Below are 60,948 nucleotides of genomic sequence, written 5' to 3' on the forward strand. Positions count from 1 at the left end.
TGGTTTCTGCTGTGTTTCTTGCTTAAAGCACCTTCTGCAAATCAAAAATCAACCTGTGGGGCTTTCATATCAGTTCCAACACTGAAGCATTTTCATGGGGAATGTGGAAATGAGGTCTCTGCAATTCCAACAAAATACAATTGACGTTTTTTCCAGCTTCATTAAATGTGCTATTTTTACCTTACAAGGTGTGATATCTATCCATGCCTCGGTGGCGAAGGGGTTGGGACATGTTTAAAGCAGCAGCTCTTAACGTGAAGTTCTGTTTAATTTCTGTGTTATCTTTTCAAGCGCCTTATCAGCCTCTCTGCGCTATCTGCCTTCCCCATCCCTCCTTTCGTGGGCTGTCAGCAAGCTCGAGGATGCTAAAGGCAAAGATCCTTTGCCATCAAAACCTCAGTGCAAGCTCGATCCAGCCCGCAGCAAGCCCAGCTGAGCCAGGGGCACATCCCATGGGTTTCTCCTGGGAGCTGCAGTCAGGGTTGAGGACCTCCAGAGGTTCCTACATGCTGGATCTCCTGCAATGCCACTGAGAGCAGGGTAAGTAAGTCCTCACGCATCCTGCCCTTCCCATCCAAGCACTGCAAGGAAGGATGAGCTGCTGGAGTTTTTTCCCACCTCCCACCATTACCTTTGGTTCAGCTCCATGAGCTCCACAGGTTGTCCTCTTCCCATCCTTACAATGACCCCAGCTGATCCATCCCCATTTCTGGGAATCTCACAGCTCGGATGTGCCTCTCTAAGGGTCTCTGAACCCCATGAGTTGTCCCAAGGCAAGGTGGTCCCAAAACTGTGGTATGAACCTACCACGAAGAAACGCCCTAGGGAGATGCTAACTCTTTCCGCTTCCTCCAGCTGAAAGTGCCATCAGTGACTGAAGCCTGCAAGGTCTCTGCTTGCTCTTAGAAGCAGACTGGGTGCCCCTTCCAGCCTGGAGGGGGTGACTGGGACCTGTGCTGGGAGGGGATGGTGCAGCCAGTGTTGGGGGTAATGGTGCTGGGGGAGAGGAGGTAGCTCGGGGCTCTGGTGTGAGGTTAGCACTGAATCCGCAAAAATCACCGTACCTTGAAAAGTGCTCAATACTCCTATTGATCAGTCCTTTCGCCTTGATCAGTTTGCTGGTGTGCGCTGCCGCAGTGCTGCTTTCGGGAAGGGAGGGAGAGGCAGAAGAGGGGGCAGGGAGGGGAGAGCACGCCTGCGCCAGAGATGTTCCAACTTCCCAAGGCCAACTTTGCCTCCTTCTGCTGGCTTCGGGGCCATCTTGCCTACTGTGGGAGGCAGGCTGAGCTCCAGCCTCACACATTGACTCGGAGGGTGGTTTTGAGGCAGGAGAGTGGAAGAGCAGCCTCAAAAGCCTCCTTTCTCCTGTCATAGAGTCATAGAATGATTTGGGTTGGAAGGGACGTACCACCACTCCACCAGTCCCACCCCCTGCCATGGTCAGGGACACCTCCCACTGGATCAGGGGCTCCAAGCCCCATCCAACCTGGCCTGGAACCCCTCCAGGGATGGGGCAGCCACCACTGCTCTGGGCAACCTGGGCCAGAGCCTCCCCACCCTCACAGGAGAACGTTTCTCCCCAGGATCTCATCTCAACCTCCTCTCTTTCAGCTTAAAAACATTTCCCCTCATCCTGTCCCTGCACTCCCTGATCCAGAGCCTCTCCCCAGCTTTCTTGCCAAAGCCTCTTCAGATGCTTAAAACAGGACATTCATCGGAAGACAAGAACAGAAACCAAGATCCAGAAGAGGAAGAAACAGGTGTGGTCTCCATCTTCTCTTGGAGCCCACTGAGGGCACCCAAGTGAGTGTGTGGAGCTGTGAGGTACACATTCCTTTTCTCTGGAGGACCTATGTGTCTCCATAGGACAGTGAATGCACGGAAGCAGATATGGGGTTGGCGTGTCCTTATCCTGCCCAAGGACCTGTGCACGGCAGGATCAAGAGGCAGTCAGATACGCAGAAGCATCCGGAAGGGTGTGGTAGGATGGAGAAGAGCAGGAAATGTGGGTTGGTGTCTGAGAGACTCTTTGGGCTCAGGCATAGGGGTGGCCAAAGGGCCAGGATGGCTTTAGATGTCCAAATACCCTTTGAGACCTCATCTGGAGTCCTGTGTCCAGTTCTGGAATCCTCAACATAAGAAGGATCTGGAACTGTTGGAATGGGTCCAGAGGAGGCTACAAGGCTAATCCAAGGGCTGGAGAACCTCCCGTACGAGGACAGGCTGAGAGAGTTGGGGTTGTTCGGCCTGGAGAAGAGAAGGCTCCATTGAGAACTTATAGTGACCTTCCAGTACCTGAAGGGGCTCCAGGAAAGCTGTTCATAAAGGCTCGTGGGGATAGGATGAGGGGGAATGGGTATAAACTGGAGAGGGGCAGATTTAGACTGGACATAAGGAAGAATTTCTTCACCATGAGAGTAGTGAGGCCCTGGAACAGGTTGCCCAGAGCAGTGGTGGCTGCCCCATCCCTGGAGGGGTTCAAGGCCAGGTTGGATGGGGCTTGGAGCCCCTGATCCAGTGGGAGGTGTCCCTGCCCATGGCAAGGGATTAGAACTGCATGATCTTTAAGGTCCCTTCCAACCCAAATTATTCTATGATATCCTGGAATGAGGCACCTGCACTCTATGCCATTCCCATCACCCAACCACCCTCAGCAGCCATAAGGACATTTGCCGTGAGTTTGTTTAGAGGAGCAGCCCTGTTTCTGTTGAGAGGACTGGTAAAACACACTGGCCTGAAGTGTGGAGGGAGGCAGAGAGGTACAAACCCACCCCTAAAGGTCACAGAGTTAATTTCCAGCTCGTGTCCCCCTCTCACACCTCGCTGATTAATAATTGAAGAAAATGAATTTCTTTTTCAACATGGCATAAATCAAAACTAAACACAGCATCCATATTCTGCCCCAGGGAGCGAGCAGGCACGTGGGCTGGGAGACGCTGAGACGGCTCCGCAGCGACGTCCACTCGGCCCCTCCGAGCCACTTCGGAACAGAGGGAGGAAGGGATGGCCATGAGGGCTCTTTGGAAGAGGCTGACATTGGCTTCAAGTTTCTCCCATAGAAATTGACACTAAAAGGCTTCTTGGTGTGAAAGCTGAAAGGGACCCGTGGAGCTGCGCTGTGATCCCATTGATGAAGGATCACAGCCTTCATCGGTCCTGCTTCCATGTCTTCCATCCCTTTGTTCTCACACATCCCACAATCCCTTCCTGCTCCCAGATCTTCCAACCCTTCCTGCTCCCAAGTCCTCCATCCCTTCCTGCTCCCATGTCTTCCATCCCTTTGTTCTCCCACATCCCACAATCTCTTTTTGCTCCCAGGTCTTCCATCCCTTCCTGCTCCCAAGACCTCCACCCCTTCCTGCTACCAAGCCTTCCTTTTCTCCTGCTTCCAGACCCCCATCCCTTCCTGCCCCCATCTCCCCCATCCCTTCCTGCTCCCAGCTGTAATTCCCTGAGCTGCTGACAGCCTTTGGGGAGACATTTTGGGGTTGCTGGAATAGTCCTGGAGGACGTGACCAGCCGGAGCTGGAATATCAAAGTCTTCTATCCATAATGTTCAGTCAAACCTGGAAAGGAAGGAACAGGAAGGACACTGCATTATCTCTACCCGAACCACACGCCTGAGCAGACCTTGAGCACCACCCATCCCTTCTGGCCACTGGTTCCTCCTCCCATCTCTTGGGATTTCTATCCAAGAGGGTTTTTTGTGGAGCACGACCGTACCAAACCACATGTCCTCTCCATCCATCCTTCCATGGGTGACCCCGTCCCTACTGCTTCTCTCCGTGTTTCTCTCTCTGCTTGCTGCCCATCCCCTGGGCTGCCCCGAGGAGCTGCCCCCAACATTTTGGGTTGCTCTTTGGAAGACGCTGACATTGGCTTCAAGTTTCTCCCATAGAAATTGACACTAAAAGGCTTCTTGGTGTGAAAGCTGAAAGGGACCCGTGGAGCTGCGCTGTGATCCCATTGATGAAGGGGACACTGGAAACACCTCAGGTCCTTCATCACTCCTGCTTCCATGTCTTCCATCCCTTTGTTCTCCCACATCCCACAATCTTTTCCTGCACCCAGGAACATTTTGGGTTGCCAGAACATGGATTTGTGACCGAAGGCAGCCCGGGGACGTCGGCAACGTGCGCAGAGGCAGAGCTTTAAATATAAAAGGACGATCGCATCTTCTTTCACCCTGAGAGCAGAGCCATGGCTTAGAGAGGCTTAAAAATGCAATTGGGAGAGAGGGTAGTGGAGGATAAATCAGGATCGCTTATGGCCCGGCTGGACAGGACTGTGCGGATGCGGGGGCTGCCTGCTGAAGTGATGGATGCTCAAGGAACGCCCAAGCAAGACGCAGGCATCCTTAGATCCAGCTCCTCCATATTCATCTTCCAGTCGTCGTGGGTGCGTACGTGGTGTCTGTAAACTCACATCTGGGGCTGGGCGGATGCTGTACGATGCTCACACATGCACACACAATTATGCAGATCCCCGTTAAGGTGGAGCTTAGTTTTGCCCTTCCGGCAGCGGCCGAAACCCTTTGTTTGGAAGACAGAGTTGTGCAGGTATTGCAAGGATGGGATGGAGAGAGACCTCAAGGTGGAAGAGCTGATGGGGAACAGAGTGCTGTCACCAACACACACACAACACCCTCTCATCAGGTTTGAGAGCTGCGGGTGCATCTGCATCCCCCAAAATACCCTGGGGAGCCTTTCCACTGCTCCCTACAGCTGGAAAGGATCCAGAGGATGCGGCTGTGCCCCGGCAGACCCTGGGGGCCAGGTTGCTCTGATTTCTGGCAGCTGCCTGCTGACTGCCTACCCTTTTGGTTAAATAAAGCTTTGGGCTGTGATGAAGCCCATTAAAGTCAGAGGCGAAGGTGTGGGATTGAAATGTAGGACAGCAGCCGCTGCAGAATGTGGTTGCATCGGATCGATGGGAAATCAATACCCGGCTCTGCTTCGCGGGTTCCTGCCAGGCCCTGCTGCCGCTCCGCTCCCAGGGCGCTCCCCAACATCCTGAACCCCAAGAAATGAACCCTTGTGAGACTCCCCCTAAGCCAAACGCCCCACGTGTGGCTCCTCCGAAGGGAGAAAGGAGGAAAAATGTTGGCAGCCTAATGAGAAGCTCCACCGGTGCAAGGCTAAGGGCAAAGATCTTTGCAGCAGCAGGAGACTGTGATTTCTTGGGGGGCTCAGGTGGGGCTGAGCCACCCCGGAATCCTCGGTGGGACTGGGGGGACTGGACTCACAACCAACCTGAGCCCCAGTTGCTGCATCTCCCCAGCTGATTTGGGAGGGTGCTGAGGAAGCAGCCCCAACTTGCAAAGGGGGTTCTCCATCCCTCCTGCTCCCAGGTCCTCCACGCCTTCCTTCTCCCAGATCCTCCATCTCTTCCTTCTCCTAGGTCCTCCATCCCTTCCTTCTCCCAGATCCTCCATCCCTTCCTTCTCCCAGATCCTCCATCCCTGCCTTCTCCCAGATCCTCCATCCCTTCCTTCTCCCAGATCCTCCATCCCTTCCTTCTCCCAGATCCTCCATCTCTTCCTTCTCCTGGGTCCTCCATCCCTTCCTTCTCCCAGATCCTCCATCCCTTCCTTCTCCCAGATCCTCCATCTCTTCCTTCTCCCAGGTCCTCCATCCCTGCCTTCTCCCAGATCCTCCATCCCTTCCTTCTCCCAGGTCCTCCATCCCTTCCTGCAAGAGACATCCAGCAGCAAAGAGCCTCCAGCAGCTCAGGGAGTGGGTTTTCTCCCAGTGCTGAAGCCATGGGCAGGGATCAGCAGGCAGCGCATCCATGAGATACAGGAGAAAAGCACCAGCAGTGCAGCCGTCTGCTTCCCACCTCCTCTGCACCTGGGGATGTAGGTGATCCCTTGGGGCTCATCTTCTCTCAAGCTCCATCCGGTCCCCATGGCACGAGCCCTGATGAAAACTCTGCATCCCTCCAACGTGCCGTGCCCATGGCCGGCGTCAATCCAACTGCGGCAGGAGAAGGGAGCACCCTCTGAGCCATCGCTATTGGCCTCAGCCGAAGTGGCCCAGTGGGGAGACGGAGGCACAAAGGGATCTATCAGAAATGATAGTTTAATAGGAGGGAGGTGAGCACAGCACTATTTAACCACCGCTGCGCATTGATGGATTGATCCAAGCCTAGTTACACCGTGTTTGTGACATTCTGAGGGCTCCCAGCCAGTGTCTGCCGGCTTCAGTGATTTCGGCTGGACACAGACCTGCACAGCTGAGAGCTCTTCCTGGGAACAAGGATTTGGAGATGGAGCCACTGACCCTCCCAGATCCACCTGTATCACTCAGCAGTGCCAACCACCAGATGGGCTTCATCCTGATACCCTCAAATCATGGCAAGAGTGTCCACCCAGAGCACGGCTGTCACCCTCCCTGCACACCAACACCTTGTGATTGCCTGCTTCCAGCAGAGCCAGATCCCCCGGGGCCCCACCGTGCTGTCCCCCTCCCCAAATGTCACCTTGGGTCTCCTGGGGGACCCCTCTGTCCCTCTTGCAGGAGAGGGGACAGCCCTGGGGAGGGCTGAGAAAGGGAAGGGATCTCCAAGAGCACCATTAAACAGTCGTGTTTATCATCCCAGCCCACGTGAACACAGCAAAACCGTGCCATGATCAATCAGGGCAGAACATTAATTATGATTACACCCTGGGATCTTGATTGTGATTGATTAATTGATTCCTGCCCCCCCCCCCTCCCCTTGCAGCAGCAGCCCCTCCATAGGAATTGCACAGTGGTGAGACAGCTGGGCTGGCCGCGGGTGAGCTTTGGGGATGGGAGCTCAGGGGATGCTTGAGAGGAGAGAGGAGATGTTGTTTTAGAGAAGAGGACAGACGAAAAGCCAATGTCCCCTCTCCCGCTGTGCCTGAGCGCTGACACCACAGCACTGCCTGCGGAGCATCACCTTCTCGGTGCAGAGAGGGGATGCAGCCACTGGGGATCCAAGGGCACCACGCAGCAGCTGGGGACGCTGATGAGATCCCAAGAGTAGATCCCAGGGTGGGATCCTGCTGAGCTGCTGCCTGATGAAACCTCTTTGTCGCAGGGTCTGCCCACCCCCCTCAGCCCCACAGGCCCCCTGTGCCTCCCTGCTGCTGATTTCCATTGACCTGCCAGCGAAATCGATGCTGGCTGTACCAAGCCCTGCTCCAACGGGGAGGAAGAATGGAGTTGGAGAACCTAATAGGTATTTTTCCATCATTAGACTCTTGAAGGAGGTGCCTCTGGGCTGCACACGCTTGGTACATCCAGCAGTGCTTCCCAGTCCTGCTTGATTAGCGAGGGCAGGAGAACAAAGCAGCTGTTGGTGCCCCAACAGGGTCAGCGCTGGGGATGCCGGGATGCTGGACCCCACTCCCAGGCATCCCAGGGATGTGCTCGCAGGGCTGTGGGTCAGCATCCTCTACCTCACCTAAGCTTTAGAGCCATCCTTCCAGCTTGGCATCTCATCAAACCACCTGAAACAGCGGTTCATCAGCTCCAAGCTGCTCCAGGCTGGCTTAGCAGGGCTCCAATCTCCTCCCAAAGTAGTATCAGCCCTGGATAAAGCATGGAGATGGATGAAAAGAGCAAAGCCGTGAGCAAATACTTGCTTCGCTCCCACGTGTGCTCCTCAAGCTGCTTTACAGGTTGTCAAAGAATCACAGAATGCCCTGAGTTGGAAGGAACCCACAAGGATCATAGAGTCCAACTCCTGTCCCTGCACAGGACACCCCAACATTCACACTGTGGGGCTGAGGGCATCGGCCAAAATGCTTCTGGAATATTGTCTCCATGGTCTTGGTGCCAGATCATCCATCCCTTCCAACAAAGCCCTGCGCAGTGATGCCCAGGGAGGCGCCAGCCTTGAGGCTGAGCTGAGCCCAACAGATCCCTTCTGGGGACAGCCAGGCTGCTCAAGCGGTAGGAAAAGAAATGATTTCAAATAAACTGGTATTAATAGGATATTGATAAACAGACCAGGGCAGCGCTGAGGGGGAAACAAGCAGGGAAAAAAAAAAAAGCTTCCTAGCGAATCTCCAGGGAGAATTTTTCCAAAGGTTAAAAGAAAAAAAAAAAAAGAAAATCCAAACCTCCACAGAAAAAAAAAAAAATGCTGGACAATTAATTTCTTTTGACGGTAATTTTTCTGGCTGCCATTTAAGCCGGACACTCGGGAAGTGCTGGGGTTATCGACGTATAGACCGAGGAGATGGCAGGACCCCCATCCCCCTGCCCCTCCGCAGCGGGCAGTAAGTGGAGGGCCCGTGATTTATTTAGTATCCATGAATACTGAGTGAAATCAGAATAATGGGGCACTTAGCCACGTTACTGAGAAATCACTATTGTGATGCAATTTACTTCAATTAATTAAGCCTTTTTTGTTACCATTATTCCTTGTTTTACATTTTGTTTTAAATTCCAAACGATTGGGCGCATTGTGGTGGGAAGCTGATAGCTCTGCGGCAAGAGCCCATAAATACCTCCCCGCGCCTTTTGCCCGGCGTTCCAGTCCCGTGGAGCCCCTGCCTCAAGTGCCACCATGCCTGGTGGCCCTATTGTCCTTCCCAAAACTCAGTAAATTTAGAATCATAGACTCACCAGGTTGGAAAAGACCTCTTGGATCATCGAGTCCAACCAAATTCAATCCCACGCTGCAGCTCCCTGGGCTGTGCCCAGTTTGATGCTCCGGTGGATTTAAGATGATGGTGATGCAGCCCTGGGTGGGCTTTGATCAGTCCTTGAGACTTGTCTAAATGTGGCTTCTGCAGGAAAAGCCTGAGCTTTGGGATGGCCCAAGTGAAAAGGAGATGTTTTCTCTCCCAGTAAGAACAGAGAGATGTTGGCTCAGCTCTGGCATTGCGGAGAGAAGGATGTATCCCTCCTCTGTGGCTGCAGAAGTAGCTTTTTCGAGGATGGGAAGGCAAGTTTCACCATGTGTGGTTGTTTTTTCCATGCTTCTCCTCCCCTGGAGACTTTGGCCAAATCCAGAGCTCAAGGAGAAGCCCACAGCAAAGCAGCCACCAACACGGACCATAGAGTCGGGCTGGCCCAGGATGGTGAACATCTCCCCATGCTGGTGCTGAAGGGCAATAACCCACAGCAGAGGAGCAGGGGAAGAGCTGGGGCCACACTGCTCTCCACCACCAGCCGTGCACACAACCCATCTTTGCTTATGCCAGGAGAAGAGGAACACATCCCGTGGGACATTGGAGGCTTCACCCTCCTGTTGGTGGGTGATGAAGCAAAGGTTTTGGTGTGCAAATGAACTGCTGTGTTATTCTACACCTCTCCCGGCATGTCTGGGACTGGTCACAAGCCTGAGGAGATGGCTCCCGTGGGCTGGACATGAGCACTGAGCAGCTAGAGACTTCCCTGCTTGGCCATGCTGAGCCCTGGGGGTCCCTGTGGGCTCCTCCCCGGGGCAAACACCTCAAGGAGAAAGGTTTAACACTAAACTTCACCAGGATCTCCACAGAACGGCCCATCCTGCTGCCTTCAGCGTGGATCCGTGGTCAGAATGAGTCCCTTCTACAATTATTGATCCCCAACAAAGGGAGTTGAGGCTCACCTACCGGGCGCCTGGCTTAGATGAATCCCTCCACCAAGGGGATTGAGGGTGTTTTTGGTATTTTGGGGTTGTTCTGTGCAGGCTCAGGAGTTGCACTTGATGATCCTTGTGGGTCCCTTCCAACTCAGGACATTCTATGATTCTATGACTCTCTTTTGGCCCTCCAACATCTCCAAGCTCAGCAGCTCTGACACCTGCTCAGCATCCTCCTCTCCGCATCCTCCCTGCCTCTCCCTCCGCATCCCCAACCGCCAGCATCGCACAGAGCCAAGGGATGCAAGAAGCCATCGGCAAATAAAAGAAGTCATTTTCTTCAGTCGGGCGTTCTCCTTCCAGCCCTCTGGGTGATACCATTTAACCTCCGGTGATTTTTATCCCTCGTGTCACTATAGACACTGCCGCAGCGTAACTCCTGGACCCAACGCAAGGGGGTTCTGGATTGGGGTGGTGCTATCTCTTTAAAGGAGGGGAGAGAAAATATTGGTGCCTCAGACCCCTCTGGGAATAAATTCATACTGCCATATCGATTCGATTTTTTTTCTTCTTTTGCCTGATTCCTCCAGCCTCCTGGGTAACGAAGATTAAGCTTCAAGCCTTTCTGATATTACTTTGAAATGCAGAAACCTTCAGAAGAAGAGGCTGCGTCTTCTCTCTGCTTGGAAAAAGGCGAACATCTTTAGGGATGGGCCAGGGCTTGTCCCTTTTCTTCCCTCCTCCGCAGTGAGCTCGACACATGTGTGCACAGTCACAAACACACACACACACACGCACACACGCACCCAGGAGTGTGTGCATCGGCACGGAGGTGACTGTCTCCCTTTTGCTCCCTCTCGCTGTGCATTACATTAAGGATTGAAGGACTCACTTGATTTAACCGGCGTTAAACTGCGGCAGGGAGCGCGGGAGCCAGCCACGTCCGTTATCAGATCATTTAATTATCAACCCTGTTATGACAAAGGCTGCTGAAATGTGGGCTGAGGGATCTCAGAGTGCAAGCGAAGAGCTCACAGCTCCCCGGTCCTGTAATCGCTGGAGGCAGACCTGGCCTGTGATCTCGGTTACACAGGCATAAATCTGGAGCAGCTCCAGTTATTTAATTGGTGTCACTTGGGAATTGCCAGCGATGCAATGGAAAGCATCATCCGGCCCTTTGGATGGGAGCCTCGTCCTTCCTGCTGGCAATTTAAACGCACCAACCGCAGCAAGTTCCTCGGTTGGGTCTCAACGGTGGCTGGAGGCTTCACCGTGCACAGAGGTGGAGGCAGAAGTTTAGGACATTTAGGGAATTGAGGAGAGTACAAATAAAGCTGGGATACAGGGAGCAAGAGGTGGAGAGTCCCGAGCACACAGGGCTCCTCGATGCAGGGAGGTGAAGGCTGGGGAAGGAGGTGAGGAAGAAAGGATGGAGGTACTGCAGGAGGAGGCATGAGGTGGAGGGGGAGTGAAGCAGCCACACGCAGAGAGGTGGAGGGGGGACAGGGACAATGCAGAGGGTTTGGATATGGCCATGGGGTGTTCAGTTTCCAGGCACTGCAATGGGCTGGTACCTGCAGTCCCCAAGTAGAGGGCAGCTGGAAAACACCGAGCAACAGAGGCGTTTGCACAAGATTGGCCCAGCCAAGTGTCCAAGACCCATCAAGGCAAGTCTTCGTCGGCTGATCTTGTTTGGGCTCTTCCTTGGTCTCACACACAGATTTCCTACAAAAGCAGGCCCTTCAAGCCTGGTTATGTCCCCCCAAATGCTGACCTGTGCCTCTTTCTTTGGCATCAGTGTCCAGAATCAATCCAGACCCTTCCTCGCCTGGTTCTGCTTTCAGCCCTGGCATCTCCCTGCAGCAATCAAGGCCACTCTCATAATCATAGAATCATAGAATGTTGAAAGGGACCTTAAAGATCACTCCATTCCAACCCTCCTGCCATGGGACCAAGTTTTCTCCTTTCATCTCCCCAAGCATCCTGCAGCTCTGGGCATGTCCTTCAGGCTCTGCAGCATTCAGAACCATCTTTGCTGCATGCCCTGGCATTGACAAGGGAGGAATTTCACTGCTCCCATCCCCTCCTGAAGGCTGGCCTGGGTTTTGTTTCCCTGCAGGGAGTTTTAATCGCCCCTTCCAAAGCCCTGGAGATCTGGAGGAGATCCCACCCGAGCCCAAATTCCTGAACGTGCCCACCTCCGTGTCTGCTTCAGATGGGCAGCTCTGGAGACCTGCACTCCTTCATGAGCCCGTCCCTGGCAAAACTCACTTTGAAGGACCTTGTTGTTGAGCTTCAGGCACACCCAACTGGAAGCCATGAGCACCACCTGTGTCCATGGGTCACCGCTCTGCAAAGCCAACCTGGATTTTTGAGGCAGGGACTTTTCCTCTCCAAACCCTTTCAGGCTGCGAACTTAGTGATATTCTGACTCTGTTTTTCTATCAATGAACTTTATTGTCCTTTTCTTGCAAACCAAAGAAGAAGAAGAAGAAGAAGAAGAAGAAGAAGAAGAAGAAGAAGAAGAAGAAGAAGAAGAAGAAGAAGAAGAAGAAGAGGAAGACAAAGGGAGTTGATGTTTGACTGCTGGGCTATCACTTAAGTCCTTGTTCCTGTTTACTCAGGACTTATTAGAGCTCATTCAATGCCTATAGCATGGCTGGATCAATACCTGCTGGGAGCAAGAGAGATTCCGCTTGGCCACTGTAGCCCATGTTGCAGAATTGATCTGCTTGGCTGCTGCAATCTGAAAATCCATCTTTTTGCGCTCTCTGCCTCTCTCTCTGCAGCGGGTTGCTAAGCAACAGGGGCTCCTTTGGGCAGCCATTGGTCAGCGCCGTGGCCGGGTGCCGTGGTCCTCCCTGGTCACTTGGCCACTTTGGGCTGCAATTTCTCCTCCAAGGATGGCTCTGGGCTGCGAGGAGGTGGGGAAAGGGCAGGGAGGAGGGAAAGGGGTTGCGGGGTGGTGAGAGGAGGGACGGGAGAAAAGGGAAATCGATATCACCTCACATTTAACCTTTCTTTAAAAAAAAAAATCTTTGAGAAAACTATATTGACCCATTCCTTATCACTTTGTGCCACTGCAGCTTTGCTCGAACCAGGGCTTCGCTGCCTGCTCATGTACTCCATAAACACTTCTCCCCCTTGTCTCTTTTTAGGGTAAATCACACTGCCACCTTCCCTTCTCCCTCTCTCTCTCTCTCACCTTGGCCGGACACAAAGTTATGCCAGTTTAGCTAAAGGTGTGTTTTAAAACTGATTTCATTAAACTGGGGCAAAACCTTTGTGCGGATGTACTGAAATCAATGTAAACCCCATTTGCATCGATTTCGCTTCGCTTTGGTAAAGGAATCGAATTATACAAACCAATAGCAACCTGCTTTAAAATGATTTAAGAGTGTCTACACAAGACCTATTTTGGCTTCTAATTTTGTGTGTAGACAAAGCCCATCCCTCCTCTCCAAAGAGTCATTCATTAGGTAAATCTCCCTGCCACAAAAGCCTCCAAGCTCTCATTCCCGTGGCCTCCCCGATGGTATCATCTTTACAGCCTCCAACAGCTCATCCTACAAGTGCTGCCTAGGATTTGCTTCTTCTCCATCAAACAAAGATCAGTGGTGAGGCGGTTCTTCTCCAATGGTATCATCTTTGCAGCCTCCAACAGCTCATCCTACAAGTGCTGTCTAGGATTTGCTTCTTCTCCATCAAACAAAGATCAGTGGTAGGGTGTTCCTCTTCAATGGTATCATCTTTACAGCCTCCAACAGCTCATCCTACAAGTGGTGCCCAGGCTTTGCTTCTTCTCCATCAAACAATGATCAGTGGTAGGGTGGTTCCTCTCCAATGATACCATCTTTGCAGCCTCCAACAGCTCATCCTACAAGTGCTGTGTAGGATTTGCTTCTTCTCCATCAAACAATGATCAGTGGTAGGGTGGTTCCTCTCCAATGATACCATCTTTGCAGCCTCCAACAGCTCATCCTACAAGTGGTGCCCAGGCTTTACTTCTCTTCCATCAGATGAAGATCAGGGGTGGGGTGGTTGTTCCCCAGGTGCTGTATTTACTCTACAGCTATTGATCCCCCTCTCAATCCATCCCACTGCAGATCCGTGGATCTCGCATGTTTGTGTGTGTCTTCTAATGACACGTTTTACTACGGTCCCTAGAGATGATGCCGTATCTCAATCCCAAAGTCTTTCTACAAGAGCTTTACAACCATTATTCTGCAATTATCGTCAAACAGCCAAAGGACAGAGGGGTTAACACTGAACCGCAAGCGCTCACAAGTGGACGCTTCCCCTTGTGAGACATCTCTGTGAAGTGGCCTCATTTCCAGAAGTGCAAATCATGGCTCAAAAGGCAGGAAAAGCAACATTTCACCAGGGTCATCAAAGCCAACCACTTTCATTAGCTACCACAAGAGGTAATTCACATGCAAAGATGTTTCCCATGACAGAAATCATGAAAATTATGCTTGCCCAGTGAAGGTGGACCTCAGGACAGCCTGTTTGACTCCAGTTAACCTCAGAGTCCCCCCCATTGGTATGTCCATATTATCATTGGGTCAGACTTTAGCAGAATCACCTCAATTTTTCGGCTCAACACACGACTCCGGGGCTGTTCATCATAACCACTCAGGGTCAACCTGCAGTGGAGAAGGTCACCAACCCATTCCTAATGGAAATGTAAGTCAAGGAACACCTGCACCACATCTGGGTAAACTACAGCTCAACAATGGAGACGAGAAACCAGAGTAGATGAGTCTTTGATCTGCCCCCCTAGACTCTGCGTGCAGGTCGATGGACCCTCATCTGATCTTGTATCCTTCAACCAAAGGAAGAAGCATCACAGGACATATATATAATTACCCTATATTAAAGATATATTACTATCTTTAAAGATATACTGTTATCTTTAAATGTAAATGAACAATTCCAGTCATTTTATCTCAGCTGGAAGAGCTGAACATAACTCAGCCCCAGGATGGTGCAATTACGAGCTCCCACTCAGTCTTTACGCACGGGCATTCCAGGAGAGCTGGATTTCAGCCGGGGGCCCCATCCTGCCACAAGGTGACAGAAGCAAATGAGTCCTTCAGCATGAAAAGTCTCCCTGACTCTGCTGCCACAACTTTCTTCTCCCATGAAGAGACAACTTTCTTCTTCCAAGAGGAAATGGACTCAAGTTGCACCTTGAAATGGACTTGAAATGGACTCAACCTCACCTCAAGGGGAGGTTCAGATTGGATATTGGGAAAAATGTCTTCCCTGACAGAGCGGTGAAGCCCTGGGAGAGGCTTCCCAGGGCCGTGGGGGAGTCTTCAGCCCTGGAGGGGTTCATAAACCATGTAGACGCAGCACTTTGGGCCATGGTTTAGTAGGGATGGTGGTGTTGGACTGGATGAGCTTAGAGGTCTTTTCCAACCTTAACAATTCTATGACTCTCCCCTTCCTTTTCAATTGCTTTTCGGAACTTTCTTGTTTTACATTGATTTTTCACCCAGAGAAAGGCAAGGCACAAACCTCAGATGAGAGGGACAACGGCTTGAGAGCCCTGTCAGTGTAGGGCTCTGTTTCTGGCAGCATCCAAAGCTCTTCCCTACGGAGCAGAGATCAAGGATACTCCAAAAGCTTTGAAAAATCAGAAAAATGTCACTTCGTCAGAACGGATCCTTTTCCCAAAGGACCCAGCTCTTCATTAAATCTCGCTTTTCAAACGTTTCATTGGCCACACGAAAAAAAGTGGTAGTCACCAGGTTGCCCCCTTTCAGCATCTTCCAAAAGAATTTTCCTCTTCCAGCCCCATGTGGGTTTATTTGTGATTTCAAATCCTGATTCGCTTACACTAAAAGGAAATTTGAAAAACAGCCCAAGCTTAAATTTGTCTCCAACTTTGAAGCTTGTCAAAACCCCTTGCTTTGATCGACAAGGTTTGTAAAGGGTCTGAATCTTTATTTTCAATTTTTTGCTTTTTTTCCGAATCGAAGACATTAAAATCCACATAAATTCTCACTGAAGGAGGAACTCCTCTCCTATCAGGTCCCAAAACTCTTCTCCAAATTCCCAAGGGGAATTAAGTGGGTACTTAGAGGCTCTGATGAATAGCACTGCATCCTCGAATCAGGGCAGTCCTTTTGCTCTTCCCACTGGGATTTGTCGGATACTCTGGTTTATACCCACCTTAACAGCTGCTGAATGATCGCTTTACTAAGCAATGCGGCAACCCCTCACAAATCCTCGCCCTAGGATCTGCGAGGACTCCCCACGCCAAAAGGACAGCTCAGGAAGACCATTAACTGATTTTTGCTTTCACTTAAAGCTTGCAACATTGACGTGCCTGCTCAATATCGGACAAGCTCTCCGCTGGCCCCAAGAGCTGAGCAGCATCTCGGGAAAATATTCCTAGTCTTCACCACCATAGAAACCTTTGGGTTTGATCCTGAGCCACAGCATCCCGCAGGGAAGATGCTCCCCTGCTCTCCCAGTCACGCCCTAACTCTCCGCGTCTCTCTACCTTCAAGAGCTGCCGGATTCCAGAGGGCTGAGGAGTGGGTTTGATCCCCGTCTTGAGCCCATCGTGGTGTCCCCGTGGTGTCCTGTCCCTGCCTCAGCCTCCTCCAGCCTTAGGATGCCAACAGGAAGAACGTTTCACATCCAACTGCAGTCAAGCACGCGCTGAAGTGCTGGTGAAGAGGGATTCTCGCCAGTCACCACCAGCTGCTCAGGGAACCCTAAGGAAGACCCCATAAGAACAGGCTCAGCTGCTGCTTTCAGGTTTCCTGGAGGATGGTGAGGGTCTCCCTGGGCTTGGCCACCTGGGTTTGAGCTTGGGGCATGGATTTGGCAGGAAAAGAGGGACGTGGCATCTCGGGAAGGGCTTACCTCAGTCCCCTCCAGCAAGACTGCTCAGGGGTTGCATCACCTAACCGGCTGCTTGGCTTTAAGGTGGGGATTAAACACAAACAGCAGCTTCAGCATCCCATGGACCCAGGTGCTGGCTGTCTTATTGGAGCACACAGGCCAGGTCCTCAAATCCTTTCGGCAATTCGTAGAATCACAGAACGGTTTGGGTCAGAAGGGACCTTAAAGCCCATCCAGTTCCACCCCCTGCCATGGGCAGGGACACTTCCCACTGGATCAGATTGCTCGAAGCCTCATCCAGCGTGGCTTTGAATTACCCCATCTCTCCCCGTGACCACCTCCGTTCTGCCCCGGTGCTGGGCAGGAACAGCCTCCTGGGGAATTCAGGCCATGCACTTCGATTTTCTTGGATGCAGCAAGTCGGGCATTGCGTTCTCTGAAGATGCACGGCTGAAACGGAGCCAGGAGCCGACCAGCAGCCCTCGGGGAGGTTTCCCCTTCTCTGCAGAGATCGCGTGGCTGGGAGATGAACCCTGAGAGGCCGTTAAAAAGCTCAAGTCTGGAATTGCTGAGGATTAACTGGCTTTTTTATTATTATTATTATTCTCTTCTTGTTTTCCATTGAACATCTGCAGATGAGGAGAGGGAGGAAGAGGAGGGGAGGAAAGGGAGGTGGGAAGAGGGAGAGACTCCATTGACAAAGCGAGGTTATTAATTTTTCAGAAAAGAGAATGTATTCTACATTTTGAGGAGAAATATTGATGCATGCTTTAATGTTCCTTTAATTTCTTTCGCTCTGTCTTCTTTCTCACTGTATTTTTTGTTCCGCACGCCCTGTGCTTTCAGAAGCCCCTGTCCTTTGCAAGGTCCCGTCTTTTCAGAAGCTCCCATCCCCTTGCGAGCCCCCAAACACGTTAAAAACCTCTTTCTAAATTCACCTTGAAGCTGCAGTTACTTGGGGGACGAACCAGAAGCTCCCGCTTCCCAACACACTTATATTTGCTGTATAATTAACACAAGACAAGTGTTGAGAGCAGAGCCAGCAGCAGGAGATTTCTGCTGCCCCAGAGGTTGCAGAACCAGCCTGAGCAGCCAACAGACACAAGAAGGGGGGATGATAACGTTTTGCGCCCCAGGTCTCGGCCAAGGCGCTGGTGTAGGGACCGGGCGGACCTTTGCGGGATGCCCTGCGGATTTCCGCAGCCATGGGGCTGCATTGCCAGCCTTTGCCATCCTGAGGTCTCCCCAGAAGGTCTCCAGGCTGCTGCTTGGAGCTGGCACCCCGCTTTCCATGCTGTTGCTCTGAGTCTGTGATGCTTTTTCGGTGTCTATTTGTTCTTTCTTCTCTTCTGCGTCCTTTTTGCAGCCCTCTCAGGTTGCTTCTCCCTTTGCATCATTGAACTCAACCCCTGAGGGGCTTCAGCTCCGCTGGCCCAAAGCCTTCCTGAAATGCCAAATCAAGGGCTTCGGTGCCCAGGGGAGAAGGAAGAGCTTTGAAATCACCTCCACAACTGGGTGATGCCGGGTCTGTTTGTGCAGCGGCTGGATAAATCACCCAGAAGCCTCAGTGTCCCGAGCACACGTGTGCATTTAGCCCTTTATACACTACGTAAACGAAGGGCAGGAAACAAAAACTTCATCCATTAACACAATGACAGATATTTCCCTGTTCTTAGGCCAGCCCTAGTCAAGCAAAACAGTTAAGTACATGATTAATTTGAAGACTAAGAGACTTAAGCACATGCTTAAGCGTTCTGCAGCTCCGGACCTAACAACAGAGGTTTCTACAGAGCAATCCATGCTCACGACATGTTACAGTGGTGCTTAGATGTATGGATTAAGGGTGCCATAAACAGTTGAGATATTCTGTTTAAACAATCATTTGTTGACAAGACTATTCTAAGCCCATCGAATCCCTAAGTGATAGATGTATGTTGTCTTTCTGGGTCTCATGCTGTATCAGCCATTGATTTTTTTCAGCCTGGATGCTAAGGTAACCTTTACCTGAGAGCTTAAGTAGAAAGCGATGGGTGTATGCTCACCGTAACAGCTCCTGTTTGTATTGCTGGAGCCAGGATGGAGCACCAGGCTGCCCTGGACCACTCCAAGGGCTGGGGATGAAGGAGAACATCTGGCAGTGCACAGGCTGGGGGGACATCAGCCAAGTGATGCTTTGGTCAGGGTCTTACTCCAACCTGAAGCATGTCTCGGGGTGGTTTATGATCCCCAGTCCTCTACGAGCCACCCCAGGGAGCAGCAGCATCATTCTGTCATCCATCTCCCCTCTCAACACCCACTTCAGGAGACCTTTGTCTCCAGAGCCCCACGGGTGCCCCGATGGCTCCATCCCTGTGTGGGTGCCGCGATGGGACACCCTTCTTTGAGATCTGTTTTAATCACATTTATACAGTGTAACCAGGGGAAGGGATCTATCGACAGTCTGTCTTTATATTTCTGTCAATTCTTCCGGAGACATCATTAAATCTAAGAGTGGATCTTAATTTAACGTGTTAGCTAACAGGTTATTTAATTACTTTTCAATACCCACCCCAAAAAAAAAAAACTGAGGAGTGGGGAAAAGGGCTGAGTATTAAGGGAAGGAAAAAAAAAGCAAGATGATGAACGCATCCAGGTTTCCCGGATCTGCAGAGAAATCGTCTCCTCAGCCCCTTCGCCCCTTCTCGCTCACAAGAAAGAGCCCTGTTGCGTTTCCCCTTCTCCCCACTGTGTTCAATAATAAATGAAAATGGTAAAAAGCAATTCATACACAGGCTAAGCGTCTGGATTTATTATCAAGACAATTACACCAAGGAGAATTCCCGGAAAATTACTCTTTGAAGTCTTTCTCTGCCACCCCCTCCTAGTTTGGATAAATACAGCAGCAATTACTGCTGTGGGGGAGAGGAGGGCACGGGGAAAGGGGTGCCACTGCCTCGCACCCCAGCCAGGGTGGCATCTGGCACGGGGGTGGCTTCGTGTCCCCGGATAGCGGGTGGGTTTGGTGGTGGTGGGGAGTTGGTTTGGGGGCAGCGGATGCAGGATTCCCTTGGAGAGATGTGTGTGATGGATATCGGCTGCGGCCAGTCAGCACGCTCTGTGCTGTCTGTCTCGGTGTGTGTAACAGATCCGGGTGGGAATGAGCTGCTTCGGATTGTTTCAGTGACAAGGGCACCGTGACCCAAGACACGCGGGTGGGCGAGAGGCAGCCTGGGCACCCCGTCCTGCGGGCACCCAGGATGTTGTCCCCAACCCTACCTCATCCCTGTCCCTGCCTTGTCCCCTTCCCTGCCTCATTTCCCATTTTCCCTCTCCCCCGTTCCTGTCTCATCCCTCTCTCATCCTCATCCCCGTCCCTGCCAGTCTCCACACCTGCCTCTTTCCGATTTTTGCCTCATTTCCTATTTTCACTTACCCTCATCCCTGCCTTGTCCCCATCTCTGTCCCTGTCTCATCCCTCTTTCTGCCTCATTTCCCAGGTTCCCACACCCCCATCTCTGCCTCGTCCTTGTCCCTACTTCATCCCCATTCTTTCCTCTTCCTCACCCCCATCCCTGCCTTGTCTGCGTCCCTGTCCCTGACTCGTCCCTACTTCTGCCTCATCCCCATTCCTGCTTCTTCCTCATCCCCATCCCTGCCTCATTTCCCATTTTCCCTCACCCCTATCTCTGCCTTGTCCTTGTCCCTACTTCATCCCCGTTCCTGCTTCTTTCTCATCCCCATCCCTGCCTTATCCTCATGCCTACCTTATCCACATCCCTGCCTCTCCCTGTCTCTCCCCCATCTCCCTCACCCCCATCTCTGCCTTGTCCATTTCCCTACTTCATCCCTGCCTCTTCCTCATCCCCATCCCTCTCTCATCCTCATCCCCATCCCTGCCTCGGCCCCATCCCTGCTTCTTCCTCATCCCCATCCCTGCTTCATTTCCCATTTTCCCTCCCCCCCATCTCAGCTTCATCCTTGTCCCTACTTCATCCCGTTCCTGCCTCTTCCTCATCCCCATCCCTATCTATTCCCATCCCTGTCCCTACCTCATCACTCTCCCTACCTCATCCCCGTCCCTCCTTCTTCCCCATCCTCATCCTTGCCTCACCCCAATCCCTGCTTCTTCCCCAACCTCATCCTCATCCCTGTTTCTTCCCCATCCTCATCCTCATCCCTGCTTCATCCCTGTTCCTGCTTCTTCCCCAACCTCATTCTCATCCCTGCTTCTTCCTCATCCTCATCCCTGCCTTATCCCCATTCCTGCTTCTTCCCCATCCTCATCCTCATCCTCATCTCTGCCCCTTCCCCATCCTCATCCCTGCTCCTTCCCCATCCTCATCCCTGCTTCTTCCCCATCCTCATCCTCATCCCTGCTCCTTCCCCATCCTCATCCCTGCCTCATTCCCATCCCTGCTCTTTCCCCATCCTCATCCTCATCCCTGCTTCTTTCCCATCCTCATCCTCATCCCTGCTTCTTCCCCATCCCCATCCTCATCCTCATCCCTGTTCCTTCCCCATCCTCATCCTTATCCCTGCTCCTTCCCCATCCTCATCCTCATCCCTGCTCCTTCCCCATCCTCATCCCTGCTTCTTCCCCATCCTCATCCCTGCTTCTTTCCCATCCTCATCCTCATCCCTGCTTCTTCCCCATCCTCATCCTCATCCCTGCCTCATTCCCATCCCTGCTCCTTCCCCATCCTCATCCTCACCTCTGCTCCTTCCCCATCCTCATCCCTGCCCATTCCCATTCCCTCCTGCCCCTACCCCTTCTGGCTTTTCCCTCCCTGATTGGGGGTACCTGTTGCGGGCTCTGAGCCGCGGGGATTGGGGGGGGACTCTGGCCCTGCAGCCCCCCCCGGGGCCGCTTAAAGCTCAGGATGAGCCGGAGGGGGTGGGGAAGGGAGCTTGGCTGTACCTTCCCTCTACCCTTGGGGAGAAAAGTCTCCAAAAACGGGATCCTTTGGAAAAAGCAGAGATGTTTTCCGACCCAGGAGAAGCAGCCCTGCAGCACCCGGAAAATACCTGCGGGAAATACAGAGAAACAGAATTAATATATATATAACATATATATAATATATATATAATACATATAATATATATATTTTTATATATTTATATATTATATATATATCAGATATATAAAATAAAAAGGCTCTTTGGCTCTATATATTCTTACATATATTATGTATAAAATAACTCACGTGCTTTCGGTGCTCTCTGCGATAGAGGAATGAGCTGCAGCACAGCAGAAAGCGTCCGTTTCCTTTCGTTTCCTTTCGTTTCCTCGATGCTTCCCAACTCCCCGGATCTTCGCCCCCAATCCCTGCCCTCCCTACCCCCCTCTTAAGCCCCCGAGAAGCCCTTGGGGTACTCAAGGAGTCGGGGTTGATGGTCCTAGAAATGCATAGGGAGAAAAAAAAGTGGGAGAGAGCTGGAGGGCAAGAAGAATTTCGAAGGGTTTTTCTGCCCCCCCTGCTCAGCAGAGCACCCACAAACTCGTTGCATGGGTCATATTGGGGTTTATATACCTACTTGCACCCCAGCCCGGGCTCGGGGATGACCGGGCCCGAGCAGGGAAAGAGGGAAAAGGGAGAGGAAGAAGTGGGGGGGAAAAAATAAAGAAAAGCAAAAATAAGATTTCACTTCGGAACTGGAGGAAATCTCAGGGATTTTTACCCGTTTTGCCCCGAAAGCCTCTTCGGGGCTGAGCCCGCCCCGAGCTTCTGCCAGGGTGTAAAGTTCAGAGCTGCCCCGCTGGGAAGTTTTGAAAACAAATTGTAGAGGAAAAAGGCTTCTGGAAGCTGCCGGTGGTTATCCCGGAGCTGGAAGCAGCGGGGGGGTCCGCTTGGACCCCGAGACCGGAGCGGGTGCGGAGCCCCCCCTCAAGGATGCTCAGCCCCGGCCGGGGCTCTGCGGAGCCGCTTCGTTCGAGGGAACCCTGCGGGGCTGACATCGAAAAAAGCCCCAAATCCTCCTCAAATTGCCCCCCCGGGGTAAAATTGGAAGGAATTCCCCCCCCAGCTCCTCTCTCCGCTGCCCCCCCGGCCCCACCGCTCCCGGTGACCGAGTTTCGGGGCGCTTCAAAGTTTCGGGATAAACGAGAAAAGTCTCCCGAAAGGCTATGGAGGGGCTGATTCTTCCTCCACCCCCCGTTTAAAGCCCCCCCCTGCTTGATTTCCCCTCCTTGCTGCCGGTTTTCCCCACTTTCAGCCCTACCCATGGATCCTGGGGTAAAGCGGGAGGCGGGCGGCGTGTGGGAGGGGGCAAATCCCGATGGGTTTCCCGGTGTGTCCTTCTCCCTAAAGAACTTTGGGACCGATTCTGCAGAGAGGGGGGATTTTTTTTTTTTTCCCTCCTGGGGAGAAATGAAAAAAAAAATTTTTTTTTATTAAAAAAAAGGAAAATAATAAATATATATATATAATATTATATTTCTCAAAAAGGAAAGGAAAAGAAACAAGGAGAGGAGGGGAAAGGGCCTGATTTTGTGACTAAAATTGCGTTAAAATAAAAATAAAGCTGCCGAGGGTGCAGAGTAGCAGGGAAAGGGGGGGTCGGGAATTTTAGCAGAGGAAAAGGTGGATGGGGAAAAGGCTGAAGTGGTTTTTTTTTTCCTGGCTGGATTCCTGCCCAAAGCGCCACAACGCCCTGGGAGCCTCGGGGAAATCGAGGAAAGGTAAATCGGACCCGAAAATTCAGGAGGAGCCTCGAGAGAGGTGGGGGGGGGATAGAGGGCTGCGGTCCCTGCGCTGCTCCCCTGGGAATGGGGAACCCCAAACCCCACTTGAATAACCCCAAATCCCGCTTGAATAACCCCAAATCCAAGCGGAACTTTTCCAGCGTGGCTTTTTTTTTTTTTTTCCTTGTTTTGTTTTGGAAGGGAAAGCGTTTGAATTCCCCTTCAAGAACCGGTATCAAAGTCTCTTTTTTTTTTCCTTCTTTTTTTGTTTTTTTTTTTTTTTTTAAAGCTATCGATTGCAAAAGTCTTATTTAAACCAACACATTTTAGTTTCTCACATTTTAAAACATCATCTGGGGCCCATTGTATGGGAAATCGATTAGCAGAAATTGCCACGCTCTTTTGCCTCTCCCGCTTGATTGTTGTAAAATCGAGACATCCATAGGCAAAGGTTGGGCTGGGGAAGATTTGGAACCCAAATGAAAGGGGTTGCGAGGAATCTATAGGCACTAAATAATTCACCTGCCAGGCGATGGTGCTGTGATTTGGAAGCCTTAAAGAACTTGAAGGAACTTGAGCTGCCGGAGGGGCAGGGCTCTGGCGGGATGAAAACGGGAGCCACGTTGCCACCTCCTTCTCCTTCCCAGCCAGGTAAAAACAAAATGGTTTTTTATCCCCTGCTTTGTACCTGGTGGTCGGTTGCAAGAATTACTGCCTGCAGGTGCTCTTCCCACTCCTTCAGGTGTATTTCTGGCGGTGGCTTTTTGGGTTTCGAGCTGTTGCGAAGTGTGAGGAAGGGGGAATAAATACATAAAAATTAGAATTAAACCGATTTGAACGGCCCCGGGAGGCGGGGGGAGAGGCAGGAGAGGGCAGCAAGGGGGATTCTGCATCCAACACAGTCTTCCATAGGCATAACTTCCCTCCTTGCGGTTTTTTTTTTGGGGGGGTTACCGGGGGGGTCCACTAGGGCTGCAGGGAGATTCTTGATCGTCCCGTCTAAACGGAGCCTCTGGGGGAAAAGGGGAGGGTTGGGGGGTGCTGGGAGGGTTGGAGGGGGGGTGCAAGGAGGGTTGGGGGGGGGGGGGGGCTGCCCTGTGCTCCCCACCCCCCCCCCCGCACTTACCCCTCTCCGCCCCCGGGCTGCCTGCGCTGCCCGAGCTCCTCTCGGAGCTGCCGAAGAGCAGAGGGATGGGAATGAAATAGGGAGCTCAAGAAGGGAAAAAAAAAAAAAGGAAGGGAAGGGAAGGAAGGGGAATCAATAGCATCCAGCTGGCGAATGGAGACCGGCCTCTCCATAAAGCTGAGCCCTGGCCCATCACCGGCGCCTCTGGGCGCTCCGAACGGCTTCCCCGGGGCCGGGGCTGCGAAGGAGCTGCAAAACCCCGCCGGGCTCACCCATGGCCCGACCCGTGGACCACCCCCCCCCCCCCATCCCCATCCTCCTCCTCTACCCCTTACTCCCCCAGCCCCGCATCTCTCGGTGCCTCTCGCCTAATGATATTGCATCGATCGGGGAAGGGCCGGGGGGCGGGGGGGGGGAGGCGCGGGGCTACTGCATTACTCAATTATGTCGCACTAATTACTAAAAAGTCTCTTTTCTTTTTCTTTTTTTTTTTGTGTTGTTTGCTCGGCGCAGGGCAGAGTCCAGCGCCTGCCCCAGGGGCCCCCGGTGCTGCTGGGGGGGGGGACACACACACACAACGAGGAAAAGGGGGCGGTGGTCCCTGCCCAGGGATGCTGTGATGCTGTGCGGGACGGTGGGAGCGCCGGGCAGCTGCCGGGATAGATCTATCGATGGGCGGTCGATGGATCGGTCGATGCGCTATCGCCATTATTACACTCAATGAAACCCTTCCAGGCGCGGCTGCTTCAGCCCTGGGTTGTTCCCAACCTCCTCCTCCTCGCTGCGCACCCCCTCAACGAACCCCAGCATCCTCTAGCACTGTCAGGCTCCAGGTGCCCCTGCCCATCCTTTCCCAGCTCCTGGTACCTCCTTGCCAATCCTTGCTCGGTTCCAGCCCTCACCCCATATCCCTGTCCAGCTCCAGGTGCCCCTGCCCATCCTTTCCCAGCTCCTGGTACCCCCTTGCCCATCCTGGCCCGTCTCCGGGTACTCCATGTCCCTCCCTGCCCAGCTCCAGGTATCCCCTGCCCATCCCTGTCCGACTCCATCCCTCCCACCCCCCACTCCCCCAGCCCATCCCTACCCGGGTTTGCTCCCCCTCTATCCATCCCTGGTCGTCTCCGAGCCCCTTTGCCCATCTCTGCTGGGCTTTAAGCCCCCCTTGCGCATTGTTGCCCGGCTCCAGCCCCCCCAATCCATTCCTGCTCGGCTGTGAGCACCCCCTGCCCATCCCTGCCGGGCTTTGAGACCCCCTGCCCATCCAAGCCCCTCTAACCACCCCTGCCCATCCAAGCCCCCCTACCCATCCCTGACTAACCCCAAGCCCCTCTGTCCATCCCTGCTCAGTTCCGAGCCCCCTCTGCCCATCCCTGCTCGGCTCTGAGCCCCCCCCCCTCCCCTTCTGCCCAGCCCTGCCCATCCTGCCCAGCTCCAAATCCGTCTACCTATCCCTGCCCAGCTCTGAGACAACCCACCCATCCCTGCCCGGCTCTGAGACCCCCCGTCCATCCCTGCCCAGCTCTAAGACCCCCTGCCCATCCCCGCCCGGCTCTGAGACCCCCTGCCCATCCTTGTCCGGCTCCGAGCCCCCCCTAGCCCATCCCTGCCCAACTCCAAGCCCCCCACTCATCCATTCCCAGCTCTGAGCCCCCCTGCCCATCCCTGCCCGGCTCTGAGACCCTCTGCCCATCCCTGCCCGGCTCTGAGCCCCCCTGCCCAGCTCTGCTCAGCTCTGAGACCCCCTGCCCATCCTTGTCCGGCTCCGAGCCCCCCCCCCCCCGCCCATCCCTGCCCAACTCCAAGCCCCCCACTCATCCATTCCCAGCTCTGAGCCCCCCTGTCCATCCCTGCCCGGCTCTGAGACCCCCTGTCCATCCCTTCCCAGCTCTGAGCCCCCCTGTCCATCCCTTCCCAGCTCTGAGACCCCCCTGTCCATCCCTTCCCAGCTCTGAGACCCCCCTGTCCACCCCTTCCCAGCTCTGAGACCCCCTGTCCATCCCTGCCCGGCTCTGAGCCCCCCTGCCCATCTCTGCTCAGCTCTGAGCCCCCATGCCCATCCTTGTCCGGCTCCGAGCCCGCCCCGCCCATCCCTGCCCAACTCCAAGCCCCCCACTCATCCCTGCCCGGCTCTGAGCCCCCCCGCCCATCCCTGCCCAACTCCAAGCCCCCCACTCATCCCTTCTCGGTTCTGAGCCCCCCCCCCGCCCCCCCTCCTCGTCCAACTCCAAGCCCTCCCCCCCCCCCCCCCCCCATCCCTGCCCGGCTCACTGTCCCGTTCCCTACCCGGCAGCCCCCACCCGGATCCCGGGGACCCCCTTCCCTCCCGGTTTCGGGGTCCCACTCACGGCAGGGATGCACCGGGAGTGAGAGCTGGGAGATGGGGCCGGATTCCTCCCCTATCCCAGTTCGGACCTTACTCCGAGTACTTACTCTGAGTGTAAAGGGGGCGAAGGGCAGAAAAGTGGCTGAGGGAGGGACCCCAACTCCCCCCGGGAATATCCTCTGCTCCCCAGGAATTTGGAGGGCTTTATTTCATTGAATTGAGCACTTCAGCCACTTCCCAAGGATGGGATGGGATGGGATGAACAGGAATGGGGTGGGATGAAGAGGGTGGGATGGATGGGATGGCATGGTATGGCATGGAATAGATGGGTCGAACGGGATGGAACAGTTGGGATGGGATGTATAGTATAGATGGGATAGAACAGATGGGATGGATGGGATGAATGGGATAGAATGGTTGGGATGGGATAGATGGGATGGGATGGAACAGATGGGACAGACAGGGTGATGGAATGGATGGGATGAATGGGATAGAATGGTCGGGATGGGATAGATGGGATGGGATGGAGCAGATGGGACAGACAGGGTGATGGAATGGCTGGGATGGGATGTGTAAGATACATGGGATGGAACAGATGGGATGGACAGGGTGAATGGGATGGAGTGGTTGGAATGAGATAGATGAGACGGGATGCGGTGGGATAGCATGGAACAGATGGGACAGATGGAGTGAGCAGAATGGAATGGCTGGGATCGGATGTATAGGATATGTGGGGTAGGATGGAACAGATGGGATGAATAGGATGGAATGGCTGGGATGGGATAGATGGGTTGGAATGGCTGGGATGGGATAAATGGGGTGGAACAGATGAGCTGGAACAGATAGGATGAAGAGGATTAATGGGATAGAATGGTTGAAATGGAATTTATAGGATAGATGGGATGGACCACATGGAATGGGGTGAATGGGATGGAGGGCTTGGGATGAGATAGATGGGATGGAACAGATGGGATGGAATAGGATGGGATGGACTGTGTTAAACACACTGAGTTGGGGTGGGATGCTAATGTTTGCCCCATCATTCACCCCGGAGCCGGGGAGGGACACCCCGTCCCGCGGCCCCGGGAGAGTCGGGACGCGCTTCTCCCGCCCGGAGCCGGGCGGTGACCGGGGCCGAACCGCGAGTGACCCCGGGAAACCGCGGGGCTGAGCTGATCCCTTCGCTCTGGTCAATAAAGGCCCGAGGAGGCGGCGGTCCCGTCCCGGGAAAGACCCCGAGGGCCCTCCGGACCGGTGGCTTCAGCCCGGCTCATGTCGTCTATTCATCCTTTCCGTCTCCTTCCATTTTCCCTTTTTCCTTTCCCCTTTCCCAGTCCATTTTCCCTTTTTCCGTTCCCTTTTCCCTTTTTCCTTTCCCTTTTCCCTTTTTCCTTTCCCTTTTCCCATTCCATTTTGCCTTTTTAGTTTCCCTTTCCCCTTTCCCATTCCATTTTGCTTTTCCGTTTCCCATTTCCCTTTCCGGTTTCTCTTTCCCTTTCCATTTTCCCTCTCCTTTTTCCTTTCCCATTTCCATTTTCCCTTTCCATTTCCATTTTCTCTTTCCCGTTTCCCTTTTCCCTTTCCATTTTCCCTTTCCCTCTCGCTTTACCTTCCCTTCCCCTTTTCCCTTTCACGTTTCTGTTTTCCCTTTCCCTTTTCCCTTTCCCATTTCCATTTCCCTTTCCCTTTTCCATTTCCCTTTTCCCTTTCCCTTTTCCATTTTCTCTTTCCTTTTCCATTTCCCTTTTCCCTTTCCCAGTTTCTCTTTCCTTTTCCCTTTCCATTTTCCCTTTCCATTTCCATTTTTCCCTTTCCCATTTCCCTTTTCCCTTTCCCTTTTCCCTTTTCCTTTTCCCTTTCCCTTTCCCCCTTCCCCTTTTCCCCCCCCCCCGGGTCCTAGTGCCCCACGCACAACCGTGTCACGCCCCCCCGGCCAAACTCCGCCCCCTCCCCTTTCCGAGTGGGAGCAGCTCCTGCTGCGGGGGGGGGATGGAGCAGGGGGGCAGGGAAAGGTGGGGACACGCGTGGGAAAAAGGTGGGGGGGCAGCCAGGCCCTGGCTGGGGGGGGACCGAGGGGAGGGGAGAGGAGCATCCAGAGGTGGGGCAGCCAGCTGTGTGCAGCGGGGGACGGGTCAGCCAGATGTGAAGGGGGACACCTCTGCCAGATGTGCTGGGTGCTGCGGGGAGGGGGGACACACACACACACAAACCCAATTTGGGGGGGGTCAACTTGATATAGGGGTCACCTCGGTGCGGGGGTGGGGGGTCACCCCCGTGCTAGGGGGGGGTCACCTGGGTGAGGGGGGGGGCATAATGGTTCCATTGTGGGGGGCACACCTGGTACGCGGGGGGTGTCATCCAGATGCGGAGGGCATCGCCTGGGCTTGGGGGGGGCTATGGCTGCTTTGCAGGGGGGGATATTTGGTACGGGGGGGGGGGGTGTTATCCAGGTGCAGGGGGGTCCCCTGGGCTTGGGGGGGCTATGGCTGCTTTGCAGGGGGACACACCTGGTACGGGGGGGTCACCCCGGTGCAGGGGGGCGTTATGTCTCCGTTGAGGGGGGGGACACCTGGTACAAGGGGGGGCATCCAGATGCGGGGGGGGGGGGGTCACCTGGGGGCGAGGGGGGAGATTAATGGCTCCATTGCTGAGGGGACACCTGGTACGGGGTGGGGGTGACCTTAGTGAGGAGGGGGGGGTCACCCCGGTACGGGGTGGGGGTGACCTTAGTGAGGAGGGGGGGGTCACCTGGACAGGAGGGGGGGTGTCACCTCTGCTGGGGATGCGGTGCAGCCCCTCGTGTTTGAGCCCCGGGAGATGATGATGTTGGGGGGGGGGGGGGGGGCGGTGCAGCTTGGTTCGAAGGGGGGGTGGTGGTGGTGGAAGGGGGCGTGGCTTTGCTGACGTCACGGCGCGGCCCAGAGCGAGGCTGCCGGGAGCCGAACCGCAGCCGCCCCGAGCGCCCGCCCCGCACCGCCCCGCGCCCCCCGCTCCGCACCACGGCGCGGAGCATCATGCTGGCCTGACCGCGGGGCGAGGGACATCGATCCCCCTCCCCAGAATTCATCCAGGGGAAAAAAAAAAAAAAAAAAAGAGGAAAAAAAAAAAAAGGGGGGGGTGGAGAAGAAAAAAAAAAAAATAGGGAGGGGGGGACGGTGGAGGAGGAGGAGGAGGCGGGGGGGGTGGGGGAGGAAGGCAGCGAGCGAGCGGGCGAGGCAGCAGCAGAGCCCGGTGGCCACCATGGAGCTGGCGATGGAGAACCTGGGCAGCTTGCACGGCGTCCCGCACTCGCAGCCCGCGGAGCTGCTGAGCCCGGCGCACGGCAGGCAGGGCTCGCACCGCAACCTCGTCCCGCACGGCCGGCCAGCCATGGTGTCGGGGATGGCTTCCATCCTGGAAGGGGGAGATTACCGCGGAGAACACAGCCTGGCAGCCCCGCTACACCCGGCCATGAGCATGTCCTGCGAGTCCCCCTCCGGCATGAGCCTCAGCAGCACCTACACCACGCTGACCCCCCTGCAGCACCTGCCGCCCATCTCCACCGTTTCGGAGAAGTTCCACCACCCGCATCACCATCATCACCACCATCACCCGCACCAGCGCTTGGCCGGCAACGTGAGCGGCAGCTTCACCCTCATGCGAGACGAGAGGAGCTTGGCTTCCATGGGCAACCTCTACAGCCACTACCCCAAGGACATGCCGGCTATGGGGCAGCCCCTCTCGCCGCTGCCCAACGGGCTGGGCAGCCTGCACAACGCCCAGCAGCCTCTGGCTCCCTACGGCCCCGGGGGCCACTTGCCCAACGAGAAGATGCTCTCGCCCAACGGCTTCGACTCGCACGCCGCGATGCTGTCCCGGGGCGAGGAACACCTCGCTCGGGGCTTGGCGGCTCCCAGTTCGGCTATGATGCCACCTCTCAACGGGATGCACCCCCACGGCCACCCGCACCCCCAAGCCGGTGGTTCTCTCTTGGGTGAACGGGAACGTCAGGCCTCGGCTACCGGATCGCAACCGGGGAGCTCCGGGCAGGTGGAGGAGATCAACACTAAGGAGGTGGCTCAGAGGATCACGGCCGAGCTGAAGCGTTACAGCATCCCTCAAGCCATCTTCGCGCAGAGGATCTTGTGCCGCTCCCAGGGGACCCTCTCGGACCTGCTGAGGAACCCCAAGCCCTGGAGTAAGCTCAAATCCGGCCGGGAGACTTTCCGGAGGATGTGGAAATGGTTGCAAGAACCGGAATTTCAAAGGATGTCGGCGCTCAGGCTGGCAGGTAAGGACATAGCACCCACCCGGCATCTCCGGGGGAGGGGGGGCTGCGAACACGCGTGGGGATCCCTCCTTCGTGGGAAGGCATCACGGGATGGGGATGGGGATGGACTGGGGGTTACCGGGCCGATTTGAGGCTTCACCTTCCAAAGAGATGCTAAAGGCTTGGAGAAGAAAGGGAAGGAAATTGTATTTCAGGTGAATTACAGTCAAGGCGAATCATATTGAAAGCGAATTCCTCCTCTCCCGGCCTGCTCCTGCCTGTGGGAAATGCGGGATCCCGGGAGGAAGGGCTGGAGAGACGGCAGCTGGCGGTGCTTCCCGTCCCCCATTCGGCTCCTTCCAGCCCCGGCGGGGATTCGGTCCCTTGTCCCCGGCATGGCCACCGCAGAGCCGGTGGCAGCTCCCCGCAGCGCTCCCCGCCGCCGGCTCGGTTGCCTCCAGCCCCGGGGATGATTCCACGCTTCATTCCTCCCATCGAACCGGTCTCTTGTCCCCGAGACGGACACCGGAGCCCCGCTGGCAGCTCCCCTCGCTCCCCGCCGCCCGTTCGGTTGCCTCCAGCCCCGGCGGGGATTCCTCTCCCGGTTCCTTGTCCCTAGGACGGACACCGGAGCCCCGCTGGCAGCTCCCCGCCGCCCGTTCGGTTGCCTCCAACCCCGGCAGGGATTTCTCTCCCAGCGAACGTGTTCCTTGTCCCCAGGATGGACCCTGGCGAGCCGGTAGCAGCTCTCCCTCCGCCTCCCGCGGGTGCGGGCTGAGCCTCAGCCGGTCCCGGAGCCTTCTCGGTGCTTTTGGCCCCGCCGATCGCTCCAGGAGCCGCGTTCCTATCCGTTCCTCCCTCTGCCCCATCGCGCCCCACCGGGAACCTCTGCTCCCTCGGGGCACCGACTGCCCTCAAAGAGAAGGGGGAACCTCCAGCTGCTCCCCGATTTAGCTGGGAACCCCCCTGCTTCCCCGCAGCACCGCGGGTGCGGAGCGCAGCGCGGTTCCCCGCGGCCTCAGCCCGCAGCTGGCTCCAGGATTTAGCTGGAAAAACGCGGTTTTTTCCGCATTGTGGCTGCATGGGGAGAGGCTCCCAGTCCTCCGAGCTGCAAACACAGGGCTGGGCTTCCAGCCCTTCCTTCCTCGGCTCCTCCGCGCCGTCCCCGGCTTCTCCGTGGGATAAAAACCCCCACGCGTGTACGGTATTTTATTTGTAAGAAATCCGAGTTTTCCGGGCGCTCGGCGGAGCCCGCGGTTATTTATGGAGGAGAGCAGCGTTCATATGTATTTAGTGTAATTCAGTTGCTCTTTAATTAGGGCAGGGTAGTGGCATCTTTTAGTTCCAGTCGATGCCCTATTGAAAAGCAGTTAATAGAATGCAAATTGTTCCTGGCTTTACAAGGTTCTGGTAAATAAAGATTTAAACACTGCCGCGACCGGCCGTTTAATGCCCCCGTTGTTCGGGCTAATTGAGCAGCGGGTGGCTGCTTTCTGACTCGCCAAAAACTGAAATGATAACCGGGATGGGGATGGCAAAGATGCGGCTGGGGGAGGCTCGAGGGGTCCCTTCCCACCGGCTCGGATCGGGCTCCGGCCCCGCTGCCACCGCTCCTCTCCTGCGCAGCGTCCTGCGAGGCTTATGCTCCCAAAAATGGTTTTTCTTCTGTCTCAATTTGTTTTTATTCTCCCCTTCATTGTTTTTATTCTCCCCAAAGTGTTCTTTATTCTCCCCAAAGTGTTCTTTATTCTCTCCAAAGTGTTCTTTATTCTCCCCCAAAATGGTTTTTATTCTTCCTAAAATGATTTTTATTCCCCAGCACCGAGTTTTCTGCAGCTCCACGGGTGCCTTGAAGATGTTATTTACGGAAATTACACACACCCCCCCCCCCTATTTCCTAGGTTCAGGGTTTAATTCTTCGCCTTCTGCCAAAACAGGCAAAAAAAAACCCCAGCACAAAACCATCATCAAAACAACAAACCAACCACCTCGCCGTGAATTCACCTGCCTTGAGCTCCTGCTCCCTACGCCGAGCTGCCCTCGGATGGGGATCGGGGGATCCTCCCGGCCGCTTTGTTCCCGGTTCCCAGCCCCGTTCCCGTTCCGCCGAGATCCGCTTTCGTTTCGTGTGTGTGTGTGTCCCAACCCGGACCCGGGCGTGGGGCAAAGCTCCAGCCCCTCGGGCTCAGCTCTGGCCCCGCCGCCCCCAGAAGAGGGGTTAGAGGGGAGGGGGTAGCACCGGTGGATGCTCCTTTCAGGCCACCCCGGGCTCGGGGCTGGAGGTGTCTGGGGGGCTGAGCCCCCCCTGCAAGAAGGGACGGCTCTTCTCCCCACCTGGGCAGCCATCGGCTTTCTTCTTCGGCCGGGACTAGGACTGGTCCTATTCCTATTCTTATTCCTATTTCTACCCTTGATGCTGATCCTATTCTTATTCCTGGTCCTATTCCTATTTCTGTTTCTAGTCCTGGTCCTATTCTTAATCTTGTTCCTGCTCCTGCCCTTAGTCCTGGTCTTATTCCGATTCTGATTCCTGTTCCTATTCCTCTTTATTCGTATTATTATTTCTCTTCTTATTCCTATTTCTGTTCTTATTCCTATTTCTCTTCTTATTCCTATTTCTGTTCTTATTCCTATTTCTCTTCTTATTCTTATTTCTCTTCTTATTCCTATTTCTCTTCTTATTCCTATTTCTAGCCTTGGTCCTGGTCCTGGTCCTGGTCCTGGTCCTGGTCCTGGTCCTGGTCCTATTCCTATTCCTATTCCTATTCCTATTCCTATTCCTATTCCTATTCCTATTCCTATTCCTATCTTTCTTTATTCCTATTCCTGTTCCTCTTTATTCCTATTCCTGTTCCTATTCCTATTTATTCCTATTCCAAATACTATCTGTTCCTGTTCCTATTCCGATTTATTCCTGTTCCTATTTGTTCCTGTTCCTATTCTTATTCCTGTTTCTAGCCCTGGTCCTGGTCTCGGTCCTATTCCTATTCCCGGTCCCGGCCCCCCCCCAGGGCTGCAGGAGTCCATCTGATGGATTAGTCCGAGTCAGTAAATCGCGGATCGATAAACACGCCGGGCCCCTATAAATGGCAATTCCCGCTTTTCTCCTTTTTCCACTCCAGTTCCCCCGCTCCCCCGGCCGCAGATGAACCATTAATTATTCAGCCAGGCCCCCGGGCAGCTCCGCACCCGGGGGGGGCACGACTCTTCCCCCCACCCCCCCCCCACCTCCCAGCCCCAGGCTCCGCAAAATAGAGGGGTCCCACGGGGAAACATCTGGGCAGCATCTGGCGGTGCCCATCCCATCCCTCCGGGCCATCCATCTCCGTGACCCCTTGTCACGGTCCCCCCCCCCCCCACGAACTCCAGATGCAGCTTTACAAACTTCGTCACCCCCCCCCCCACCCACCATCCGTAGACGGTGAGGAGCTCACACTGTGGCACTTTTGGGGGTTCCCGAATGGAGAAGACCCTACCCGTGACCCCCACACAAGTCCATGAGTGGTGAGGAGCTCTCACCGCAACACCTTTGGGGGTTCCTGAATGGAGAAGACCCCACTCGTCACCCCCACACAAGTCCATGGGCGGTGAGGAGCTCACAATGTGGCAACTTTGGGAGGTTCTGCATGGAGAAGACCCTACCCGTGACCCCCACAGAAGCCCATGGGCGGTGAGGAGCTCTCACCACAACACCTTTGGGGGTTCCTGAATGGAGAAGACCTCGCTCGTGACCCCCACACAAGTCCATGGGCGGTGAGGAGCTCTCACTGCAACACCTTTGGGGGTTCATGAATGGAGAAGACCCCACCCGTGACCCCCACACAAGTCCATGAGCGGTGAGGAGCTCACAACGTGGCAACTTTGGGGGTCTCTGCATGGAGAAGACCCCACCCGTGACCCCCACACAAGCCCATGGGCGGTGGGGAGCTCCCCCCGCGGCACTTTTAGGTGTCCCCCACCCGTAACAACCCCACTCACCGCCATCCTCGTTGTCCTGGAGGCCAAAAGGACTTCATTCCCATGGGATCCTGCGGGAAGCAGGCGCTCTCCCAGCCCCGCGTGTTCGCGGAGGACGTGGATGCTCTCCCACCACGCGTGTTTGTGGGCGCTTGTGGGACCCCTCGGAGAGTGGACCCCCCCTCCCCTCCACACACTTATTCCGACACTCAGAACTGGGCAATCCACTCGTGATTCCAAGCCGGGAGGGTGACAGCATCGTTGCGTCCCTTTGGCGACGCGGCAGTTCCCACGTTCGTTCGCCCTCGACTCGAGCAGCCCCGGGCTGAGCCTTCCTCCCGTGGGCTCTCTCGGGGTTCGCCCCCTCGGGCCGCAGGGGGGGTTGAGGCTGGCCCGAAGGAGCTGGTCCCGCGTGGGCTCCCGGACCGGCCCTTTCCCACAAAGCTTTTCCCACCGCACGGAGCAGGAAGAGAACCGACTTTCCTTCTTCTCTAATATTTTCTTTTGCTTTTCCCTCTCATATCTTTCTTTTCCTTTTCTTCGCTTAGCCTTCTCCCTCCGAATTTCGTTCTCCTTTTTGTCTTACTGTTTTCGTTTTAAATTTGTGTTTTTCCTTTCCTTTCCTTTCCTTTCCTTTCCTTTCCTTTCCTTTCCTTTCCTTTCCTTTCCTTTCCTTTCCTTTCCTTTCCTTTCCTTTCCTTTCCTTTCCTTTCCTTTCCTTTCCTTTCCTTTCCTTTCCTTTCCTTTCCTTTCCTTTCCTTTCCTTTCCTTTCCTTTCCTTTCCTTTCCTTTCCTTTCCTTTCCCTCTTTTATCTTCCTTCTTTCCCTCTCACTTCTTTTTCTTTTTCTCTTTTCTTTAGCTTTTTACTTTTCCTTTTTCCCTTTTCTTTTTTCATTTTTCTTGTTTCCTTTTCTTTCTTCTTGTTTCCTTTCTTCTCGTTTCCTTTCTTCTCGTTTCCTTTTTTTTTTCCTTGTTTCCTTTTTTTTTCCCCCGGTTTCGTTTTCTTTTTTCCTTTATTTTTCTTTCCCCTTTTTCCTCTTCCTTTTTCTTCTCTTGTTTTCTTTCCTCCCCTCTCCTCCCCACGCGTTCTTCCCCGAACGAATCTCCCCCGCAGCGCGAACCGTCGTTATAAGAAAAATAAACCCAAACCCACGCCAAACCTCCGAGCACGACCGCGGGACCGGGCCAAGACATACACCCGAGAGCTTTCTCAACGCTGCTAATTAACGCCTCTAATTAATACTGCCAACCAAGGCCCAGAATCGCCCGAATCAGGGACACGATTGAGCCACGTAAAAATAAGAGAATCTGCCCGGTTTTTGTTTTCACGAGTTTTGTTTCAAATCCCAGCCTTTTCCCAATAATTTTGGCTCCGCTCGCTCCCGGATCCGTCGCTTTCGTTGCGTTCGTACGCGGAGCCGGTGGGGAAATCGGATTCTTTTAGAGCAGAAAATGGGGTGAGAAACGCGAATTTGGGACTGGAGATGCTCAGCGCATCCTGCTCAGCGCGGGTGAGCTCCCACAAAGAAAACGAGGCAGGAAAGAAGGAGAACAGTCTCCCCCCGCTGGGAAAAAAAATATTCCTTGAATACCTTATTTTTTTTTCTTCAATTATTATGACTATTTTAATTTTATTTCGTATTTTTTAGCATGTTGCTCAGAGGGAATTTTCTCCACCGCCGGCACCGCTGGCTCCGCACCCCGCGCAGCACCCTGCACCCCACACCCGCCTTACACCCCGCACAGCACCCCGCACAGCACCCCGCACCCACCCTGCACCCCACACCCGCATTGCACCCCGCACCGCTCCCTTATCAGCTGCCTCGCTCCGCCCGCTGCTGTTTTTCTGTTTGCTCCTAATCTGCCCGTCAGAAGGGGCCAATAAACCTCTCCTCGGTTAAACATTAAATCGGGGGTTCCCCCCCCCACCACCCCAAACCTCCCCAACTCCAGGAGGAAATAACCTCCCCTTGCTGCGGGGCGGCACCAGAGCTGCCACCCACTCGTGTCCCCAACGGTGTCCCCACCCGTGTCTGTGAGCTCCTGCACCCCAAAACCCCCCTTTGAGGCTTTGCTTGTCGCCCGCCCCTCAAATCTCAAAGCAGAGTCCACGCCGGATGCTCAACTCAGAGCTTTTCTTTTTGGGTGTGCATTTTGGGTGGGTTTTGTTGGTTTCTCTATTTTTCCGGGTGTAAAATATAGGGGGAACAGGACATTTTTTTTCCCACCCCCCCCTCCATCCTGTCAATCGCCACTGAAACCATAAGGGAGAGATAACAGAGAAGAGAAAACTCTCCGAGTGACCTTTGAATCAATTTGAAAAACCTCATTTAACTGATAAGTCTTGAAAGGCCCAGAACTAATTTGAAAATACATCTATTAAAATCTCATTGCCGCTGACTGGGAGCTGCTGGGAAGGGTGTGCGAGGCGACTTCCCGGGATGGGGAGAGCCGGGAGAGCAGGTTTAAACCCTGGTCAACAAAGAGATTGCAGAGCGATGCGATGAGGCTTAAACCAGGAGAGAGAAAAAAAATTAGAATCATAGAATGGTTTGGGTTGGAAAGGACTTTAAAGACCATCCAGTTCTCCTACCCCTTCCCTTCTATGAATATTAAAAGAAAATCGGTTTTTCTTCCCTGACTGGTGGGGAAATAGGGAGATTTACAGCATTTTCCTGCCATAACCAAGCGCGGAGTCTGGGATCGCAGACAGAATATTGGATTTCTTTTTTTTTTTTTTTCTTCCTCCTCCAGAAAACAAATCCAATATTTTTCTTGTCCGGCGCGGATGCAGTTGCAGGGTTGGGGAGCCTCTGCGAGGGGGCAGCTGTGCCCCCAGCAGTGCCCGCGGGAGAGGCTCTGCCCCCACACTCCCATCGCAGCGGGTCCTGCTCAGCATCCTGAGTGTTGGGGAGTAAAATGCCAACACCGGGGACAAACCGCGTGAGCGGAGGGAAGGGAGGAACGGTGAAGGCAGGAGGAGAGAAGAAATAGGGCCTGTGTGGCTGTTTTCCTGCCCTGGCGCATCCCACCCTGCTCTGGATGTGGCACCCACAGCTCTGCCACGTCAACCTGGGTGGAGAAGGACCAGAAAGCCCCCGCAGAAGCCTCGCAGCCATGCAGGGCTCGTGGTGTGAAGCGGTTGCAGGCCCTGTGAGGGGTGGTGCTGGTCGACTTGCAACACCAACCAAAAAAAAGGAAAATAAGAGAAAAAATGAAAATAACCCCCTCCCCAGAGCCTGGTGCAAAAGAGCTGCGGTGCTGCAGCTCGGGGAGGACTCAGCGACCCAACCTGTCCCCCTGCTCTACAGCTCGAGATGCAGTTTGGGATGCTACTGGTTTAAGATGGGCTGTGTTTCCTATGGGAATCTCTTCCTCCACGGCTGCTGTGGGAGCTGGATCCCTCACCTAGGGGAAGGGTTTTCCACCTTGCTTGCCCGAGGTTTCTTGGAAAGGCTCATGCAGAGGCACTTCGAGTAGAGACGGAGGCGTTAGACGGCTTCGAGTTGCCCTCACCCCGCATCCACGCGCCCGCGTGGCTCTGCCCGCGCTCCCTTTTCGGAGCTGAGCTGCACAAATCGTAATCATCCAGAATCATGGAATGGTTTGAGTTGGAAAGAATCTTGGAGATCATCCAGTTCCAACCCTTCTGCCATGGGCAGGGACAGACCCTGTGCCTCAGCAGCAAGTTGAGGCTTCAATCAACCCAGGACATATGCCATCAACCCAGGATGTGTCCCACCAACCCAGGATGTGTCTGATCAAGGCAGGATGTGCTCTTGGCCATTGCTCTGCTCCTGCACAGCACCAGCAGTGCTGCGGAGGGGCTGAGGATAGACTCTGGCTTTGAAAACTGGCCTCAAAGAGAAGTTGGAGCCCAAATTTTTCTCCCCTAGCCCAACCATCCGTAGCCAAAAGTGGATGCGATGGGAACTCTAAGGGAGCAGGAAGGGGTTGGCAAGGAGCTGGCAGCGGGTTTTGGCAGCTGTGCGCATTTATTCCTAGATTCATGCAGGACCGTGGCTGGCGAGTGGCAAGATTTTGCTGATTAAAGGGAAATTCGAAATATCTCGTTAATACCCCGAATGATGTAGAGCATCTCCAGCAAGATTTAAACCAAAGCAGGAGTGGAGGCGCAAAAGGGAAGATGGATTTTTAAAGCATTTGCGGTCATTAAAAAAACAGCCAAACAAAAAGAAAAGGAGATTCTCTGGTGCTGGAAGGAGGCGTTCAAAAAATAAAGACCCAACATTAAAATTAAGACATATTTGCATGGCAGGGTTATGGTTTGAAGAACGAATTTAGTAGCTCTTATCTGAATAGATATTTATTCCGTTAGAGACGTGCACTGTGGCTCCAAGTCCAGGGGTTTTCTGCAGCGCGAGGCCAGGAGGTCCAGAAATTGTTTAAAGGGGATGCAGTGGGGTTCGAGGTGTTCACGGGTGGTGGAGTTAAGGCACGGAGAAGGATTTGCCAGAGGAAAAGTGGGGCTGGAGGTGTTGCATGGTGAGGAGATGTGCACCCATTTATACCCATGTACATCTATGGACACCCACGTACAACCACATAAACACACGTACACCCATTTACACCCACAGACATCCACGTGCAGCCATTTACACCCATAGACTCTCACAAACACCCACGTACACCCACATACACCCACATACACCCACATACGCCCATGTACACCCACATACACGCACGTATACCCACAAACACCCATGTACGCCCACGTACACCCACATACACCCACAAACACCCACGTACACCCATTTACACTCACAGACATCCACGTACAGCCATTTGCACCCATAGACTCCCACAAACACCCACGTACACCTGCAAACACCCACGTATATCCACAAACACCCATGTACACCCACAAACACCCATGTACACCCGCATACACTCACACCCACCCACATACACCCATCTACACTCATTTACACCCATGTACACCCACAAACACCCATGTACACCCACATACACCTACATGTACACCCACATGCACACACACTCATTTATACTCATGTATATCTACATATATCTACATACACCCATTTATACCCTTGTGCACCCATGCACACCCACATACACCCATGTAAACACAGATATACACAAATGCACCTATCTACAGCCATGTGTACCCCTCACACCCATCTACATCCACACGCACCCACATAAACCCATGTACCCTCATTTATGTGTATGTACATGCACCAATTTGCACCCATGTGCACCCACGTACAGCCATGCACACCCACATACTACCACTTACGCTCATTTATACCCATGTACACTCATGTAAACACACATATACACAAATGCACCCATATACAGCCGTGTGTACCCACATACAGCCATGTACTCCTATTTACACCCATGTACACCCACGTACACCCACATAAACCCATGAATGCCCACTTACACTCATTTACACCCACGTACTTCTACATGCACCCACGTACACCCGTGTACACACACATACACTCATTTACACCCATGTATATCTATGTACACCCATTTACACCCATGTAAAGCCATGTATGACCACATACACCCATGAACACCCACATACACTCATTTACACCCATGTATATCTATGTACACCCATTTACACCCATGTACATCTATGTACACCCAAATACACTCAGGTAAAGCCATGTACGAACACATACACCCGTGTACACCCACATACACTCATTTACACCCATGTATATCTATGTACACCCATTTACACCCATGTACATCTATGTACACCCAAATACACTCACGTAAAGCCATGTACGAACACATACACCCGTGTACACCCACATACACTCGTTTACACCCATGTATATCTATGTACACCCATTTACACCCATGTACATCTATGTACACCCAAATACACTCAGGTAAAGCCATGTATGCCCACATACACCCATGTACACCCACCTACACCCTTGTACACCCATGTACATCCACGTACACACACATATACCTACATACACCCATGTACATGCACATATACCTACGTACACCCACGTACATGTACATATACCTACGTACACCCACATGCATCTACGTACACCCACATACACCCATGTGCACCCATGTACATCCACATATACCCATGTGCACCCACATACACCTACACACATACCTACAATGGGTGGGATGCAGAGTTGGGGGGCTGAAATGGGCAGGGCTGCAGCAAGGATACTCATATTCCCCAATCCCATCCCATCGTAGGTGCCAATTTTTTACCCTTTTGTTAGGAATCGGTGACGGTCTCTCCCTTCACCTTCCCATCTCTGGGGTTTTACCTCCAAGTTCTGCACCGCAGGACCTTCTCGCTGCAACCAAGCCATGCCCGGATTTCCTCTGGCATCATAGCTGAGTGCGGGAGGACTCAATATTGCCATGAGCTGAGTTTGGGGAGCTGAGGGTGGAATTTACCGCCTGGTCGCTATCCTGGAGGATGGCAGATGCCACCACCACTGGCCTGTGTTGGGCATCATCCCAGCTGGGAGGCCCCAACCCTCTGTCCTGTCTCAATTTCTGTGTCTCTGTGAGTGTCCTTCTTCTTTTTTTTCTATTCCCAAAGCCAAGGTACATAAATCACCAAGCAGCGGCGAATGCTTTGGGATCAGGGAATTTAAGCATCCGTGGCGGGCTGGGGCTGGCTCCGCTCTGCCCAACTTGGGAGAAGGAGCCAGAAAATCCCCATGTAGGAGCCTGCAGAAGGGAAGGCACGGGCTGGTTGTGGGAAGGCATTAGCTCAGACTGGCTGTCGCCTCCTTGCTTGCAGAGCAGTGAGGGAAATGCCGACATCTTGACAATAAAAATATGAAGGAAAAAGAAATTGCAGCTTCCTTGGCATGAGCAGCAGTAACCAACGCAGCTCTGCTGAACCCAGGGCTCAGGAGGAGGCAGCAACGGGAGGAGGCTGCCGGTGTGCCACCCAAGTTGGAGGAAAATTGAGGTGTCTTGCTGTCGGATGAATCCAGGAAGACCTAAATATTGGGAGCTTGGGATGCGCTGGTAGGGCTCAATGCGTGGCTTGGCTCTGCAGGGACCCTGATGCATCGTGTTTGGCTGTCAGGGACCCTATAAAAACCCAAAGTGGACCAAAATCAAGGGAAATGCCTTGTACCGAAGCGATCTTCAAAGGGCTGCAAAGGCAACGGTCTCCTCAAGGACCCTCTGGCACGGAGAGGACACAGCCTGGCAAAGCCGAGAGCCACGGCAAGGCTGGCTTTGGCCACCAGGCAATGTCCCAGCACCTTGTTTTCTCTCCCCACATCAAGTTCCACCACACGGGTGAAGTGATGTGAGCTGGGACTTGGCCATGGGTTGACAGGTTGAGCATCCACAAATCCCTCCGTGCCTCAGTTTCCCCACACATAAGAATGCAGATGACAGGGCTTTTAGAGAGAGCATAACGACACCAGCGCCAGGTTATTAAAGCCAAGGAACGCAGCGATGCCACCTAAAAAGCCAAACCTTGAAGCTGGAAGCTGAGCGATGCTCCTTTGTGGGAGCGCTTCTGCTCTGCGCTTTGCGGGAGTCGCGTTCCCCTCGCCTGATAAAGAGCAGGTAATGAGCAAACTCTCTCCATTAGGGATAAAATTGCAAATGTATTGGGAGCTGCTGACGGGCGATGGTATCAGGGGCTGACAGAGATATCAACGGCTCAGCTCTGCTGCCGGCAAAGGCTGCTCCCATCACAGAGCATCAGAGACCCCGGTGCTCATCGCCTGTCGCAGCAGCACGCGGCAATGACCCCAGTGCCTGCAAGCAGCATCCCATCCCTTCTGATTTTTCCAGAGATATGGCTCTCTTCTGTACTTTTTCCCATCTTTTGAGGGTCCCTTCTTTGCCCTGGACCCGGCGTCGCCCCAGATAAACTACAGCCCAGAACTGGGGATGGAGATCTATTGGATTTTGCTCCGTGGTTGCTCAGTGTGGCCCAGTTTGGCTCAAATGTGATGCTCAAAAAGCGCCGCGTTCAGTGTCGCAGTGATTTGTGCCTCCAAAGCCTCCCAGGGATGGAGGGATCCCTTCCCTATTTGCCTCCCAACTCATGGCAGGTGAGGAGGAGGAGGGAAGGTGGGACATTGCGCTGCTGGGGCTGTGAAGTCACCCAGAGAGACCTAATGCCGCCGGGAATTGATCCGTTCATCAACACCCGCTGTTAATTCTCTTTTTGGGGGTCAAACTTCAGAATTTTGGTGATATTTCTCATGCGGAAAGCAGTGAATCCCTGCCTTGAGATTCCCAGGGGAGCTCCTGTATGGAGGCTCCTGCCGGAACCCCCCTGAAGCTGCACAAACAACGGGCCCCACACTTGATTTAAGGCATTTAATTTGCTTTCCGTCGCGCGGTTGTGGCAAAGGGGGTGTTGGCACAGGCGGCTGCGTTGCAGCTTTCAGGTTGGTTGGGTCAGAAATGGGGTGAAAACAAGCGAGCCGAGTATGAGGGCACCATGGGGCGCTTTGCCTGCTGAAAGAAAAACTGAAATGGGAAAAGAAACCACCCAAACGCGGGCATTTATTCAAAATAAAACCAGGTTACTTTTCCTGGAGAAAATTGGAAAGCTTCTCCCCAGAACCGAAACAGCCTTTTTCACCCCAAATTAATGATTCCCAGCCATTCTGCCTCCAGCAGAGGAAATTCTTTCTTTGCTTTGATAATTAAAAATGATTTGCTTTGATTTTTCGGCACCGTCACGAGGTGGTCGCCCCACCGGCGCGTGTCCAGGGGTGGAGGAGGACCAGCCTTGCTCTCCGCACGGGAAGATGCTGCTTGATGGCTACAACCTTTCAGTCCTGGGGGTCTCATTCCAGCCTCTCCCCGGGCAAAGGGATGTTGGGTGAACTCGGGGGGCTCAGATGTCACCCTCAGCCTGCTCGGAATCTCTCCTAGCGGCTCACGGAGGGTTTATACTGCTCTGGGTGATGGTTTCACCCCAGCCGGCTCCTCTCGCTCTGGTGGTCCCGAAGGGGCTGCAGCCCAACCCGGGGGCCTCGGGTGCTGCTGGAGGGAGTTGGTGGCCCCCGCGCAGCGTCACCGTCACCCACAGAGCCCCCTTGGCTGGTGCTCTTCTGCCAGAGCAGGAGAAACCAGACGGGAAGGGGAAAGGGGACGGGAGTGAGGGGAAACAAAGGGGCTGTGGGTGCTGGGCTGGGATTGAGCAGTGACGCCCAGATGCGATCGACTCGCTCTTCGCCTTTCCATCCTGGTTTTCATTCTTCTTTTTCTTTTTCTTTTTCTTTTTCTTTTTCTTTTTCTTTTTCTTTTTCTTTTTCTTTTTCTTTTTCTTTTTCTTTTTCTATTTCTTTTTCTTTTTCTCTTTTCCTTTCCCTTTCTCTTTTCCTTTCTTTCTCTTTTCCTTTTTCTTTTCCTTTCTCTTTTTCCTTCTTTCTCTTTTCCTTCTTTCTCTTTTCCTTTTTCTTTTTTCTTCTTCTAATTTTGTCTTTTTTTCTTTACCTCTATTATTTACTTTTTTCTTTTCATATTTCTTTTTTCTTTCCCTTTTTCCTTTTTCTTCTTCTTCTAATTTTGTCTTTCTTCTTTATCTTAATTATTTCCTTTTTACTTTTCATATTTTTCTTTTTTCTTTCCCTCTTCCTTTTCAATTTCATCTTTCTTTTTCTTTTTTCTTCTTTTCCTTCTTTTTTCTCTTCCTCTTTTCCTTCTTTTTTTCCTTCTCCTTCTCCTTCTCCTTCTCCTTCTCCTTCTCCCTTTTTCTTTTTTCTCCTCCTCCTCCTTCTTCTTCTTCTTTTTCTTCTTCTTCTTCTTCTTCTTCTTCTTCTTCTTCTTCTTCTTCTTCTTCCTTTTTATCTTCTTCCTCATCTTCTCCTCCTCTCTTTCTCCACCTATTCTGCCCCCACAGCCCCTTTTCCATCCCGCAAAGAAATCTCACCAAGAGAAACCCTTCCCTTTGCCCACGGAGGGAAACACTCCCCACCCCGAGCTGTGCCACTACCTTCCACTCTCCCACCTTTGGGGAGAGCCTTGGGGACAGGCAGCTCCCACTCAGGGAAGAACCTTGGGAATAACCCAGCTCTGTTGGGATTAATCCCTCCAATCCCCCTTCGCCTCCCTCTCCCTACAAACCTGCCCACGAGCTCCCTGCCGGTCACGTAGCCATCAAACTGATGTGCCAGCAATATCCAACACGCAGTTAAAGCCACTCGTGGGAGTTTCAATAAAATCGATCGCGTAGGATCAATGGGCTGCGCCGGCCTGGATCCAACCCCGCAGCTGGAGGAGAGGCAGGAAAAATACCCAGGGCTGTGAAATGGGGAGGGGAGGGGGGGGGAAAGAGGTGATTACAAATCCATCTCGTACTCGCCGTGATTAATTGCTGCTTTACCAGAAGGAACAGCTCTGTGTGGGGGTCAGTTTTAAAGGTAACGTTGCCGGGGAAGTTTCTCTGCCGTGTTTGGATGGGAGGAATCATAGAATCATGGAATGGTTTGGGTTGGAAGGGACCTTAAAGCCCATCCAGTTCCACCCCACTGCCATGGGCAGGGATACCTCCCGCTGGATGATGTTGCTCCAAGCTCCATCCAACCTGGCCTGGAACCCCTCAAAGAAGCAAAAGCTCTTTTCCTGCCGGAGTTTCCCTCCTGGCAGGATGAGGTTGGAGAGAGGCAAGGAGAAGGACCAGGCACTGCTAAGTTCTCCCCCAGCAGCGATTTGGGAGTTGGGAAGGGTCCTCCCCAGCCACTCAGGAGCATCCCTGGCTGCTTTCAGGGATGCTGAACCGCAGCCAGCTGCAATCGCTGGTGTCCCAGTGCCAGGAACCCGCTGTGGAGCATCTCCTGGCTGAGCTCCCAGCCAGGGAATCGCTTCAAGCTCGGTTGCCCAGCAGGGTCCAGGTTTCTGGCTGCTCCTCATCCTAAAACCCCTCCCAGGTGTTGCTCCCTGTCCCTTTCATCCCATGCCAGCAGTGAGGGCACCCAGCCAGGCTCCTGCATCCTCTCGTGGTGCTCAGGGGTCTCGGTCCCTGCCCTGCCCTCCCCGGAGGTGGTTGGCTTGAATTAAAACATCATCCATCGTTACAGCGGCAGCGCGTAATCCCTGGTAGATCAGTGCAATTACTGCAGGAAATACCTTGGGAGCTGAACTAATAACGCTGGAGCGGTGTATTAAGAGTCACTGGCTTAGTGCCGGCCACAGCCGTGCCAGCCCCACGCATGTGGGGGGACAGGAGGGTCTGAGCTGCCCTGGGGGGCAGCGGGTCCTGAGGGGGGGAGTGGGTGTGTGGCCAGGGTGGGGGGCAATGGGGAGTGATGGCCTGTGGGGTGGCTGCGAGGTTGTAGGGCAGCAATGGGGCAGTGATGGGGTCGGGATGCACAAGTGATGGGGCAGGGATGGGGGAAGAAGCGGGGGACAGCGATGGAGCAGTGATGAGGCAGTGATGGGACAGCAATGGGGCAGTGATGGAGCAGGGACAGAGCAGGGACTGGGTGGTGATGGGGCAGCGATGGGATGGCAATGGGGCAGGGATGGAGAAGGGATGGGGCAGGGATGGGGCAGCGATGGGGCAGGGATGGGATGGCAATGGGGCAGTGATGGAGAAGGGATGGGGCAGGGATGGGGCAGGGATTGGGTGGGGATGGGGCAGCAATGGGATGGCAATGGGGCAGGGATGGGATGACAATGGGGCAGTGATGGAGAAGGGATGGGGCAGGGATTGGGTGGGGATGAGGCAGCGAAGCGGCAGGGAAGGGGCAGCAGTAGTGGTAGAGCAGTGAAAAGGCAGGGATGGGGCAGGGATTGGGTGGGGACAGGGCAGCAATGGGGCGGTGATGGAGCAGGGACAGGGCAGGGACTGGGTGGTGATGGGGCAGGAAAGGGGCAGCAGTAGTAGTAGAGTGGTGAAAAGACAGGGATGGGTAGGGATTGGGTGGGGATGGGGCAGCAATGGGGCAGGGAAGGGGCAGCAGTAGTGGTAGAGTGGTGAAAAGGCAGGGATGGGGTAGGGATTGGGTGGGGATGGGGCAGCAGTGGGATGGCAATGGGGCAGGGATGGGATGGCAAAGGGGCAGGGATGGGACGGCAATGGAGCAGGGATGGGGCAGTGATGGGACAGGGATAGGGCAGCGATGGAGAAGGGATGGGGCAGCGCTGCGGTGGCAACATCAGTGGGGAGGTGTTGGAGCCACGATGGGGCGGCGAAGGGACAGTGATTGGGCAGGGATGAGGCAGCCGCGGGGCAGGGAAAGAGCAGCGATGGGGCAGCGATGGAGCAGGGCAGCAATGGGGCAGGGAAGGGGCAGCAGTAGTGATGGAGCGGTGAAAAGGCGGTGATTTCCCCCCTCCGGCATCCGGATGGTACGCTCCAGCCCATCGCGCCCCGGCGGCTGGACCGGCCCATCGCGCTGAGATGGGGGGGGGGTGTGTGTGTGTGTGATCGCACTATTGCGCGGGGGGGGGGGGGGGGGGGGGGGGGGCGGAGAGAGCACCCCATGCGTCCGCGGGGGGGCGCCAGCGCGGCGGGACCGGACCATTGCCGGGGGTGGGGGGGGGGGAGCGGAACGAACCATTCCCCGGTGAAGGGGGGGGGAGTGTTTCATAGAAACACAGAATCATAGAATGGTTTGGGTTGGAAGGAACCTCAAAGCCCATCCAGTCCCACCCCCTGCCATGGGCAGAGTCACCTCCCACTGGATCAGGGGCTCCAAGCCCCATCCAACCTGGCCTGGAACCCCTCCAGGGATGGGGCAGCCACCACTGCTCTGGGCAACCTGTCTCACCACCCTCATCCTAAAGAATTTCTTGCTAATGTCTCATCTAAATCTTCCCCCTTCTAATTTAAAGCCACCCCCCCTCACCCCATCACTCCATGCCCATGCAAAGAGCCCCTCCCCAGCTTTCCTGGAGCCCCTTTCAGCACTGGAAGCTGCTCTAAGGTCTCCCCACAGCCTTCCCTTCTCCAGGCTGAACAACCCCAACTCTCTCAGTCTGTCCTCGTACAGGAGGTTCTCCAGCCCTCGGATCATCTCCGTGGTCTCCTCTGGCCTCGCTCCAACAGCTCCATGTCCTCCCTGTGCTGAGGACTCCAGAACTGCACACAGGGCTCCCCAGAGGGGCAGAATCCCCTCCCTCCCTGCTGGTCCCTCTGCTCTGGATGCAGCCCAGGACACGGTTGGTTTCTGGGCTATGAGCACACTTTGCCAGCTCCTGTTGAGCTTCTCCTCCCCCAGAACCTTTTCTTCAGGGCTCCCTCCCCGTGCTGGTCCCGTGGCTCTGGATGCAGCCCAGGCTTTGAGCCTGGCGGGTGCTGCAGCTCCCAGCCCAAAGCTGAGGTGACACGTTGGCCATCATGGCTGCCACGTGCCCACACACCAGGGTCTGGGGATAACAACAACGGGAAGAAGAAATGTTTTGCTGTGAGGGTGGGGAAGCCCTGGCCCAGGTTGCCCAGAGCAGCGGTGGCTGCCCCATCCCTGGAGGGGTTCCAGGCCAGGTTGGATGGGCCTTGGAGCCCCTGATCCAGTGGGAGGTGTCCCTGCCCGTGGCTCGAACTGGATGAGCTTTAAGGTCCTTCCCAACCCAAACCATTCCACGATTCTATTAAACCACCTTCAGAACATCAGGGGCTTTAGAGTGGGGTCTGGTGACAGAGAAGGGCTGGTGGGTGTCACGACGCTCCTTCCTGGGGTGCATTGCTGGAGATAAGAGATGACTTGAGTGCAAGTGGTGTCACCCCCGAGGCCCTCCTGCTGACCTTCGAGGGGCCCAAACCCTGGCAAAGCCAATTCCACTGCCCCGAGCCTGAGCAACACAGGTTTTTGCTGGTTTTTTGCAGCACCACAGAGCAAGAAAGTCAGAATTGACTCAGCCAAACCCTAAGGGAGCTTCCCATCTCACACCCGATAAATCCACCGGAGACCAGATTCATCAAGAAATGCAGAAAACTGTCATTTTCCCCCCACTCCTGCTGCTTTTCCCCTCTCTCCAGCAAATGGTCCTTGGCTGATAACAGCTCAGAGCCCTCTCTGGACGCCAGCTCTCCACTGAGAGTGGCTTGGAACCAAGTGATGAAATACACTTCATTGATTGCTGGATTTGTTTATCATCCCTGCTCCGAGAGCCAGCACTGGGAGCTGCTGGAAGCAGCGGGAGTTTGGCAGGAGGAGCCCAGCGGGATGGTGATGGTCACTTAGACCATGTTGATGCCAAAGGGAGATCCTTGCCTCTCCTTTCCCGCATGAAGGAGTGAGATGGAGGTGGACTTGCCCCAGATTCCCAAAGGAAGGCTCCTTGTCCGGTGTCACTTGTTTCTCCCTGTCATTGTGCCACAAACTGAATCCCAAACTCCCATTTCCCACCTACATCTTTCCACCGGGACTCTTCACAGAATCACAGAATCACAAGGTTGGAAAGGACCCATTGGATCATCGAGTCCAACCGTTCCTAACACTCCCTAAACCATGTCCCTCAGCACTTCATCCACCCGTTCCTTAAACACCTCCAGGGAAGGTGACTCGACCCCCTCCCTGGGCAGCTGTTCCAGTGCCGATGACTCTTACTGTGAAGAATTTTTTTCTGATATCCAACCTGAACCTACCCTGGCGGAGCTTGAGGCCATTCCCTCTTGTCCTGTCCACTGTCACTTGGGAGAAGAGCCCAGCTCCCTCCTCTCCACAACCTCCTTTCAGGGAGTTGTAGAGAGCAATAAGGTCTCCCCTCAGCCTCCTCTTCTCCAGGCTAAACACCCCCAGCTCTCTCAGCCGCTCCTCGTCAGATGTTCTCCAGCCCCTCACCAGCTTCGTTGCTCTTCTCTGGACACACTCCAGAGCCTCAACATCCTTCTTGTGGTGAGGGGTCCAGAACTGAACACAGTACTCGAGGTGCGGTCTCACCAGTGCTGAGTACAGAGGGAGAATCCCCTCCCTGGACCTGCTGGTGACCCCATTTCTGATACAAGCCAAGATGCCGTTGGCCTTCTTGGCCACCTGGGCACACTGCTGGCTCATGTTCAGTTGGTTGTCAACCATTACCCTCAGGTCCTTCTCTTCTGTGCAGCTCTCCAGCCACTCTTCCCCCAGTCTGTAGCACTGCACAGGGTTGTTGTGCCCCAAGTGCAGGACCCGGCATTTGGCCTTGTTGAACCTCATGCCATTGGTCTCAGCCCAGCGGTGCAGCCTGTTAAGATCCCTTTGCAGAGCCTCCCTACCCTCCAGCAGATCCACACTTCCACCCAGCTTAGTGTCATCCGCAAACTTGCTGAGGGTGCACTCAATGCCTTCATCCAGGTCATTGATAAAGACATTGAACAGAGCTGGACCCAGAACAAGCGTCGCTGACTCCAAGGGAAACTTATTTCAGGGCTTTTAGAGTTTCCAGTCATCCCCCCATCCCCGCATCCTCCCTTTCTCCCAGAAGACGATGACCTTCCCCTGCCGCTGCCATCCCTCGCGGCGCTGCTGGCTTCTGCCTGACTCCAGCACTTCATTAGCACCAATTTGCTCTCATCACACTAAGTGGCCGTGACTGGGGAGAAGAGTGAGGAGAAGGGAGCAGCTAGGAGGACTCCCAGGGCACCTCTGCCCGCTGCTGCCTCACGCCAGGCAGCTGCTCCGCTCCCGGGCTCTACTGGTGGTGAGCACTGAGCAGCTCGTGACAGCAGTGGTCTCCAGTGGGACAAGAAGAAATAGCCAACTTTGGTCCAAAAAAAAGGCTTAGAAAGTGAAGAAATGGGACCGATAGGGGAAGCAGCTTTGCCAGCAGATGGGACAGTACAAGTGAGGGCTGAGCTTGGCTCCAGATTAGAGCAAAGCAGGACACCCTTTGCCGATGGGAGTGAAAAATCAAACCTCTGGAGAGAGGAAATCCTTTTAATAACAAATCTGTATGTTTAAGTCATCGGAATCTTTATTTCTATGCCCATGAGAGGGGTCTGACACAGCCGGTTCAGCCCAGAGCTGTCTTACCTGGAAAGCAGAAAAGTCAAAATAGGGCAAACGTGGAGGGATGGGTCCAAGCAAGGGGGTCTTGATGAGGGAGGGCAGGGATAGGGTGAAGGGGAATGGTTTTCAGCTGAAAGAGGGGAGAGAGATGAGATCTCAGGGAGAAATGTTTTGCTGTGAGGGTGGGAAGGTCCTGGCCCAGGTTGCCCAGAGCAGTGGTGGCTGCCCCATCCCTGGAGGGGTTCCAGGCCGGGTTGGATGGGGCTTGGAGCCCCTGATCCAGTGGGAGGTGTCCCTGCCCATGGCTTCAGCGCTGGAAATGGTACACCATGAAAAAGCAAAGCCGGAGAAGTGCAGGAGAGGCAAAACGAGGCATCTCACAGGGCTGGAGTCACCACTCCGCTGCATGTCTGGTGCCTCTGGCATCGCCTCCAGCCTCTGCCAGTCCCAAGGAACCCACCCACTCACAGAATCACAGAATCACCAGGTTGGAAAGGACCCACCGGATCATTGAGTCCAACCATTCCTAACACTCCCTAAACCATGTCCCTCAGCACTTCATCCACCCGTTCCTTAAACACCTCCAGGGAAGGCGACTCAACCACCTCCCTGGGCAGCTGTTCCAGTGCCCAATGAAACCATTGTCACTGGAGCAGAGGACTTGTGATTTCCTTTCCAGTCCTTTCCCTCTGTCTGACAACCTGCCCTGCTCTGAAAGCCTCTGGACTGTTGGGAAGGGGTTGCAGGTGTCGATGCGGGTGGCTGGTTATGCCTCGCCGCCCCGTACGTGTGCGTCAGAGCTGTGGGTGGAACGAGGGGCTGAAACCCTTCACAAGGGAAGGAAAATGCACACAGCAACGCAGAGGCAAACGCTTTGTCTCATCTCATCTCCTCATTTGCGGCATTCAGAGGAAGATTTAACTCACTGGACTCGAGGAAGCGACTCACCCTGCCGTGCGCTGGCTGCATACCAATGACTAGGGGCTCTCCCAGAGCTTGGGACACAGCCTCCGGCAGCTCCCAAGGACACCAGCAGGGAAGCCTGGCCCTGCCAAGGCACGACCTTGTGGTGGGAGCTCTGGCCAGGTCATGTTGCTCTGACCCAGCAGGACTGCAGATCTGCAGAGACATCCCAGCTCCTACCTGCATCTCCTGGGCTCTTGATGGCCTTTGAGACATTGTTTGCTGAACCTGTGGCTTTCTAGAGTGGGGCAGTTTTTACTACGGCACGGTTCAAAGCTGTTGGATACGGTGAGACCTCAGTGCTCAAAATTCCTGCAGGTTTTGGAGCCAGGAAGGTTTATTTTTCTGCCATCTGGTGCTGAAGTCTGGGGGATCGCAGGGTTGCAGCATTGCAGGGTGGCATTTACAGGGATGGGCACCATAAGGCAGGCTCTGCCCCAGTGGTTGTGTGGTTCATGTTGCATCCCTTTGCCTGCGCGTTCATTAGTTTTTTGGAATCAAATGGAGTATCAGGGATTAAAAAAATGGCAAAAAGGAAATTGGGGTTTGGTTTTTGAGCAGCTTTTCTTCTTGCGTTGTACGCATTTGACTATCCCATTGGCACCGAGTCTTCCCAGCTAGAGGAGACCTGAACTGCTGCTGGAGAAGCCAATTTGTGACAAATCCCTTTGGGCTCTTTTTCTACAGTGTAAAGAAATGTCAAACAAACCTCTCACAGTTACTGAGTTGTCCCAGTACTGAGCATCTGTCACTGTCCCATCCCTGGAGGTGTTCAAGGCCAGGTTGGATGGGGCTTGGAGCCCCTGATCCAGTGGGAGGTGTCCCTGCCCATGGCAGGGGGTGGAACTGGATGGGCTTTGAGGTACATTCCTACCCAACCCATTCTATGATTCTATGATCCCAGTCAGCCCAACTGTGGACCATCTGTTTTGCAGATGAAGCTTCCTGATCCAGACTCTGCTTCAGCTTTGGGGTGGGGCAGATGCCATGAGGTTAATTGTGCTCAGGATCAGACACCGCTGTGCTGTGCGAGGAACTGGGCTTGTCCCAATTTGCTCAGACCTGTGAAACCTTCCAGAATATCAAGGCAGAGTCTGAACCAGCAACTGCACAATCCTACCTCCAGCCCCACCTTCTCTGCAAAAGAGGTTAAGATCCCTCTGTCCCTTCAAGAAGAGGGGGAAATTGAGGCATCAGACCCATCTGGAAGGCATGGAGTGAAGCCAGCTTTGCTCAGGGCCATTTCTCATCCCGTGTCTCCCAGTGAAAGAGCCTGTTTGAAGAAACCTGGTCCAACCTGGCCCACCACACCCAGGTACCCCATCTCCATCCCTTCCTCCACCTCCCTTGGAGCCCCTAAATGCTCCTCGATCCCCTTGAACGCTGGGAGCTGATTTGAGAGGGAGAAAAGAAGAAAACCTTGTGGTTTTTTTTCCCCCCTTCCCTAACCTCGCTTACAGCCAGCGTGCTGGCTCTGAAAGCCCCTGGCTGTCTTTTGTGATTTCAACAAATCACCAGCACTTAAGCAAAGTGGGCAGAAAATTACAGGTTGTATTGCAAGTGAAAGGAGAGGGAGAGCATGCTGGGGCTGAGAAAACAGAGGTTTGCGGGTATAATAGAGAAACCAGTAGCTGGCAGGCTGCGGAAGCCTGCAAAGCCATCAGGTATTAGTTAAATGCTTCGCGGAGTTCACGCTGCGAGGCATAATCGCGGCTTCTGAACAGCAGCCATTTGATTGTCTCTATTATGTCCCTTTGGAAATGATTTGGGAGATATTTTGCTTTGAGTTGTCAAGGTTAAGTCAAGGAAAACACGCTCCCTCTGACATAAGTCTCCAGGGAGGCAGAAACCCTCGGCAGAAATCCTCTAAGGCAAGCGGGTGGGATGCCTCTGCTTCCAGAGGTCTCTCCTCCTGCTTTTTCTCCCCAGGTTCCTCCTTGCCTTTGCTCCGTGTGGTTTTTCCCTCATCGGGTCAGCTGCCTTAGGGATGAAATACCGCTAGGATTGTGTGCCTGGTGTCGAAGAGGAAGGGGCTCCACGCAGTCACCCCATCCTACGGCCTCTGGCATTCCCTCCTCATCACTCCTGCAATTGGTTTCAGCCAAGCTTGGCTGAGCTGCGGAGACCTCAGAGGCTGTGAAATGAGCTGAGGAGAGGAGAGGAGAGGAGAGGAGAGGAGAGGAGAGGAGAGGAGAGGAGAGGAGAGGAGAGGAGAGAGACTCTCCCCTGGACTCTGTGGTCACACCTCGAATCCTGGGTTCAGTTTTGGGCCCCTCACTATAAGAAGGACATCGAGGGGCTGGAGCGCATCCAGAGGAGGGAACGGAGCTGGGGAAGGGGCTGGAGAACAGGGGTTGTGGAGAGCGGCTGAGGGACCTGGCATTGTTCAGCCTGGAGAAAAGGAGATTGAGGGGAGACCTCATCGCTCTCTGCAGCTCCATGAAAGGAGGCTGGAGCGAGGTGGGTGCTGGTCTCTTTTCCCAAGTAACAAGGGATAGGACAAGAGAAAGAGGAGAGGAGAGGAGAGGAGAGGAGAGGAGAGGAGAGGAGAGGAGAGGAGAGGAGAGGAGAGGAGAGGAGAGGAGAGGAGAGGAGAGGAGAGGAGAGGAGAGGAGAGGAGAGGAGAGGAGAGGAGAACATCCATTGTGGATGAACTCAACCCCTCGTTGGCCAACGGAGCATCCCCTCTGGCCACAGGGGCCCCCGATTCATCCCCATCTCCCTCACCATTGGTCCTGGTACTGCCAGGGTCTGCTGTGCTCCAGGAGGAGCAGGGAATAAACCCTGTGCGTTGGGCATTTGCAGGAAGATAAAACAGAAGCAGGGCTGAAAGCGTGTCCGCATCTCCACGGACAGGCCTGGAGTGCCTGGAAGGACATGATGGAACAACATCATTAAGCCAAGGATGGATTGTTTAGAGCTTGGGGTTTGGATAAAACGGATTTTGAGGCACAAAGGAAACCCCTCACCCTATGCTGACCTGGGTGGGAGTCAGAGCCGTGCCCCTCACCCCGTCCCCAGCTCCCACCGCCTGCGGGGACACGGGGACAGCCTGCCTGGGAAAGCAGTACCCGGGGAACGGGGAAGAGCAACAAGATCCTCCGTTGGGGGGGTTGATGGCCGCCGTAAATAGATCTGACCAGCGTCACTATCGATCTCTGTTGTGCGGAGCTGTAATTAGATTGAACCGGGGAAGAGGGGTGTTGGGCTGCGTCAGCAGAAAAGGGAATTAATAAATAAACAAACGAGCACAGGAAATGTGGGATGCGGCAGCACCGCAGGCCAAAAATAACAGGGGGATCCAGGGGTGCAGAGCAGGTGTCACCTCAGTCTAAGCAATATCGGTTTTAATGCTGGATCACGGCTTCACCAGCAAGTCTCTGCTGGTCAGTGTCTGCCTCGGACCTTTGAGTTATTAACGGGAGACTGGTTTGTAATAATTAATCCTAAAAACTGACTAAGGAGTGGGAATGTGAGGTTGAGAAGCTGAAAGTCTGGGTCTTGGCTATTGCTAGTGGAAATGAGTGCTAACAGGCAAGAAAACAAGAGAACAACCTGGATCCCGGTGGCTTTGCGAGGGTTACAGGTGGCTCAGGTCATCACCCAACTGGTCTGTGGTGGACGGATGGATTTATGTGTCTGTATGTACCTCGTGTGTATATGGATGATGGCGTAGTTTCCACCCACACAGAGCAAAAGTTGTGCTCACAGGGAGCGTCTGAGGTGCCCAGCATGGCCCTGAGGTCCCACCTGGCTTCTATCAGAAACGTCCTAGCTTGGATCAGAAACAGTGTGGCCAGCAGGACCAGGGAAGTCATCCTTCTTCCCCTGGACTCTGTGGTCACACCTCGAATCCTGGGTTCAGTTTTGTGCCCCTCACTATAAGAAGGACGTTGAGGGGCTGGAGCGTGTCCAGAGGAGGGAACGGAGCTGGGGAAGGGTCTGGAGAGCAGGGGTTGTGGAGAGCGGCTGAGGGACCTGGCATTGTTTAGCCTGGAGAAGAAGGGGCTGAGGGGAGACCTCAACACTCTCTGCAGCTCCTGGAAAGGAGGCTGGAGCGAGGTGGGTGCTGGTCTCTTTTCCCAAGTAACAAGGGATAGGACAAGAGAAAATGGCCTCAAGTTGCACCAGGGGAGGTTTAGATTGGATATTGGGAAAAATCTCTTTACTGAAAGGGTTCTCGGGCACTGGCAGAGGCTGCCCAGGGAGGTGGTGGAGTCTCCATCGCTGGAGGTATTTAAAAGATGAGCAGATGAGATGCTCAGGGATGGTTTAGTATTGGACAAGTAGGGTTGGACTCAATGATCTCAAAGGTCTTTTCCAACCAAACAATTCTATGATTCCATGAGCATGCTGAGAAGCGCTGGGAGGACGTGCGGCGGGTGGGGGTCCGACAGGGTGAAGACACACTGCTCTGAATGTGCACGTAGGGTGGGGGGGACTTTGTGTGGTTTGGTTTGGGGGGAGTTGGGGGGCGGGGAGGGGGGGGCTTGCTCTTTTTTTTTTTAATTCATGTCTGGAAAAAAAAAGTCAAAGTTTCTATAAAGGCTTTTTTTTGTTTGTTCTTTTTGCAAGCATCTGATGGTCATAGGGTAGGTTTCCACTAAACCATTCTCTGCTGGCTGTTTGAGTAAGGTACCCCCGGGACAGGGTCCCCCGAGCTCAGACTGTCCCCTTGTCCCTAAGGATGATGGTTTGCAGCCAAACCTGCTTGGGTGGGGGGAGAAAGGGAGGAGAAGGCTCTCCATTGATCATCTTTACCAGGATTTGGACTGAATGTGGTTGGTTGGGCCAAGCTTGGTGCCTCCTGTCCCTTGTCCCAGTGGGAGCAGAACTGATGGCTCCCACCACCCGCATGGGGATGGGGCGAGGACGGAGCCCAGCAGCTGGGGAAACAAGGTTAAATCTGTTGGATAAATGACCTCCGTCACTGAGCTCTAGATCTCCCCAGCGTTGGGTGGAAGGGGTGGATATCATCCTTCTCGGTTAGTTCAAGGTGGTGTAAAGAGGACTCGTAGTGCAGATCAGCTGAAGAAGGATCAGAGGAAGATCTTGCTTATTCTCTAGTGAGGAAGAAGCAACTTCAAATACCCTCCCGTTACTCCTAGGCTGCACGGATGCCAACTCTGGCCGTGAAGGTGCATTTGTGTAAGCAGGCAGGCGATTAACCTAAGGGGAATTCCTGTCCTGTGGACCCAAGATGCTCTTCCACTGCTGCAGCAGCAGCATTCAGCCGTGACTTTTGGCCACTCCCAGGTCTGTACACCAGGTCGAAGATGTTCCTGGAAATGCCTGAGAGAAGCAAGTTGAAATCTACCATCAAGCAACCTCCCGACAGCGAAAAAGCTCAAAGGACCTGTGCCTTCCCTGCAAAATCCTTTAGAAGATGTGAAACAAGAAACCCCAAAGACTGAAAACTGCTGCTGTTTGGGGCAAGACTGGGGCTTTCCTCAGATAGCTCACATTTTCCTCTTTTCTGAGCTTTCCAGGAGGAAACATCCTGTACCCAGCCTTGGAGGGATAGATCCATGTCCTGCCCTTGGGCATCTCAAGCTCCTGCAGTGCCCACACATGGCTGGCCGAGTCCTGACATAGCAGAGTCCCTGACCCAACCTCAACAGCTTCAAAGTCAGCCCTGCCTTAAGTAGGAACTGGACTGACAACCTCCACCAACCTCAGTTCTTCTATGATAGCACAGGGCACCTTTTCTTATCACTTCCACAGACATCGCCCTTGATATTCCAGCAGTTAAAGTTCATATATTGACCAATGCTCACCTCCTTCCCACCCTCGCATGGACAGAGGTGGCATTAGGGAGGCTCTTCTGGATCCCAACAGCCTCTCCCCATCTGACAGCTCCTCTGTCCTGACCAAATCCAAATCTGTAGGGAAGGCTTTAATTCAGTGCTGGCTCAACCTGACACATCCATCAAAAGATCTGGTTGCAAAGACACGCAGGGGAAGACTGAATTTCTTGGAGCTTCAGGTGGCTCAGGTTGTTTTCCAGCCTTTAGAGGCAGGAAAACCCCTTCCTGGAGCAGGTGGAACCACAAACGGTCCTTCCAGGCGGTCTGCCATGGGATGTGGTGGCTGCAGACCAGTCTTTTCATGACATCTCTGTCCCTGGCTTTTCCCCGTGTCTTGGAGATGGCAGCTGGACGTGATGGCCAAGAGGCACTTGAGTCTTCTGAGGTTCCCTGGGTCCCCCAGTGAGATCCACAGAGGTGATGAGGAGGCAAGGGAGACCACGCCAGAGAGCAGCAAGGGAGGGAGGCTGATGGATGACCCCCAAAATGTAGGGATGGAGCAGGTCCTGATAGCCAGGCTGTGGAAGGTCAGCCAAGGGGTTTCCTCGGTGTCTAGGCCCAGGGTCAGCTGGAGATGCTGAGACTTGGGCTTTTCCTGGGCATCTGAAGAGGTGATGGGCTTTAGCCGGGCTTTTCTCATGCCGATGTTACAAGAGGCTGTTGGCCCATCTCAGCAAGCACTCAGGAGGCGCAGGGAGGAAGAGGAGGGAGGTAGCCTAAGTGGTGGGCAACAAGCCTGCAGTTTACTGGTGGGAAGGGCCTATTTTTTGGGAGGCAGCCAGGCAACCTGCAAGCAGACCAGGGTGGTGAGCACCAACTAATGGCCCTGTTCTCTCTTTTGAACATCTAGCTTGCAAACGCAAAGAGCAAGAGCAGCAGAAAGACAGGAGCCTGCAGCCCAAGAAGCAGCGGCTGGTCTTCACAGACCTCCAGCGCCGCACCCTAATCGCCATCTTCAAGGAGAACAAGCGCCCATCCAAGGAGATGCAGATGACCATCTCACAGCAACTGGGCTTGGAGCTCAACACCGTCAGCAACTTCTTCATGAATGCCCGCCGGCGGTGTATGAACCGCTGGCAGGAGGAGCCAGGCACCAACCCCGGAGTCCCCTCTTCTTCTACAAGCACTTTCTCCAAAGCATGATGTCCCCCAGCCCTTCCTGCCCCTTCCCGGACATCCTCCTCATGACAAAGCCAACCCAGACTCACACGCATGCCCCGAGCTGACCGGGGTGGGTGCTTTTGGATGCTGTAGGTCCATCCTCCTCCCAAACCCTCAGCTGGCCGTCACAACTGCGGGCCTCATGCCACATCCTGCTGCCATGTCCTCCCAGCTCATGGAGCAGGGATAAGGTTTGCAACCAAGTCAGCTCTGTCCTTGGGAGGACTTGGAGGAAAGCCCTGTGGAGTGAGGGATGACATGGGATGGAGGAAAAGGCTGAGGTGCTGTTTGGGAGCATCCCGAGTCCTCAGAGACCACAGAACCTTGTCTTCACCTCCCCAGCAGGCTCTTTGGGGAGAGAGACACCCCTTGACCCCCCCACCAACCTTGATCTCCACCACAGCCACCCTTACAGCTCCCACAGTGGAGGAGTAAAGGTGGGGGAGGTACGAGACATGGAGTCATGGGGTTGGGCTCTAGCACAACCCCATCGAACTGGGGCCAAATGCCCTATGGTTCAGAGGGGGACGAGCAGGGAAGATGCTGGAGGTTGACTTCAGCCTCCTTCCAGGTCTTTGGCTGCTGAAGCTTTTTCCCCTGCTGGGATGCAACAGAGTTCCCCAAGGCAGCCAGACCCTCTCGGCTCAAGCATTTCTCTCCCCTGAAGGCTTTGCAAAACCCAGTCAAGGGCATCCCTTTAGCCCCAGACTCCTCCACAGGCACCTTCCTCTGACTCACCTCACCCTGGACACCCCCAAGAGCACCCACACCCCCTCACGGACATCCCACACCCCCCCCATCCCACGAGAGCACCCATCCCCGGATCCCTCCCAAACTCCACGGCACAGGAGACGTCTCCCCGTGGCCGCCCGCCTCCGCGCACCCGAGCATCCCCCAGCTGGAGGGGACCACGGCTGCACCGCGTCGCCTGGCGCCCAAGCAGGTCAAAGAAGCACATTTTAGCTACAGAAATCGGGTATTTAAAGATAAGAATTGTTTGAAAGGAGACGGGAGGAGAGACTTGGAGCGAAGGATCGGATCTTGCCTGGTGACTGGCTCCACCATTCACCGCTGGATTTCTGGTTCACTTTTCAGTTGAGGAATGGACTCAGACAAAGCAGCTTTGTTGGCTTTGTGTCTCGCCCCATCCACCCTTCGACACACACTATCGCACCCCTCCCGTCCCCCCCTCTTCATCTCTGTTACCAAAGAAATTACAAAACCAAAAAAAACCCAACAACACCAAAAATTCCCTCTGGGGAACCAACGTCGGCGTACGGTGGGAAAAGAAAAATCCAAGGGATCTGGTGGTGAAATCCAGCCCTGGGTGTGAGAAGAGGGGGGGAAAAAAACCCTCCCCGGTGAGTTCGAAAGGGAAAAAAAAAAACAACCCCCCAAAAAAAGGATTAACAACAGAAACCACAACCAAAAAAGCTCAAGACCGGCAATTTACCAAAAAAAGACGCCAGATTATTTTTTTTTTTTCGTGCCAATTAACAACCTGCCTTAAAACGCGAATTTCTGGAGCGATGGTACTAGCTTCAAACCGATCGTTTTCCTCCGAGCTCTCGATGGTGACTTGTGCCATAATAAAAAAAGCAATCACGAGGCCAAACCCTCACAATCAGCCCTCGTCTCAGCCACCCCGTGGGCTCCTTGCAGGCTTCGGGGTCCTCTGGAGGAGCAGGAGGTGCCGCCGGGGACAGGGATGGGCTGGGAGAGGCTTGGGGATGGAGAGGAAGACAAGGACCCCTCCTTCCCCCACCACTTGGGGAAAAAGTAATCCTTCAGAATCAACCATCAACCGAAAAACGAAAGGGACATTATTGAATTTATGCGGGTAAAATAGTACCACCTGTGTTCTAGCGCTACGGTTTCTTCGATTCACTTTACTTTGCGAGCGATTTGTTGTGTAAGAGGAAGGCACCTTGTTGAAAAGAAGATGAAAGAAGAAAAAAAGGAGAAAAAAAATGGATGTGTTCACCAAAAAAAAGCACCCCAAAAAAAAAAGAAAAAAGAGGAAAGAAAGGACAAAATGAAAGAGAGAGGAAAAAAAGAAACCCTGCACACGAAGCCCTGCCCGGCCGCGGTCACCGGCAGGGTTAGAGGACGTCTTTAACCAAAGAGCTCCTGGGGTAGGTGGGCGGTGGAGGGGTCGGGGGTGTCAGACTGGACACAGTCACACCAAATGAAACCCATTTATTGCTGGGGAGAGAGGGGGATGGAGAGCGGGATGGGGCAGGTGCCGCAGCGGAGTTTGCCAACCACAACCCAAAACTGAATGGCAACGCGAATCTCATCCTCCCCCACCCCCAGGACCCCGCTCCCCAACACTGAGTTTTTTTTTCCCCCTCCCCTAACGTTGTTTCTTCTTGTCTTGTCGTGACA

At 54.0% G+C, this 60,948-nt stretch overlaps 1 protein-coding gene and 1 long non-coding RNA gene across 2 annotated transcripts; one reads left to right on the plus strand and one right to left on the minus strand.

Moving 5' to 3' along the window:
• Positions 1-21,103: 21,103 nt before the first annotated feature.
• On the minus strand, positions 21,104-22,733 carry LOC128849220 (uncharacterized). Its single transcript, XR_008447211.1, has 3 exons — positions 22,600-22,733; positions 21,585-21,777; positions 21,104-21,405 (listed from the first exon to the last, which is right to left on the minus strand). It is a non-coding gene; the product is annotated as an uncharacterized LOC128849220 (long non-coding RNA).
• A 7,013-nt stretch (positions 22,734-29,746) lies between these two features.
• Positions 29,747-60,512, plus strand: ONECUT3 (one cut homeobox 3). Its single transcript, XM_009570538.2, has 2 exons — positions 29,747-30,781; positions 58,250-60,512. Exons 1-2 carry the CDS (start codon positions 29,752-29,754, stop codon positions 58,540-58,542), a joined length of 1,323 nt encoding a protein of 440 aa, XP_009568833.2. The 5' UTR covers positions 29,747-29,751; the 3' UTR covers positions 58,543-60,512.
• The last annotated feature ends 436 nt before the right edge of the window (positions 60,513-60,948 follow it).

This window comes from Cuculus canorus, chromosome 27 (genome assembly GCF_017976375.1).
Source record: "Cuculus canorus isolate bCucCan1 chromosome 27, bCucCan1.pri, whole genome shotgun sequence".
In the NCBI taxonomy this organism is placed as follows: domain Eukaryota; kingdom Metazoa; phylum Chordata; class Aves; order Cuculiformes; family Cuculidae; genus Cuculus; species Cuculus canorus.

Bases quoted from the DNA above. Each gene is read 5' to 3' on its own strand.
- ONECUT3 (XM_009570538.2), top strand. From the start codon at position 29,752: ATGGAGCTGGCGATGGAGAACCTGGGCAGCTTGCACGGCGTCCCGCAC. The intron at 30,782-58,249 runs GTAAGGACATAG...TTGAACATCTAG, and splicing joins GTCGGCGCTCAGGCTGGCAG to CTTGCAAACGCAAAGAGCAA.